We start from the raw sequence: 72089 nt of genomic DNA on the forward strand, positions 1-72089 counted from the left end.
AAGTAGTGGTAATTGTGGAAGAAAGTAGTGATGAATCTGAAAAATGGGATTGTGAGACCTTTGTCTCTACATACTCAAACCTTGACAATCACCCAGGCAGAATTGGAGTTCCAGGACGTATTAGACAGAAAATATTGACAGAGACAATCTCTGGGGTGCTGAAAAGTGGCTCAGATAAGATTATTTCCCTTGGAGGAAAGGCAAGGCTTCCTGTGGATTACTTGCCACATGGAAAGAAGGAATCCAAAGAGACAACGAAAGTAGTTGCTAAAACAGAACAGCCAAAAAGAAAACCACATGGTCAGGAGACCAAGGAAGAGAAAAAAGAAAGAAAGGTATTTCACTGTTTGACATATGTCAATTATGCTGCATATACAATTAGTTACGGGGTTTCCACATAGATGAAATTCCATGTTAGAAATTAAGGTTTCTAGTCGTAACAGTTTTGAAGTGTTACAGCAAGTTTGTACTGTACTTAAGAGGGAAACTAATACTTTTTATGAATAGGCTGCTGTAAAGGAGGAAAGGCGAGAGGCCAGACGTTTGAAGAAAGATTTAAAGGAACTGTACCGCGATGAAGCCAAACTTGCTCAGAAAGTTGCTGCTATTACCGGACCTTCATCCATTCATCTTGGGTAGGTATTACCACTCCTTACTATCATTTACTTTATTTTCATAATCATCATCAAAAAACCCCCCAACAGAAAGAGCTTGATCTTGCCTTTATGTTGCAGAGAGTTAAATCTTGAATATTTCTTTTTGATACTCAGTCCCGAAATAAATCACATAACTTATATACCATCTCTTAAAATAAGTAATGGACTATTCGAGAGAGGATGGAGATGGCTTTAGTGAAATCATGTCAATCTTTTAATTACAAGGGAATCATACGGTGCAATATGATTTATGGACAAAGGTAGTATTAAGTTGAAGGAAGTTCAGTTAGTACTTTGTAGCTTTAATGCACTTGCCCAGTGTCCCAAGAATGATCGGAAAAACAAGAGGGATTTTGTACTTGTTGGGTTTAACCACACCACATTTGGGTTTCCTTGGGATTTGACGATTTATTGGAATCAATTGTAACCTGTTATCTTGACAATTTTGTTTAATTTCCCTGTTTTTATGTTAAACAGTGCTCCATAATCAGTCTTAACATCTACTTTGCGTGTTTCTCTGTATTTTATGCATAACCTGCTTCGTCTTTTTGGTGGCATTGATTGATTGAGTAATCTAATGGTGTGTAATCCAATTGTCAGGTAACCAGACATCCTCGTTCAAAATGTCTCCTTGGGTATGGTTTGCCTCACAGTTTTTGTTATCTAGGTTAATTACTTGCGATTTGCGAGATGTTGTATATGAATATTTTACTTTCATACACCTCAATGACTTTATATAATGTTTCTTTATGGCTTGACACAGAGAGAGATGTATTGAGTTTGTTTATATACTGTACGTTGTTAAAGCCAAACTTAGCGTTCTCAATCGGAGCTTTTAAGCTGAATCGTGCAGATGGTTCAGGAATTTATCTGTTTGTGAAGATAGGCAGAAGCTGATTTCTGAATCAACTGTGCTCATTGTTCTTAACTAGACCTGATAAAATCACATTGCTTGATCCAAACCAGAATTGTCCCTGAAATTGATATCTAACCAGCCTTAAAATGAAATAAATGAATATATTCTACATTGCTTGAGATTTATAATAAATTGACAATAGGTCTTCATAGGAACTGGCTTGACCCTTAAAAATTACTCAATACTTGAATATGACTCGGCCTGTATGATGTAATAGCTGTTCTTTTATACTTACAGTATAAATAGGTGAGAAAAAGAAGTATAGTAGGCGATGATCTGATAGGAAATAAATCAGGACTACTACGGTACTACCATATTCGATAGACATATGTGATGAGACCTATGTATTACTACTTCCGTTTCAAAACTTTCTTTACACTTTCTGTGCGTTTTATAATATTCCTTACATTATACTGGTTTTGTACATAAAAATTTACTATCTTACCCCATAACATTTACAAATTTCCTGTTACTTAAATACCCATAATATTTTTCTCCCACAAATCGAGGTTGGCGTTGATGTTGGACTTGTTCGATGAAACTGATGGTGGAGAAACTAGCCTGAATAGGAGTAACATGTTAATGGTTGAGGTTGGGAATGATTTGGAATTTGGATGGCAGTATCATGGTATCATGCATGAAGATAATCAACACAATTAATTTACACATGAAATCTGCATTGGTGACCTACAGATCGACGAGGAAATTAAGTTGTATTTCATTGTTAAGGTAATTAGGTGATTGCTTTAAATATCAAGGGAAGTTGGACACAAAGAGATCGAGGATATTACAAGAGTTGTTTGAATTAAATTCATCATCATACTTACGGAGTACTACTTAGCGGGTGAATCTAATCTAATCTAATATACATATATAAAGGAGGCATATTTGCTGAAAGATTAGAGCGCCACCTAGGATTACTAATGGTTTCGGCCAATGAAAAATAAGATTTCTAATTTCTTTTTGAATTAAAAAAATCAAGTGCCACGTAGATAATTATTTAGGTTCCACGTAGATATTTTAATTATTAATATATACAACTCCATCGAAAATCAAACACTCTAATAATTAAAAAAAAATCGATTGCCACGTAGATAATTATCTAGGTGCCACGTAGATATTTTAATTAATTAATTACTAATATATACAACTCCATCTAAAATCAAACACTCTAATAATTAAAATATAAATCTAAAATAAAATTCATCCAAAATCAAACAATAATCTAAAATAAAATAAATAAAATTCAATTTAAAATCAAACATTAATCCAATATTAGAGCTCCACGTAGAAAAATCTAATGGTTTCGACCAATGGAGTCATATTTGCTGAAATATTAGAGCGCCACCTAGGATTACTAATGGTTTCGGCCAATGAAAAATAAGATTTCTAATTTCTTTTTGAATTAAAAAAATCAAATTCCACGTAGATAATTAATTAGTTGTCACGTAGATATTTTAATTAATTAATTAATAATATATACAACTCCATCAAAAATCAAACACTCTAATAATTAAAAAATAATCGATTGCCACGTAGATAATTAATTAGGCACCACGTAGATATTTTAATTAATTAATTAATTACTAATATATACAACTCCACCTAAAATCAAACACTCTAATAATAAAAAAAAAATCTAAAATAAATTCCCCAAAAATCAAACAATAATCTAAAATAAAATAAATAAAATTCAATTTAAATCAAGCACACGTAGATATTTTAATTAATTAATTAATTACTAATATATACAACTCCACCTAAAATCAAACACTCTAATAATAAAAAAAAAATCTAAAATAAATTCCCCAAAAATCAAACAATAATCTAAAATAAAATAAATAAAATTCAATTTAAATCAAGCATTAATCCAATATTAGAGAGCCAAGTAGAAAAATCTAATGGTTTCGGCCAATGAAAAAAATAAGATTTCAAAATTAATTTTGAATTAAAAAAGTCTGGTGCCACGTAAAGCAATGATTAAGTATCACGTAGATATTTTTTATTAATTAATTATTAATATTACGCATATACAATTTCATTCAAAAACAAACACTCTCATAATAAATAAAAAATTTAATGAAATTCAATGTAAAATCAAAAACTAATCTAATCTAATATATTAAAGTGGTATATACATAAGATTTTTATTTAAACATAACAATTTAATAGAATCCGTGCATCGCACGGGCTAAAATCTAGTTAAGAGATATACGGAGTATACGTAGTATTTTTAATTAAAAGACTATTTTTTATCAGCATAATTTATCAAAATCTAATGAAATAGCCTTGTACTATTGTACATTCTCAATGGTAATTTAGATTATCATTGGGTAGCCCTCTATTGTTGTTTATTATTGACATAACATTAATGAAGATTTTCATTTTAATTTTTATGTTTTGCCTAGCCATGGTTAACTATGAGGACTTAACTTTTTATTTGCGTATCACAACTTTTGTCGTTCACTGCCAGTTATAATTCGCGCCACTGCCACCATACACTCAGAAAATCTTGAAGACGTTGAATTACACTCTTCAAAACCACAACATTGAAGATGTTAATTCTGCCATCTCTTCGTCTTCTTTGACTCTGCGTTCAAATCTGATTGGTGCTCTAATTCATTTTCTTCATTAGATTTTTTTTATTGCAAATTTAGTTGGATTTTTATCCAGGTAGTTCTTGTTGAATTTAACTTATTTTTCTTAGATTTGATTGATATTTTGTTGATTCATTTTATTTGGTAATTCATGCTTGATTTGTATATAAATATTTTCAATGTTTTTTTTCCGAAATATTATGATTTATGGCAGTTTTTTCGAAGTACTATTAATTTTAATAAACTAACCTTGATTTATTATTTAACACATTTATCAAAAAAGTCGTTAATAATGTCATGATGTAGAAAAGTTAAAGAGTTAAAGGCTATGAATGATAATAAAGTATTTTTCTTGTTTCCATTAAGAATGTGCAATAATACAGCTGAAATTTTTCAAGAAGAAAGAGACCGCTGGAGGGAAAAAATAAAAGAAATAAAAGAAAAAAACACATTATGGAACAAAAAAGAAAACTTCCGTTGCCGGGACTTGAACCCGGGTCTCTCGGGTGAGAGCCGAGTATCCTGACCAACTAGACTACAACGGAACTGTTGATTCAATATTCGATTGTTTAGTATTTGTCTGATAGAATAAGACACCTGTTGACAGTTTCAATTTTCACTAGCTTGTATTAGAGTGGACCCAGAATTAATAGTTTTATCTAGCTTCCTTTTTACACCCATATGGAAAAGGCTACATGTACACCTCCATTAATGTGCTGACACATCATCAAACCCACTAAAAAATGAGAATGAAAGACAATAAATATGCCATTTTAACCAATAGAAAAACATGGTGTACAAGATCCCTTGTACACTAGGTGTACATGTAGTAGGATCCCACTCATAGTAACCTTTATTGTTCATATAGTAACAATAATAAATTAAACACTCAAATTCTTAGAACATAATAACCCTATGTTTTTAAAAGCGAATTGTAATTTAAATCACATTATTCAAGCACAATATGTATCAACGCCACTAATTTGATATTATTTTCATAATAATCTTAATAAAATGCCAATAAATTTATTTTAAGGCATGATCTACAAACAATTTAGTGTGGACCAAGTCCATTTAAGAATTAGTGTAATTTATACTTCCTCCGTTCCACAATAGATGCATCGCTTCTCTTTTGAACATTATTCATTAACTAACTTTGACAATTACTCTTCACATTATGTAAAAACAAACATAATCAAGTGAGATCTTGTTAAATTCGTATCAATGTCAGGATTTCAAATATCAATTTTTTATAATTTTTACTTACACGCAATTAGAGATATTAATATTCAAAAAAGTATGTTGGAATACGTGAAAAAAGAAATGATGCATCTATTGTGAAATGGAGGAAGTATGCATTTTACGCAGGTGCGCCAAAATATATTTGAGATTCAATAGCATAATGTACAAAAAAGTAAACATGTGTGTTATCTTATTAACATGTGGTTTGAACCCCTTACCTTGAGTTTTAAACAATAAAGCGTTTACTACTAAGCTGTTACATGTTTCATGTTATCATTGTAAAAAAAATGTAAAAAAATGTGAATGTTATTAATGTATTAACCCAGAGCATCGCCCGAGCCCAAAAACTACGTGCTCATTAAAAATATGTGTTTTTATAAAACATTAGAAAAAATCGGGTGAATCGAACATAGAATTGACACGTTAATGAAATTCAAACCGAAATATGATGGTTATTTTATGTCCATGACCCCCATAGACATAGAAAATACAATAAACTATACAAAGACAACAAATTTTGTCTACCTTAGGGATATAAGTGAGACGTCTAATTGGGAGACTTGCCTAGCATCGATGGGGACAAATATTGTGTCCACCATGGGTGATGGGGCCGACATGAATTTTAAGGTTAACCGCCCCCTACCAGCCCCGCTCGACTCAAAAGTCTTTTAGTTTTAAATATATTACATATAGTTCATTTTATTCTCGTATTTTATGTAACATTTTTTTTAAAAAAAATACCAAATATATTAAATTTACTCCGTAATAAATATGCAAAAAATACATCAAATATATTTTATTTGTACTCTTTTGCAGTAAGTTTTTCTGTAGGATTAAAATCCTAACTTGATAGTGAGTGGTGAATCTTGGATCAAATAAGATGGGTGTTAGGTGGATGTGGATACCCAAGTGTATGGTGAAGAAAGGATACTTTAGTTTTCTACTTATTGGGGTGGGGGTAAAGATGAATTTTTTACCCGCCACAGATGATGGAGTGTTTAATTGTTGATGGGGTTGAAAATTTAGATGAGGATGCAAGGATCCGCTCCACCCATTAACATCTATACCTTACTCAATTGGTGGGTTTAGTTAGTTTACCTAAGTCACATCATTTTCTAAGGACAGTTAAAAACGACAATAATCCTATAGAAAACAACACAAGTTTAAGGGAGGTCAAGAGTTATACAGCCTATACACATTAATTGAGACACTAGTGAGTAGTGGAGTATCTTTTAAAGACTTGATCATAATTAGTGACAGGTCAAGAAACGGTCCACAAAGGGTCCATCCTTTCGCTGGCATTACCAACCTATTAAATCAACGATTAGGACCATTCTAACTACCATAAGTTGATTGACTATCTAAATCATGTACTTCCGTAATTAGCTGAGAATGAGATTTCTTTTATGGGCCCCAATAGAACTTGTATATTTGTTCCTCTTTCTATGGTTGGTATCCATTAGAACATCAATACTAAAGGACTCTTATCCCACTTTTAAGGAGAGAGAAATTTTTAGAGCTAGTTCTTAACAAAATTGGGGTAGCTGTTAGCCCATTCTTATTTAGAGGTTGATGGTGACATCCTCTAAATAAGAGGTAACTCTTGGAAATTAAGAGGGGGTGAGGTGGAATGTTGATTGATATTGTGTTTGCCTTTTGGCATTTTTATTACAAAAATAAAATTAAAAATATGATAAAGTTATCTAAGAGTTAATGTATAAGAGTTAGTGTATTTCTTATATTTTTTTGGTACCTAACTCTTATTAAGAGTGATGATGAGGTGGATTAGGAGAGAGATTACTCCCTCAGCGCAGCGGACTGGCTCGTTAATCAAGGAGGGGTTCAACCTCTTGAAACCGTCACGTGAAGGGTATTTCCGTAACTCTTAGTAGAATCCTGGACATGGACATTAGGGGTGTGGATATGCCATGTCTCATTCCTTCGTATATTTTTTTTTCTTTTGATCTTGTAACTGTAGTTTTATTTCTGTTCCCTTTTCCTTTTCTTTGGTTGTTTAATGATTTTTGTTTAAAAAAAACTACTATGTATATTCAGCTATTCGGATAAGCATTCCTTCCACTAGTAATTAACAATGTAATTGTGAATATAATGGTACGGCTTACTCTAATACGGGTGCTTGAGAGTCATATATATAATAAAATATCGTACACTAGTATAATTACGAATATACCCTTAGTATCCTCTATTACATCCCCTTAATCTGTGCATGGGACCACGTACAGATTGGACCTTAAAAATTCAAAACGTTGGCCCGACAAACCTTTCATAAAAATGTCAACGATTTGTAAATTAGTATGGACATAACGTACAACTAAATCACCATGAGCAACACACTCCAAAACAAATGATAGTCTAATTTGATATGTTTTCTAAGTTCATCCTAAATGGGATTTACTGCAAGATAAGACGCCAAAATATTATCACAAAATAAATTTACGGGTGCGCGGATGATGATTCTCAAGTCAGCTATCAAGGAACGAATCATGAGTGTCTCATGTACCTTGCATGCAACAACGCGGTACTCTATTTATGTGGAAGATTTGGAGACAATGGGTTTCTTATTCGAGAGCCAGGAAATAAGATTGCCGCCAAGAAAAATGGCATAACTAGTGGTTGAACGACAACTATCAGGACAACCTGCCCGATCTGCATCTGAGTAGGCAATCATGATTGATATGTCTGGGGCGGGGCGAAGCCATAGACTTCGGTCGACCGAAGTCTGAAGTACCCTACAAGTACCTGTATATACGCTTAACAACCAACAAGTGAGATGTGCGGGGTGCATGCATAAATTGGAAAACTAAATGCACAACATATGTAAGGTCTTTCATAATCAAGTATCCGGATCGCCCCAACTATATTGTGATACTCAGTAGGATCGGATAATAAATCATTGTCTCTATCAGAAAGTGTGGTACGGCTAGGAAGAGGAGTACGCAACTACGCACAAGTTTAGTAGTATGCAGATGTAATTACAGAAGAAAATCATGAACATATTTTTTTTCTAACACAAGAATAAACCTATGGAAGTATGTACACACATCTTGAACTCCTATGAAGTAATGAAGATCACCTAAATCCTTCATAGCAAACTCGTCAGACAAAAGAGAGATGATTTTGGTGATCAAAGAAGATGAGTTGTCTGTGACAATGATATCGCCGATATAAAGAAGAAGATAAACAATGAATTTGTCACGACGAAAAGTAAACATAGAATTATCTGATTGATAACAAAAGAAGCCTTGTTGTAATAGAAAAATGATGATGCGAAGATACCAAGCTCGAGGAGCTTGTTTCAAACCATGGATTGCTTTCCTAGGACGACTAATGTGGTTAGGAAAACCAGGATGAATGAAACCAGCAGGCTGTTTCATGTAGACCTCCTCAATTAGATCACTCTGTAAAAAAGCATTTTTAACGTCTACTTGACGAATGACCCAATTATAGGAAAGAGCTAGAGACAAAACCAATAGAACAATAGTTGATTTAACAACATGGCTAAAAGGCTCAGAGTAATCTATACCTTCATGCTGGCAAAAACCAAGAACAACCAAACGAGCCTTATGACTAATCACATGACCATCTTCGTCGGTTTATATTGTATATACCCATTTTGTACCAACCAAGTTCTTTAACGCATCAAATGGTACTATACCCCAACTTTTGTTGAAGAAGTGCTTTAATCTCTTCCGCCGTAACTTCACGCCATTTTGAAATTTTATTCGCTTTTGTAAAACAAGTTGGTGCTCTTTCTTTTTCAAGTGTACTGAGATTTAATATTGGTTTTTTTTTTTAAAAAAATCTGTGTTTGACACGTGTTCTCATTTCGTGAACGTTGCTCGTAGACAGAGTCGCAAAAATATTAGTCCAAGAAGGGGCATTAGTGGGTGGCAAATTGGCAATGAATGAGTATATGTGTTGGGCTAGGTTAAGTTTTGGGCGCTACACTCAATAAATGGTTGGGTTTAACCCCTAACTGTTGTACCCGGGTACAGCCAGCTCTGGCTGTACCCCTAAAAAACGACGCGCCTGTATTGTTTGTTCTTTTTGGTTTGATTGTTTGTTCTTTCATGTTGTTTTTTAAATTCATCATAAAATTGTTCATAATTGTTGTACTTTTTGTTCTTTTTTCTGGAATTTGGTGTTCTTTTTTATATTGTTTGTTCTTTTTTGTTGAATTGTTTGTTCATTATTGTTTAATTGTGTGTTCATAATAATCATCTGATAATGTTCATAATGAAATTAAACTCTTCATTGATCTTTTATGTTTTTACAAGTGTATGTATTGTTTGTTCTTTCTTTTTATATTGTTTGTTCTTTCTTGTTGTACTGTTTGTTCTTTCATATTGTTTTTATAAATTCATCATAAAAATGTTCATAATTGTTGTATTGTTTGTTCTTTCTTCTAGAATTTTATTTTTATATTGTTGGTTCTTGTTTGTTGAATGGTTTGTTCTTTTTTTTCATTTGTTTGTTCATAATAGTCATCTGGTTAACGTCATAATGAAATTGTCCATACTTTTGTTTTATTTGTTCATACATTTTGTATTATTTGTTCTTTCTTGTTCTATTACTGAACACCTTTTAAACCCTTTCTTTTTGACCAATTTGTTTTCTTTGCATGCTCATAATTTTCAAATCAGTAAATGTTAATTTTTAAATTAGTTGTGATCATCATATCAAATTACTTATTATTTTCATTTTCAGCCTACAACAATGAGGAAATTGAAACCGTGAAAGTCAAATATTGTGTTCAAATCACACTTCATACACACGATCAAAAATATAAAACTCGAGGCTACATCAAAAGCAAGATTCAAGGTTGAAGATATAGAAAAATAAGTGGATGATTTCTACCAATATCTTGTAATTCAAGTACAATTTTACATTGGCAATGCCTAAAATGTTCAATTTTTTGGTAAAATATGTTATTTGACATGTTTTAATTGCCCAATATGTGTAAATATATGTTCAAAGTAATAACATAGTAATGCAATAACTATGTTCATTTTCAAATCAGTAAATACACATTTCACAATCAGTAGATAAATGTTCATTTCTAATTGGTTGAATAAATAAGGATAGCCAAATAATTAGATAAATTTTCATATTCGAATGAGTAGATAAATGTTCATTTCTAAATTGGTTGAATAAATGAGGATTGCCAATTAGATAAACGTTCATATTCGAATGAGTAGATAAAAGTTCATTTCCAAATAAATAAATAAATGTTCATTTTGAAAATAGTAAATGTTCATTTTCAAAATAGTAAATGTTCATTTTCATAACAGTATATTAAAACGACGTTGTTTTGGATGGAGTACAGCCAAGTCTGGATGTACCCGAGTACAGCAAAAAATTAGGCGGTTGGGTTGGCCGGAAGGGGGTAATAATTAATGGCTGCATACCTATCCAGCCAGTAATAGCTGCATACGCACACAAACGACGCGTATCATTGGCTTTTTTGCTCTACACGCAAAACCCGCAGCAAATCCTCAAGCACTCTCTCTCTCATCTTTCAAGTTGATTTTTCATTGAAACACCGTCAAATTTATGAGATTTCTCTCTCATGACCGACCAAATTGTGATTAAATCATCATCTACGGCGATAAATCGCCATCAACCAGTCCTCAATCAAACCCTAACTCCGTCGCAATAACCTCCGTCAAAGTCTTCATCAAAATGTTGGAGAAGTCGGCGGCGAAAGATGATGATGAAAAAGAGGAGAAATCATGGAGTTCTTGGAGGAGATAAGGTGGGGAGATCTGGTGGGAGCGAGGTATACTATAAGGCTGGGTTTGTTGATGGATTGACAGATAAACATCGAAAGGAGTTTAAGATGATCAAGATTTCAGTTGAATGTTTATTCATTCTTTTGATAAAGGAGTTTTCTTTTTCTATAATTTTTTTTGGGGTTAAAAGTTTTTTCTATTCATAATTTATAAGGCCCTCCCTTAGTAATTTCTGAATATTGATTCAGAATTTGTTATGTTCAGTTTATAATTCATCATATTCAACTTATAAAAGATGATGTTCAATGTTCAATGTTCAATGTTCAATGTTCAATTTATAACACAAAAAATTCAACTTTATAAAACAATGATATGTTCATAAATAAGAACACTTTTGTGTGATGTTCAGTTTCTCAAGTCTTATGTTCAAATTATACCGAATTATGTTCAACTAGTTAAAAATTTTATGATTTTCCGGTAGGAAGGAAAAGGTTAGTTTGAGGCAATTTATGTGTTATATTTTTATTATTATAGCACATACGATTCACCTTATGTTCAATGTATTAGATCATATGTTCATTTAATCATTACATATGTTCAATAATGAACTTTGAACTAACCATTCTCCAATCTAAACAGAAATACAAAAAGAAACTTAAACGCCAAGTACTTAAGAAAGTGACGTAAGATATTACTCGTAAATAAGATGTTCAAATGTATTACATATTGATATTCGACGAATAAAATATCTATAATCGTTATATCAAACTATTTATCAAAAATGGCCATAATCTCATCATAGAGCGATACACGAACATCAAGAGAAGTAGACAATCCCGCTATTGAGAGTACCTTCAAAAGGAACCACATGAAATTAATAAAGATAATGAATAATATATTAAGACAAAAAAAAATCTTCAAATATACCTTATTAGCATAATTTAGAGCATACATCGAATATATTACTTTCTTTTTCTTAGATTGAGATCCAAATCCACCCTAAAATGTACTAAAACACAAATTGAAGTGAAATGTTCAAAACATGACACACAATGTTCATAATTAAGACAATACATGTTCAAATACTTACACAAAATATTACAAAGGATTAACAACACCCGGTAATGCTCTCTTACCACATATTTCTTTCTAGATATTACAAAAATAGAAATGTTCAGTTTCTCAAGTGTAATTTTCTTGACCACTATTACTTCTTTGCATACTGTTAAAAACAAAGGTAAAAAGGATGTTCAGTTATAATTGTACATTGTACATATATTAACATCACATGTTTATTATCTGAAAATAAAATAGGTTTATACTAATAACTTAATAGCAACAACAAAAATGTTCACATATAATATAATAATGTTCATACCTTAACACTTTATGTTCAAAGACGAATAAAATTAGTTTCGTATAAATTTAAAACAAAGACATTCATGTTCAGAATATAAGTGATTCATGTTCAGAATATAAGTGAGATATGTTCAGAATTATTGTAAACAGATTTTACCTAAAACATGTCTGGCCATCCACAACTTCTACTTTCTCAATATCCATCATCTTCGCATCATCACTATTTCCAAAACTCACCTCTTCATTACTCCTAAACAAGAACAAGAGAACACATCAAACATCAGACACATTTCAATCCCCAATTTCGTCCTCCGCCACAAAACTCAACCTCAACAATGCATAATTATGATAGGAATCTCATATTAACAACAAAAATAAAAAGGAAAATCAAAAAATTATCCCCAAAACAAGATAATGTAGGAAATGATTATAAATCAGGGGCAATTTAACGAAGAACAGTTAAACACCCATCATTATAAACTAAAATCATATTAAAAAAAAGGGTAATAGCAATACTAAGAAAACAAAATGCGGATTTACTCCACTTAATTAGCTAGAAATTAAAGTTTTCAGACTAGCAAACCAACAACAAGTGAGATGTGCGGGGTGCATGCATAAATTGGAAAACTAAATGCACAACATATGTAAGGTCTTTCATAATCAAGTATCCGGATCGCCCCAACTATATTGTGATACTCAGTAGGATCGGATAATAAATCATTGTCTCTATCAGAAAGTGTGGTACGGCTAGGAAGAGGAGTACGCAACTACGCACAAGTTTAGTAGTATGCAGATGTAATTACAGAAGAAAATCATGAACATATTTTTTTTCTAACACAAGAATAAACCTATGGAAGTATGTACACACATCTTGAACTCCTATGAAGTAATGAAGATCACCTAAATCCTTCATAGCAAACTCGTCAGACAAAAGAGAGATGATTTTGGTGATCAAAGAAGATGAGTTGTCTGTGACAATGATATCGCCGATATAAAGAAGAAGATAAACAATGAATTTGTCACGACGAAAAGTAAACATAGAATTATCTGATTGATAACAAAAGAAGCCTTGTTGTAATAGAAAAATGATGATGCGAAGATACCAAGCTCGAGGAGCTTGTTTCAAACCATGGATTGCTTTCCTAGGACGACTAATGTGGTTAGGAAAACCAGGATGAATGAAACCAGCAGGCTGTTTCATGTAGACCTCCTCAATTAGATCACTCTGTAAAAAAGCATTTTTAACGTCTACTTGACGAATGACCCAATTATAGGAAAGAGCTAGAGACAAAACCAATAGAACAATAGTTGATTTAACAACATGGCTAAAAGGCTCAGAGTAATCTATACCTTCATGCTGGCAAAAACCAAGAACAACCAAACGAGCCTTATGACTAATCACATGACCATCTTCGTCGGTTTATATTGTATATACCCATTTTGTACCAACCAAGTTCTTTAACGCATCAAATGGTACTATACCCCAACTTTTGTTGAAGAAGTGCTTTAATCTCTTCCGCCGTAACTTCACGCCATTTTGAAATTTTATTCGCTTTTGTAAAACAAGTTGGTGCTCTTTCTTTTTCAAGTGTACTGAGATTTAATATTGGTTTTTTTTTTAAAAAAAATCTGTGTTTGACACGTGTTCTCATTTCGTGAACGTTGCTCGTAGACAGAGTCGCAAAAATATTAGTCCAAGAAGGGGCATTAGTGGGTGGCAAATTGGCAATGAATGAGTATATGTGTTGGGCTAGGTTAAGTTTTGGGCGCTACACTCAATAAATGGTTGGGTTTAACCCCTAACTGTTGTACCCGGGTACAGCCAGCTCTGGCTGTACCCCTAAAAAACGACGCGCCTGTATTGTTTGTTCTTTCTGGTTTGATTGTTTGTTCTTTCATGTTGTTTTTTAAATTCATCATAAAATTGTTCATAATTGTTGTACTTTTTGTTCTTTTTTCTGGAATTTGGTGTTCTTTTTTATATTGTTTGTTCTTTTTTGTTGAATTGTTTGTTCATTATTGTTTAATTGTGTGTTCATAATAATCATCTGATAATGTTCATAATGAAATTAAACTCTTCATTGATCTTTTATGTTTTTACAAGTGTATGTATTGTTTGTTCTTTCTTTTTATATTGTTTGTTCTTTCTTGTTGTACTGTTTGTTCTTTCATATTGTTTTTATAAATTCATCATAAAAATGTTCATAATTGTTGTATTGTTTGTTCTTTCTTCTAGAATTTTATTTTTATATTGTTGGTTCTTGTTTGTTGAATGGTTTGTTCTTTTTTTTCATTTGTTTGTTCATAATAGTCATCTGGTTAACGTCATAATGAAATTGTCCATACTTTTGTTTTATTTGTTCATACATTTTGTATTATTTGTTCTTTCTTGTTCTATTACTGAACACCTTTTAAACCCTTTCTTTTTGACCAATTTGTTTTCTTTGCATGCTCATAATTTTCAAATCAGTAAATGTTAATTTTTAAATTAGTTGTGATCATCATATCAAATTACTTATTATTTTCATTTTCAGCCTACAACAATGAGGAAATTGAAACCGTGAAAGTCAAATATTGTGTTCAAATCACACTTCATACACACGATCAAAAATATAAAACTCGAGGCTACATCAAAAGCAAGATTCAAGGTTGAAGATATAGAAAAATAAGTGGATGATTTCTACCAATATCTTGTAATTCAAGTACAATTTTACATTGGCAATGCCTAAAATGTTCAATTTTTTGGTAAAATATGTTATTTGACATGTTTTAATTGCCCAATATGTGTAAATATATGTTCAAAGTAATAACATAGTAATGCAATAACTATGTTCATTTTCAAATCAGTAAATACACATTTCACAATCAGTAGATAAATGTTCATTTCTAATTGGTTGAATAAATAAGGATAGCCAAATAATTAGATAAATTTTCATATTCGAATGAGTAGATAAATGTTCATTTCTAAATTGGTTGAATAAATGAGGATTGCCAATTAGATAAACGTTCATATTCGAATGAGTAGATAAAAGTTCATTTCCAAATAAATAAATAAATGTTCATTTTGAAAATAGTAAATGTTCATTTTCAAAATAGTAAATGTTCATTTTCATAACAGTATATTAAAACGACGTTGTTTTGGATGGAGTACAGCCAAGTCTGGATGTACCCGAGTACAGCAAAAAATTAGGCGGTTGGGTTGGCCGGAAGGGGGTAATAATTAATGGCTGCATACCTATCCAGCCAGTAATAGCTGCATACGCACACAAACGACGCGTATCATTGGCTTTTTTGCTCTACACGCAAAACCCGCAGCAAATCCACAAGCACTCTCTCTCTCATCTTTCAAGTTGATTTTTCATTGAAACACCGTCAAATTTATGAGATTTCTCTCTCATGACCGACCAAATTGTGATTAAATCATCATCTACGGCGATAAATCGCCATCAACCAGTCCTCAATCAAACCCTAACTCCGTCGCAATAACCTCCGTCAAAGTCTTCATCAAAATGTTGGAGAAGTCGGCGGCGAAAGATGATGATGAAAAAGAGGAGAAATCATGGAGTTCTTGGAGGAGATAAGGTGGGGAGATCTGGTGGGAGCGAGGTATACTATAAGGCTGGGTTTGTTGATGGATTGACAGATAAACATCGAAAGGAGTTTAAGATGATCAAGATTTCAGTTGAATGTTTATTCATTCTTTTGATAAAGGAGTTTTCTTTTTCTATAATTTTTTTTGGGGTTAAAAGTTTTTTCTATTCATAATTTATAAGGCCCTCCCTTAGTAATTTCTGAATATTGATTCAGAATTTGTTATGTTCAGTTTATAATTCATCATATTCAACTTATAAAAGATGATGTTCAATGTTCAATGTTCAATGTTCAATGTTCAATTTATAACACAAAAAATTCAACTTTATAAAACAATGATATGTTCATAAATAAGAACACTTTTGTGTGATGTTCAGTTTCTCAAGTCTTATGTTCAAATTATACCGAATTATGTTCAACTAGTTAAAAATTTTATGATTTTCCGGTAGGAAGGAAAAGGTTAGTTTGAGGCAATTTATGTGTTATATTTTTATTATTATAGCACATACGATTCACCTTATGTTCAATGTATTAGATCATATGTTCATTTAATCATTACATATGTTCAATAATGAACTTTGAACTAACCATTCTCCAATCTAAACAGAAATACAAAAAGAAACTTAAACGCCAAGTACTTAAGAAAGTGACGTAAGATATTACTCGTAAATAAGATGTTCAAATGTATTACATATTGATATTCGACGAATAAAATATCTATAATCGTTATATCAAACTATTTATCAAAAATGGCCATAATCTCATCATAGAGCGATACACGAACATCAAGAGAAGTAGACAATCCCGCTATTGAGAGTACCTTCAAAAGGAACCACATGAAATTAATAAAGATAATGAATAATATATTAAGACAAAAAAAAATCTTCAAATATACCTTATTAGCATAATTTAGAGCATACATCGAATATATTACTTTCTTTTTCTTAGATTGAGATCCAAATCCACCCTAAAATGTACTAAAACACAAATTGAAGTGAAATGTTCAAAACATGACACACAATGTTCATAATTAAGACAATACATGTTCAAATACTTACACAAAATATTACAAAGGATTAACAACACCCGGTAATGCTCTCTTACCACATATTTCTTTCTAGATATTACAAAAATAGAAATGTTCAGTTTCTCAAGTGTAATTTTCTTGACCACTATTACTTCTTTGCATACTGTTAAAAACAAAGGTAAAAAGGATGTTCAGTTATAATTGTACATTGTACATATATTAACATCACATGTTTATTATCTGAAAATAAAATAGGTTTATACTAATAACTTAATAGCAACAACAAAAATGTTCACATATAATATAATAATGTTCATACCTTAACACTTTATGTTCAAAGACGAATAAAATTAGTTTCGTATAAATTTAAAACAAAGACATTCATGTTCAGAATATAAGTGATTCATGTTCAGAATATAAGTGAGATATGTTCAGAATTATTGTAAACAGATTTTACCTAAAACATGTCTGGCCATCCACAACTTCTACTTTCTCAATATCCATCATCTTCGCATCATCACTATTTCCAAAACTCACCTCTTCATTACTCCTAAACAAGAACAAGAGAACACATCAAACATCAGACACATTTCAATCCCCAATTTCGTCCTCCGCCACAAAACTCAACCTCAACAATGCATAATTATGATAGGAATCTCATATTAACAACAAAAATAAAAAGGAAAATCAAAAAATTATCCCCAAAACAAGATAATGTAGGAAATGATTATAAATCAGGGGCAATTTAACGAAGAACAGTTAAACACCCATCATTATAAACTAAAATCATATTAAAAAAAAGGGTAATAGCAATACTAAGAAAACAAAATGCGGATTTACTCCACTTAATTAGCTAGAAATTAAAGTTTTCAGACTAGCAAACCAACAACAAGTGAGATGTGCGGGGTGCATGCATAAATTGGAAAACTAAATGCACAACATATGTAAGGTCTTTCATAATCAAGTATCCGGATCGCCCCAACTATATTGTGATACTCAGTAGGATCGGATAATAAATCATTGTCTCTATCAGAAAGTGTGGTACGGCTAGGAAGAGGAGTACGCAACTACGCACAAGTTTAGTAGTATGCAGATGTAATTACAGAAGAAAATCATGAACATATTTTTTTTCTAACACAAGAATAAACCTATGGAAGTATGTACACACATCTTGAACTCCTATGAAGTAATGAAGATCACCTAAATCCTTCATAGCAAACTCGTCAGACAAAAGAGAGATGATTTTGGTGATCAAAGAAGATGAGTTGTCTGTGACAATGATATCGCCGATATAAAGAAGAAGATAAACAATGAATTTGTCACGACGAAAAGTAAACATAGAATTATCTGATTGATAACAAAAGAAGCCTTGTTGTAATAGAAAAATGATGATGCGAAGATACCAAGCTCGAGGAGCTTGTTTCAAACCATGGATTGCTTTCCTAGGACGACTAATGTGGTTAGGAAAACCAGGATGAATGAAACCAGCAGGCTGTTTCATGTAGACCTCCTCAATTAGATCACTCTGTAAAAAAGCATTTTTAACGTCTACTTGACGAATGACCCAATTATAGGAAAGAGCTAGAGACAAAACCAATAGAACAATAGTTGATTTAACAACATGGCTAAAAGGCTCAGAGTAATCTATACCTTCATGCTGGCAAAAACCAAGAACAACCAAACGAGCCTTATGACTAATCACATGACCATCTTCGTCGGTTTATATTGTATATACCCATTTTGTACCAACCAAGTTCTTTAACGCATCAAATGGTACTATACCCCAACTTTTGTTGAAGAAGTGCTTTAATCTCTTCCGCCGTAACTTCACGCCATTTTGAAATTTTATTCGCTTTTGTAAAACAAGTTGGTGCTCTTTCTTTTTCAAGTGTACTGAGATTTAATATTGGTTTTTTTTTTAAAAAAAATCTGTGTTTGACACGTGTTCTCATTTCGTGAACGTTGCTCGTAGACAGAGTCGCAAAAATATTAGTCCAAGAAGGGGCATTAGTGGGTGGCAAATTGGCAATGAATGAGTATATGTGTTGGGCTAGGTTAAGTTTTGGGCGCTACACTCAATAAATGGTTGGGTTTAACCCCTAACTGTTGTACCCGGGTACAGCCAGCTCTGGCTGTACCCCTAAAAAACGACGCGCCTGTATTGTTTGTTCTTTCTGGTTTGATTGTTTGTTCTTTCATGTTGTTTTTTAAATTCATCATAAAATTGTTCATAATTGTTGTACTTTTTGTTCTTTTTTCTGGAATTTGGTGTTCTTTTTTATATTGTTTGTTCTTTTTTGTTGAATTGTTTGTTCATTATTGTTTAATTGTGTGTTCATAATAATCATCTGATAATGTTCATAATGAAATTAAACTCTTCATTGATCTTTTATGTTTTTACAAGTGTATGTATTGTTTGTTCTTTCTTTTTATATTGTTTGTTCTTTCTTGTTGTACTGTTTGTTCTTTCATATTGTTTTTATAAATTCATCATAAAAATGTTCATAATTGTTGTATTGTTTGTTCTTTCTTCTAGAATTTTATTTTTATATTGTTGGTTCTTGTTTGTTGAATGGTTTGTTCTTTTTTTTCATTTGTTTGTTCATAATAGTCATCTGGTTAACGTCATAATGAAATTGTCCATACTTTTGTTTTATTTGTTCATACATTTTGTATTATTTGTTCTTTCTTGTTCTATTACTGAACACCTTTTAAACCCTTTCTTTTTGACCAATTTGTTTTCTTTGCATGCTCATAATTTTCAAATCAGTAAATGTTAATTTTTAAATTAGTTGTGATCATCATATCAAATTACTTATTATTTTCATTTTCAGCCTACAACAATGAGGAAATTGAAACCGTGAAAGTCAAATATTGTGTTCAAATCACACTTCATACACACGATCAAAAATATAAAACTCGAGGCTACATCAAAAGCAAGATTCAAGGTTGAAGATATAGAAAAATAAGTGGATGATTTCTACCAATATCTTGTAATTCAAGTACAATTTTACATTGGCAATGCCTAAAATGTTCAATTTTTTGGTAAAATATGTTATTTGACATGTTTTAATTGCCCAATATGTGTAAATATATGTTCAAAGTAATAACATAGTAATGCAATAACTATGTTCATTTTCAAATCAGTAAATACACATTTCACAATCAGTAGATAAATGTTCATTTCTAATTGGTTGAATAAATAAGGATAGCCAAATAATTAGATAAATTTTCATATTCGAATGAGTAGATAAATGTTCATTTCTAAATTGGTTGAATAAATGAGGATTGCCAATTAGATAAACGTTCATATTCGAATGAGTAGATAAAAGTTCATTTCCAAATAAATAAATAAATGTTCATTTTGAAAATAGTAAATGTTCATTTTCAAAATAGTAAATGTTCATTTTCATAACAGTATATTAAAACGACGTTGTTTTGGATGGAGTACAGCCAAGTCTGGATGTACCCGAGTACAGCAAAAAATTAGGCGGTTGGGTTGGCCGGAAGGGGGTAATAATTAATGGCTGCATACCTATCCAGCCAGTAATAGCTGCATACGCACACAAACGACGCGTATCATTGGCTTTTTTGCTCTACACGCAAAACCCGCAGCAAATCCACAAGCACTCTCTCTCTCATCTTTCAAGTTGATTTTTCATTGAAACACCGTCAAATTTATGAGATTTCTCTCTCATGACCGACCAAATTGTGATTAAATCATCATCTACGGCGATAAATCGCCATCAACCAGTCCTCAATCAAACCCTAACTCCGTCGCAATAACCTCCGTCAAAGTCTTCATCAAAATGTTGGAGAAGTCGGCGGCGAAAGATGATGATGAAAAAGAGGAGAAATCATGGAGTTCTTGGAGGAGATAAGGTGGGGAGATCTGGTGGGAGCGAGGTATACTATAAGGCTGGGTTTGTTGATGGATTGACAGATAAACATCGAAAGGAGTTTAAGATGATCAAGATTTCAGTTGAATGTTTATTCATTCTTTTGATAAAGGAGTTTTCTTTTTCTATAATTTTTTTTGGGGTTAAAAGTTTTTTCTATTCATAATTTATAAGGCCCTCCCTTAGTAATTTCTGAATATTGATTCAGAATTTGTTATGTTCAGTTTATAATTCATCATATTCAACTTATAAAAGATGATGTTCAATGTTCAATGTTCAATGTTCAATGTTCAATTTATAACACAAAAAATTCAACTTTATAAAACAATGATATGTTCATAAATAAGAACACTTTTGTGTGATGTTCAGTTTCTCAAGTCTTATGTTCAAATTATACCGAATTATGTTCAACTAGTTAAAAATTTTATGATTTTCCGGTAGGAAGGAAAAGGTTAGTTTGAGGCAATTTATGTGTTATATTTTTATTATTATAGCACATACGATTCACCTTATGTTCAATGTATTAGATCATATGTTCATTTAATCATTACATATGTTCAATAATGAACTTTGAACTAACCATTCTCCAATCTAAACAGAAATACAAAAAGAAACTTAAACGCCAAGTACTTAAGAAAGTGACGTAAGATATTACTCGTAAATAAGATGTTCAAATGTATTACATATTGATATTCGACGAATAAAATATCTATAATCGTTATATCAAACTATTTATCAAAAATGGCCATAATCTCATCATAGAGCGATACACGAACATCAAGAGAAGTAGACAATCCCGCTATTGAGAGTACCTTCAAAAGGAACCACATGAAATTAATAAAGATAATGAATAATATATTAAGACAAAAAAAAATCTTCAAATATACCTTATTAGCATAATTTAGAGCATACATCGAATATATTACTTTCTTTTTCTTAGATTGAGATCCAAATCCACCCTAAAATGTACTAAAACACAAATTGAAGTGAAATGTTCAAAACATGACACACAATGTTCATAATTAAGACAATACATGTTCAAATACTTACACAAAATATTACAAAGGATTAACAACACCCGGTAATGCTCTCTTACCACATATTTCTTTCTAGATATTACAAAAATAGAAATGTTCAGTTTCTCAAGTGTAATTTTCTTGACCACTATTACTTCTTTGCATACTGTTAAAAACAAAGGTAAAAAGGATGTTCAGTTATAATTGTACATTGTACATATATTAACATCACATGTTTATTATCTGAAAATAAAATAGGTTTATACTAATAACTTAATAGCAACAACAAAAATGTTCACATATAATATAATAATGTTCATACCTTAACACTTTATGTTCAAAGACGAATAAAATTAGTTTCGTATAAATTTAAAACAAAGACATTCATGTTCAGAATATAAGTGATTCATGTTCAGAATATAAGTGAGATATGTTCAGAATTATTGTAAACAGATTTTACCTAAAACATGTCTGGCCATCCACAACTTCTACTTTCTCAATATCCATCATCTTCGCATCATCACTATTTCCAAAACTCACCTCTTCATTACTCCTAAACAAGAACAAGAGAACACATCAAACATCAGACACATTTCAATCCCCAATTTCGTCCTCCGCCACAAAACCCAACCTCAACAATGCATAATTATGATAGGAATCTCATATTAACAACAAAAATAAAAAGGAAAATCAAAAAATTATCCCCAAAACAAGATAATGTAGGAAATGATTATAAATCAGGGGCAATTTAACGAAGAACAGTTAAACACCCATCATTATAAACTAAAATCATATTAAAAAAAAGGGTAATAGCAATACTAAGAAAACAAAATGCGGATTTACTCCACTTAATTAGCTAGAAATTAAAGTTTTCAGACTAGCAAATTGAATAAGAAGAGAAGATTAAAAGAAAAATTAGCGAAAAGATAAACGGAACTGAACAAAAATACCTTGGGGTGATTAATTGCTGCAAAATTATCATAAACAAATCTGAAAAGGGAAGAGGAGAGGGAATGATTTGAAAACAAGCTTGATAAAAGAGAAAAGGGAAAAAAAAGAACACAGAGTCAGGCGCTAAAGAAGAAAGGGGAGATTGCCTCTAAAACTGCATAAACGGCGTCGTTGAAGGTAGTATGCACGCTGAGCTGCGTGCATACCTATCCAGCCAAAAATTTGGGGGAAGGGGGAGCAACAGCTACATGAAGCCGGGCCAATGTGGTATGTTGGGCCGCCTGCATGGGAGAGGGAGAAGGGGAATTCAAGTGTGTGAGTTTGTTGGAAGATGGAGTAATTATACGATACCCTTAGTATATTTTTAGGGTGTTACTATTTGTCGCCCATTTTTACATATATCGCCCACCTTTTCTATAAGGAAATTACACTCTTATCCTTCCTACCTACCAACCCACCCTTTACCCCTCTTCTAACTCCATTCCGGTGGGCCCACCCCCTCACCCCTCCATTCCTGTCGGTGCAGCTCCGTCACTGTCACCACAACCATAGGCGTCGTCATTGGCGATTCCCTCAAAAAAAGTAATTAAAAACGTAAATGGACGACGGTCTTCCTGCAGCTTTTTTCATTTGGATAAATTATTTATTGATTATATAATTAATAAATGACTTTTTTAAAAAACAACCTATTTAACAATAAATTATTAAAAACATAATAAAAATATTGGTTAAATAATATTACCTATAATAAATTTGACAAAGTCTTAGTTAAGGTACGCGTAATAACAAAAATGAAAAAAACACGGAATAGGGCTGAGATCCCTATCTTGTCCTAGGGTGAGAATTGGGGTGGGAACCCTATTCCGTGCTATGGATTGGACCAAGAATGATAAACACGGAATGGGGCTGAGATTCCTATCTTGTCCTAGGGCAGGAATTGGGATACAAGCCCTATTCCGTGTTTGTGGATAGCGACAAAAATGATAAACATGGAATAGGGTTGAGATCCTTATTTTGTCCTAGGATGAGACTTGGGAAAGGACACTACAAAAAAAAGCTCATATAGCGACGGACCAAATCCGTCTCTAAATTGGTCAAATCCGTCGCTATGTGTGCTTAGGGACGGATTTAGGGACGGATAACGTCCGTTACTAAAAACCTTGTCGCTAATTCAATTTAGGGACCGATTCCATAAAATCCGTATCTAATATTTAGAGACGGATTTATAAATCCGTCCCTAAATTTAGGAACGGATTCAAAAATCCGTATCTAATATTTAGAGACGGATTTTTGAATCCGTCCCTAAATTTAGAGACGGATTTAAAGACGGAATTTGAATCCGTCTCTAAATTTACAAGTAAAAATAATTGCAACCTATTGTTAGATGTTCGGTTCAACTCGGTCCCATTACCGGTTCGAAATCTCGCTTAGGTCAACCCGGTCCAGCTTTGCAAGGGGAAGGGATAAGGGGAATCGAACTTGTGACCTCAAAGTCACGAGGAGAAACTCTAACCAACCACACCAAATACAACTTGTATTCTTCTATGTGTGAAATTGATAATAAGTAAAAGAAATATTAGAAACGGATCTAGAAAATCCGTCTCTAAACTAGGGACGGATTTAACATTCCGTCTCTAAATTAGGGACGGATTTAAAATCCTATCTCTAATTTAGAGAATTTGCTAAAACACATTAGGGACATATTTTAAAATTCGCTCTCTAATTTAGATCTAACTTTCTACGAAGAGTCTATGAGAAATTGCTAGTGGATTTTAAGTTTTGAAATTGCTAAAAAACATTAGGGACGAATTTTGAATTCCGTTCCTAACTTAGAGACGGATTTTGAAATCCGTCCCTAACTTAGAGACGGATTTTGGAATCCGTCCCTAACGTAGAGACGGATTTCAAAATCCGTCCCTACCTTAGAAACGGATTTGAAATTCGTCCCTAAATTAGAGACGGATTTTGAAATCCGTCCCTAAATTAGAGACGGATTTATAAATCCCTCGATAAAAGTATCGACGGATTTCCAAAATCCGTCTCTAAATAAATTTAGAGACAGATGTTGAATATTCCGTCTCTAAATTAGAAACGGATATAAATCCGTCTCTATATATCCGTTGCTATACGAGATTTTTTTTGTAGTGGGAGCCCTATTCCGTGTTGGGTAATGGTAACGACAAAAAAAGATGGAATAGGATTGAGATCCCTATTCCATTCCTAGGCTGGAATAGGGCCAACATTCCTATTCCTACCTAGGAATGAAATAGGGTTCTTAGCCCTATTCCATGTAAAACACGGAATAAGGTCAAGATCTCTATTCCGTGTTTTACATGGAATAGGGTTGAAATTCCTATTCCATACCTAGGTAAGAATAGGATTTCTAGCCCTATTCCGTTAAAAAAACTACATTTTTTTTTCTAACATGTAACTCAGCCGTCGACGATGGTGGAGGCGACATCCCTTCTACTTGACCCGACGAGGAAGCATTTAACTTCTTCTTGGGACCTTTTTCAAACTCGTTCATGGTGTTGCGCCAACGTTGGTGGGTAGAAGTGGTGGATGACGGTGGATGGCGCCGGTGGGAATGAGGTGGAGATATTATGGAAAGTAAAAGTGATGTATGAGTTGGGGTGGAGTTTGGGGGTGGGGTGTGGTGTATAAGGGTAATATCGGGTTTTCACCATTGAAAAAGCGGGCGACATGTGTAAAAGCAGGCGACGAATAGCGTGGCATTATTTTTATTAGTGACAATTATACTTGGAATAGGGGGACGCTTTCCCTTTGAATCAAAAATAAATAAATTATCTCTTATTAGGCTTTCGGTTTTCTTGGTCGTCCAGGAAAGAAATATTCTAATTTCTTCGAAAATTAGACTATTTTCGACCCGTCTTCTTGTTTTCTCTTCATGTTATGTTTTGTTTTTTTTGTTGGTTTCATTTCCGTTGGTTTGCTCCCAATTTATTCTTTTTAGGGTTTCAATAATTGGGAAGGTGATTTGGATTCATACAGGTTTAGGGTTTATCATCAACTCGTCGATCGGAATAATTTGTATGCAGATTGTGAATGACTCTACTTGGAAAGGTGTGAAAACATCGAAAATCACTGCTCGCGTCAAGTTAGAAGCGGTATGAACTGTGCAGCCTGTGCTTTAAGACGGAGAAAAGTAATTGTTGTGATGGTATCAGTTAAATATTTTCTCTAAATCGGTGATATACAAATCTATTTTATTATTGGAGATATGTCATTCTACCCTTAAAAAAAACAAAAATACTTGGAAAATGGGTGATGTTTGTTAGTGACTTAAAAGGTGCACTCAATTGCTTCATCAGCTAAAGAAATAAGTTGATAACGTGAATAGTAAACCATATGTGCTGAATTATTAAGCCACCAAACTGATATGATGAATTAATAAGCCGTTAATGACGCTTTTAATAATCATTGTCATCACATAATCACAGCAACTACTAATAATATAATGAAATGGGCGTGCAAAACACGTTCTATTATTTAAGTGTTAATTACCAACAGATGTTCTAATCACATCAACTTACTACTGAAAAAAGCTTAGGAAAACTTTTAAGTCTTTTCAAAGGAGTATAGTGATGCCCTTTTTTGAGAAAGAGAAGTAAAAGATACTAAATCACCAAAGTTTATGTTTGTGTGTTGAATTATTATTGCTATTTCATTATATTATAATTTTTGAAATATTATTGCTATTTACAAACTCCGTATTATTGTAAATTAGATTAAGTCCCGTGCGTGCACGGATATTCGAAATTATTATTTGATTATATTTTTTGTAAAATATTTAAATGAAATATTTATCCCTTAGATATAAATCGTAATTAATAAAAAATATTGAACGTACTCATTTAATCATCTAATATAAAATTTTCGCCCTACTACGTATTATATAATTTATATGTTGAATGATAATTTGACCAAAATATTCGTTATGTTTAATATGTTAATTTGACCAAAATACCGAGTAAATATATTTTCTATAATTGATGCGGAGTATGTCGATTTGACTAAAATATTACCAAAATCGTCTCATACTATCATATTTTATAATCTTATTTTTTCCATAAATAAACATTTATAAAAAGGAGAGAAAATAATATAATAAATAAAAATAGATATTTTTTTTAGGAAAGAGATTTTTAGCGCAGGAAAATTTTAGCCCTGAAAGTGGCATGTGTCATTCTTGATGTCTGTTTTAGTATAATGTAATAGATAGACAAGGGATACGCAAAACTTAAAAGATGAATCTGAAATGAATAATGCGTCTCTTCTCATCCTTGAAAGTTTAAAACTTGGGGACCAAAAGGATTTCACTAAGATCACGGAATGCATTTTGTGCAATCATGAAAGCTTCGACACCAAGGTTATAACTTGTGAGTACTTGACGAGGAATGATGAATCCATCTCAATTCTCATAGCTATGTAAAAAGAATATATATATATTTTTTTAATAGGTAAGAAGAATGAACCCTAACTGAACCAGCACCTAGCACAGGTTAACCAGTCTAGCTCCGCAGGTCATCGCTTGAGCCACTTCAAAGCATTTGGCAGTTGATGGGGCTCGAACTTGTGACCTCCAAGTCACAAGATGAGTTCCCCACCAACTCCACCAACTTATGTTGGTTATGTAAAAAGAATATAATTTCGTCATTTTCAAAACATGATTTCCGAATACACACAAGGGCTTTTTCCTCTGATCAGATGATTTACTAACTCAACTCTTAACATAAGTTTACCATGAGTCAGTCAGGTAGATACACATTATTGCTACTACTGCAAGCCTGCAACAGGAATACAGGATGACTGATCTGAATAAACCACCACCACCACCACCAGCAGCGACAGGCCGGTTTTGCACCCTCCGGATATCAAATTATGTTACACAGCCTTCCATCTCAAGTCTCAACCAAGTTCGCACAAATGCACACAATGAAAATATAACTATCAGGGGAACAAGAACCAAAGGAGTAAGCAAATTGAATAAGAATGCACCTCAAAACTTGAACAGAAAGAATTAACATTTGACACTACGGGGGAAAAAATAATCACTGTACAAGGACAACATTAGTTTCTGCACACATCCACTAACCTACATAATTCACACCAAACAACTACCCTTACACAAAAAGAGTAATGCTAATACACAATTAACAAAATGCAACTAACTATGAAGAATTATTTCAGGACTGATTCTTTTTCGAACCAAAACATTTGAACTTATCTTTGGCGGCTTCTGCCTCCCTTTGGTACTCCTTGAATGCAAACTCTTCCTGCTTAACTGCGCAAGGCACTTTACCTTCACTATAGCACTGATTACACAAACTGAAGTGAGCTTTCAACTCCTTAAACCGAGAACCAATTATTGGGTACCGGCAAACTGCACACACATAATGGCTATGCCGAACTCTATCACCAGTCTCCAGTTTTACCAGAGTGGACAAAATACCAAAACCGAATTCAGGGTCATCAAACATCACAAGAAACTCTGTTAAAGACACCATAGAAGTATCTGTCTCCCCATGAATTTCTAAAATCTCACTCGACCCTTGTACAGGAAAGTAGATGGCTCTTAACAGCTTCATATATCTTGAGGCATCAGATTTTCTGAGCTGCCCATTCCCTTCATTGACAGGCCGATACAGAAGAGCTTCAAATGCAACACGTTTTCTTTTATCCAGAGAACCACCGCAAATGGGAGCTATGATTGCATAAAACATACCAATGTCCACCCTAGACAGTCCAGAATCATCTAAAACAGAAAGGATTCTTTCATTTATAGCTTTGATTGCTTCTTGAAATGTCTCAGGTTTCAAGAAACCAAGCAGCCTACGGAGTATACCTTCTAGAGCATTCTTGCGTATGGATTTCTCTGGAATACCAGTACCAGAGAATGACAAGGGCACATCACTATCACTGATTTCCCTCATCAAAAGATCCACATCACACCTACCCAATCTCGACAGTCTCTGAAAAGCCCTGATCTCAAGGGCAGTTGCCAACTCCTGCCTAGAGGTTGTCCTTCCACCCAGAGTCTTAAATTTCAAGGGTTCAACAATGGTGAAAGAATTCTCCCCATTTGTACCTCCATTAGCCTTAACTTTCTTCTTATGCAATTGCTTCATATGAGCAATAGCATCATGCACCTCAACCCTATTTGTCATCTTCAAGGCTTCCTTCATTGCTTTCTTAGCCTCATCAGATTCACCAGCACCCAACAAGGAAACCGCCTTATTGAGCTGAGCTCGCCAATGGTTTGGCCACAATGTTAAAACCCTAGTATACATCTCTGAAGCTCTCTGATACCTCCCCATATCCATATAAAGCCCTCCCAAGTTATACAAAGCATCAACATGACCTGGTGTCAAGTCAATTGCCTTCTGAAACTCTACAATAGCTCTCTCATCATCCCCTAACGCGTGCAAAGCCGAAGCCAAATCACAATGTGCATCGGCATAATCAGGTTTCATAAATATAGCCTCTTCCAAGGCTTTCACAGCTGCCCTATACTCCCCTACCCCAAATAGAGCACTACCCAAAAGCTTTAAAGCCCTATAATGAGTAGGATACAAAATAGCAGCTTCTCTATAATGTTCACAAGCACTTAAAACCATACCTTCTGCCTCGAGGGTAATGCCCAAATTGACATGAATTTGAGGGAGCAAATAAGCCCATTGATTCCCACCAGTTTCAGCTGCTTCCAAAGCCAATTGAAACTCTTCTTTTGCTTCCCCGAATTTCCCCAATGCATAAGCACAATTCCCAGCCCTAAAATGTGGTCTCACATCAACTGGTTGCAACTCACAAGCTCTCTTAAAACTCACTAAACCATCCTTAAAAAGCTGATGTTCATACAATACCCTACCAATTGCCATATGCCCATCAAATGCTTCCTCCCTTGACCTTGCCCCGTCCGCCTTCGCCCTCAAACCACCCAATTCTTTCACAAATGCAACATAATCATGCCCTGACTCCACCCACTTCACCCTCTCCGAAATCTCTGAAGACGACGGCCCAAATTCCCTCGACCACCCGGCATCAGAATACATATCCGAATTATCATTCTTTATTTTCCCATCTTTCATTTGCTTCGTCTTCAACCTCTTCACCAATATCTCCAAATCATCCACCAATTTCCACGTCTCATCAAATACAATCCCATGGTTCGGCGACGCCGCCCACGCCGCTGTCCTCTGCTTCTTCTGAGGCTCCATTGCTCGATCATCAGCCACCGAAGAAGTCGAAGCTTCCACAATTGAACCCTCACCTTCGCCGGCAACCAAATCAAGATTCAAAGCTTCAAAATCACGATCAACATCTCCAGCACCATCATCATAAGTTCTCAATAATCCATCAAAAGTTAAACCCTTATCCCCATCAATAAATTCGCCGTAAGTCCGAAAAACCTCGTCAAGAATTGCATTGATTTGTTCGTCGGAGAACTTAACCCTAGGGTTTACAGCAACGACGAGACCCGCCATTTCAGCTCGATTAAGCCCCCCATCTTTATTCAAATCGAATTGCTGGAAAATCCGCTTCACTTTCTCTAATCTCGACCCTCTCGTCGCCATTGTCGGAAACTAGGGTTCGGTTTTGATTTTTCTAGGGTTTCAAAAAAACCCCAAAAAAAAAATTGATTCACAACTAAGGAACCATAAATAGGAGAGAGAAAATGGGATAAAGGGGGTGCTTAAATTTCTGGGTTTTGCTCTTAAAATTATAAAATGATGGGAAGATGATTTCAGCACTAGTAGATCTGAAATGAAAGGTATGAATTTTTGGGAGGAGAGAGAAATTAAAGGCAACTTTTTTCCCTTTTTCTTTTTCTTTTTTGTTTTATTTGGGTTTAATCGTTTATTTTTCTCTCTCTTTTTGAGTGAGTCTTTTTCTTACACTGTGTTTTTTCTGGTGGAGAAATGATGATGGTGATTGGTGATGGTGGTGGGGAAGAAACAATGGAGGAGAAGGGACATGATGAATTGGCAATTTCTTTCAGCACTGAATTTCCATACAAAAGAACTACTCGTATTCAGTTTACTAATTCGCACTAAAAAAAAATTGTATTTCATATTTCCTTCAATATTGCTTAGATGCAATAATTTCCAAAATACGTCACTTTATAACTTATTTCCCACAATACTGTTCATTGTCCACATCAGCTAGGTAAAAAGAAAACTAATTTTTTAATCCGGTTTAATTTGAAAACGCCAATTGGGTTTAGGGGGAAACCGACATTTGATTTGGCGGTTTCACTGGGTAAACCGCTAACTCAAATGGCGGTTTGTCATACATTAACAAACAAAAAAAAGTTTGTAATTCATGGTAATCTTGATAATAAATCAAACAAACCTAAACATAATCTTGATAATAACAACATCAAACAAACCTAAACATCAATTTCTACACAATAATTAACAATTAATTTCATACATACATAAATTTTTGTTTTAAAAAGGGCAATTACCGGTTGGCAGCCACCGCTACTGGTGGTTCCGCGGTTGTAGAGGGTGAGACGTGCGACGCCCTTCACAACAGCAACATCGACGCCCTTCACAGTGGCAAACCAACGGAGATGCGGCGGTAGAGGGGAAGAAGTGTCGGAAAAATAAAGGGAACGTCGGAGGCAGAGGGGAAGAGGAATGTTCGTTTGCTTTTTTAATTTGAAATCCAATACCCAATAACACAATACCCAATTTCAATAGCGGTTTACTTGTTGAACCGCTATTTCAGTTGGCGGTTTGTTGCTGAACGATTAAAAAAAAACTGAACGAGGTTACTGGCTGACGTGGACGGTAGAGTGAGAATTAAATAAAAATATGGCGTATTTGGGAGTTTACGAATCTTCGAGCATTATTGAAGGAAATCGCTCAAAAAATAGGGTGCTGGAATTGCAAAATAAATGAAAAGAATTGCATTTTGGAATTTACTAGATTTAAGCCTGTGCGATGCACGACTTTTATTAAATTACTAATTAAAAAAAAATCAATTTGCTTCTCATAGTTAAATAGGAGAAATTGACGTATAATATGTTCTATGAAATGTTTTGCGATCTTTTGCAAGAATTTGGGTTTGTAAAGTGACGTATTTATGGAATTATGGTTATTATAAGTGATGTCTTTATGATTCTTATGAGACATGTCCAGCATAACTATCGTGCATATTTTTAATTTTATTTTTCTCTCTCGTTTCTATAGGGGTAAACTTAAAGTTTTTGTAGTTATATCTTGACTTAAGTTATGTTGACATGAGAGATGGAGTTATTGTATCTAAAATTCTATCCGTAGATAATTGTTATGATAATGATAAATAACAACGAATGTGTAGAGTGTAGGTAAAGATATTGATATAAAACTCAAGTTCATATTTTTATCATATATGCACATGGGAACTCGATCCACCAATTGTCTGTTGATTCAATAGTGATTGGGTCTGAACTTAGTAGGGAGTACCGCATGTTCGATCCCCCAAAACAACAGTTGTTAGGGGACATAAACCTATCCACCCAGTACTCGCCTCGAATTTGGATTAGCCCTAAGGGCGAATCAGGTGATAACACACAAAAAAACATGGCACCCGACCCGAACATGCTCTTGTTTGTGCAAAAATCATTGATATGCATACAAAATAATAAATTTGAGTCAAACGAACTAACCATAACTTGTCAAACATTAGAGTGCAACAAATATGTCGAAATATGATCAAATGATTATAAGTCCAATAAATACCACCATGATTTGTCCTCTCGTATATACTTGTAGGGTAAATTATATATCAAATGTACTTAACATTATGTGGTTGAGCTTGACATATTAATTTAGTAGTGGTTTGTAACAGCAATAAAAATATCAATAATGGAGGGTTTGGGATGACCTTCCATGAAATAGCTTTCAAGCAATAAATGCAACTTTAGTCTCCAATCTTACTCATGCTAAGGTAAAGATCGCCGTGCCTGAAGTAACTAACAAAGTTGAGCACTATGAAGTCACCAGAAACACAATCGTAAGAAAATGCATAACTTTGATAAAATGAATTGAATTAATCTCGTCGAAAATATCCTTATAAAGTCTGCTACTTTATTTATAGGCCCGAGTAACAGAATTGTACAGGATAACAAACAAACAATAACGCCTGTACAAGCAAACCAAGCCACGACACGAGCCTATTAGTTGAATATTTGGATCCCTAATGAATTCGGGACAATAAAGCTCGGTAGCAACACGATGGGGTGAATTAAAATCAAAAGAGTGGAGAGAAGAGGGGACAATAACAAGCAACGTATCATTCACAACTCCTTCCTCGGGTTGCTGTTTATGATGAAGTTTGACAAAAGCTTGATTATTGATCAAATTGTACCAAGTTTTCAAAACACACTTGAGGCTTTGATAAATCTGCAAAATAAATAAAAAAAAAAGTGGATTTTGTATTCGATCACTATAACATATTTCCTCCGTCTTTTAATGCTCGCAACGTTTGGACTTTTGCCACTAATCATATAATCTACTTTGACCATTCTTAGTGTTTTTTATATAAGATAAAACATAGTCATGTTAGATCTTGTTAGATTCGTCTCAATGTGATTTTTCAAAATATCAACTTTTTATAATTTTTGCATAAAGAGAATTTAAGATATAAATGATCAAAGTTGTGCATTGACATGCGTGAAACTAAGGAACGTTGAGAGTATTAAAAGACGGAGGAAGTATAATACTACGTAAAACAATACATATTAGTTAGCATCATATAGAGTATGGTATTTGACTCTCAGTGGAACTTATTTCTTATCATCTTTTATAGAGTTTTCTTATTTGATTGGTCTCAATATTTACTTTCGTAAGATCAACTTTTTATAATTTTTACAAACAAAAATTAGAGATATTAACATAACATTGATAAGCGTGAAAAGGTAAACCGTCGCATTATTTCGAAACATTTACCGCCGAAAGAAACACCGATTCTTAAATGGACTTGGTCCACACTAAGTTGGTGTGGACCATGTCTAAAAGAAGGTTAATACCCTTGTTCCTAATTTATTTTGGCATGTTTGTTATGATTATTATGAAGAAAAAAAAATCAAATTGGTGTATATAGTTAATACATGTTGCGCTTGAATAATATGATTTAAAGTCACATTAACTTTTAAAAATATAGGTTACTATGATACAAAAAAATAGTTACTATATCTAAAAAATTTGGTGGTTAATTAATTAAAGGAGTTATATGAACAGTAAAGGTCATTATGTATATAAAAAAGGTGCTAGAGAAAATTATTGGTTTTGGGTCCACACTAATATTATTGTGGACCAGGTCCACGCAAGAATAATCCCGAAAGAAAAGTAAAAAATGATTGATTTAGTAACTTCCATATTTCCCTCCAAAAATCATGAATGAGTAACCCTTCTTCTCTCCTCTCTTCCTCCTCCGCCACCTACATTGAAGACAAACAGGAAGAACATGATTTTTGAAAAATCAAGAAATGAGAAATGCAGCTCAACCCACCATACACTTCGCCCGCAACAATTCCCCCCACATAGTAGATGTCCGGGCCTTAGCCAACCGCTATGCCGCCGCGCTCCAACAATGCTTCCCGCCGAGCCCCGCCTCTTCCCCCCTTGCTCGGACCATCCATGCCCACATGGTAACCTCTGGGTTCAACCCACGAGGCCATATTATTGATCGCCTGATTGATATCTACTGTAAATGTAACTATCTTGTGTATGCACACCATGTGTTCGACAGAATTCCTCAACCAGATATTGTAGCTAGGACAACTATAGTCTCTGCATACTGCAATTTGGGGAACATGAAGGAGGCAAGAAGGATTTTTGATGAGATCCCGCTTCGTATTCGTGACGTTGTCTGTTATAATGCTGTGATCACTGGGTATAACCATAACAATGACGGTGTTTCTGCAATTCGATTGTTTGGGGATATGTTGAGGGATGGTGTTAGGCCTGATCATTTTACTTTTAGTAGTGTTCTTAGTTCTTTAAGTTTGATAGCAGATGATGCAAGGCAGTGTTATCAGCTGCATTGTGCCGTTGTGAAGTCTGGATCAGGGTGCTCTACATCGGTGTTGAATGCACTTATATCACTCTATGTGAAGTGTGCATCTTCTCCCTTTGTGGATTCTAGTTCTTTGTTGAGTGTAGCTCGTGAGCTCTTTGATGCGATGAAAGAGAAGGACGAGCTGACATGGACTACAATGATTACAGGGTATGCGAGGAATGATGACCTTGATTCAGCGCGAGAAGCTTTTGATTCAACGGGTGAGAAGGTTGTGGCTGTGTGGAATGCAATGATCTCAGGTTATGTGCACCATGGTTTGTATCCAGAGGCATTGAACCTTTTTAGACGGATGAATGTTGAAGGAATTCAGCATGATGAATATACATATACAAACGTTCTTGGAGCCTGTGCTGATTCTCGTATGTTTAGGCATGGAAAAGAGATACATGCTCGGATTTTGCGTAAGGTAGCAAACATAAAACAAAGGGCTGAAGTCCAATCTTCTATAAACAATGCACTGGTGACATTGTACTCTAAATGTGGAAGAATTCGTGAAGCTAGGCATATTTTTGAGGAGATGCAAGTAAGAGATATAGTTTCCTGGAATGCAGTATTGTCTGGTTATGTGACTGCTGGCCAGATTTTGGAAGCTAAAGATTTCTTCAACAAAATGCCGGAGAAGAACCTTCTGACTTGGGCTGTGATGATAGCAGCATATGCACAAAGTGGTTTAGGAGAAGAAGGCATTAAGTTACTTAATGAGATGAGAATGGAAGGATGTCAGCCGTGTGATTATACATTTGCCGGGGCAGTGACTGCCTGTTCGAATCTTGGAGCACTAGAACAGGGAAGGCAGCTTCATGGTCAAGTAATTCGCTTTGGATATGAGTCGAGCCTTTCAGTGGCAAATGCACTGATAACAATGTATGGAAGATGTGGTGTGGTTGAGGATGCCGACTTAATGTTTGCCACCATGTCTTCTGTAGATTCTGTTTCTTGGAATGCCATGATTGCTGCTTTTGGGCAGCATGGGAATGGCGGTCAAGCCTTGGTACTCTTTGAGCAGATGCTTAAAGCTGGAATACTACCTGATCGGATTACATATCTCATTATTCTCACTGCATGTACCCACTCTGGGTTGGTCCATGAAGGGCAGCATTATTTTCATTCCATGCATCAATACCACATTTCTGCTGGAGAAGACCATTATGCAAGGATGATTGACCTGTTTTGTCGAGCAGGAAAGTTCCACGAAGCTGAGGAATTTATCAGTAAAATGCCTTTCGAGCCAAGAGCACCTATCTGGGAAGCTCTGCTTTCTGGATGCCGGATTCATGGGAACTTAGACCTTGGTATAAAAGCTGCTGAAAAGCTCTTGGACTTAATTCCACAACATGATGGTACCTATATACTGTTGTCAAATATGTATGCTGCAGCTGGACAGTGGGTTGATGTGGCAAGGGTTAGAAAGTTGATGAGAGAGAGAGGGGTGAAAAAAGAGCCTGCTTGTAGTTGGATAGATGTCGAAAATAAGGTTAATGTATTCTTGGTAGATGATACTTCACACCCAGATGTACAAGAAGTGTACGACTATCTTGAGCAATTGGGACCAAAATTAAGGGAACTGGGATATGTTCCTGATACTAAGTATGTGTTACATGATATGGAGTCAGAACAGAAGGAGCACAGTTTGTCTACTCACAGTGAGAAACTCGCAGTTGCTTATGGGCTCTTGAAGCTTCCTGCTGGAGCCACAGTTAGGGTGTTTAAGAACCTCAGGATATGTGGGGACTGCCACAATGCGATCAAGTACATTTCCAAAATAGTACAGAGAGTAATTGTTGTGAGAGATGTCAAGAGATTTCATCATTTTAGGAACGGTGAATGCTCTTGTGGTGATTACTGGTAAACTGGTTTTTGTGAGATTCAGTAATAACAGCAAGAATGAGTGGAAGTTGAATATGGAGTCCAACCAAAGTGGGTTTTTTCTTTCGAACGTTGAATTGTTGATGTCATGTGCCTGAAAATACTCAGCAAAATCAAGAATAAATTCCCCATGGTGGTAATGTTTAACACTCATGTGGTGGTTTTCTACTAGAACTTTCTCAGTGTTAACTGGATAATTGGGCGCATATAAAAGATTCTAAACAGGGAATTCTTTTAAGGGTGCTGGAGAAAGTGCTTAGGGCCCTATAAGTGGTGATTTTTGGTAAACTAATTTTTGTGAGCTCCAATGATAACTGTAAAAACGAATGAAATTGAATATGGACTTCTACTAAAGCAAGGTTTCTTGGGAGAGTAGAATTGTTGATGTAGTCTACCTGGAAATGCTCGGCAAAATCAGGAAGAAATTCCACATGGTGGTAACATGCAAGAATTCTATGTGGTGGATTTCTGTTAGAACTCTCAGTGTTACTTGAATAATATGCGTATATCAAAGCTTCCAAACATTGGGATATATTTTAAGATTAGTGGAGAAAAAGTACTTAAGGGGCTACCAGTGGGTTGCTATTCCGTTGCTCTTACTGACAACTTGGTTACAGTTCAATGTAGCTCGGTCCTGGCCACACAAAGGTTCTATGAAGGTAAATCTGCTTCTGTCCACCTCCACAACACAGTCTTGCACCACTTGCTTGTGACGCAAGTTCATAACTAGGTATGGATGTTTCAATTGACACCTGATCAGTTTGTTGCTGATGTTATTGGATTTTTTTCAAATACAACTTCATGGCCATTGTGCTACACCAAAATACAGGTTACTTTATTCCATTGTCATATAAGAGGATCTGAATCCGATTAAGGAACTTTCAGGTTATTGGTTATTTTATAAAAATAAAACAATTGCACCATGAGAAATTTTTTCTCCATTGTAGTTCTTTTCAAAGGCATATCTCAAAATTTTCAGTGTATTGTATTGTATTGTCCACTTCAAAAAAGTTTCTTAACAACTCTGAAGCTGTATGTCTAATGTCTTTCAGAGATCTTGCTGGTCTTAAAATTTTGTTGTGCAGTTGTCTTGGTAGTTAGGGATCATAGTGAATAGTTTTTCTGTCATTTCACATATCAAGAGACTTTAGCAGCTGTATCAGTTAATTATGGATCTTCAGTATAACATAATATAACACATTGGAATGCCAATGCCTGGCATTATGAAATGATGATTTTTTTCGTCTTGGTGAATCTCATGATAGCACGAGCTTCAAGTTTAAATTGAAGATTTTGCTGAGTGCTAGCAGTGTCTCTGGCTCAACTAATCCATTTTCTCTGTTGTTATACTTCGTATATGAGTTAAAATATTTGTTGTTTTGAAGTATTACATCATCATTAATGTTTATAGTCCCTGTAGAGGTTCCTGCTCAAGACTCTGTAAGTAGTATACGGGCTGACACTATGATAACGTAGGTTTTTTTTTTCTCATTAGATCATTGAACTGAGGTGCGACAACCTTCTAAAAATTTGACAATTTGGATAAGAACCATGGATAGTTATATGAGCTGATATTGATTTGGTCGGAGAAGTTTTGAAAAGCTGTACAAGAATGTTTAAATCTTAGAGGATTCTATCAGGAATTTCAATGGTGGTGAAATGGGCACCGAGATCTGCAATTACTTCATGTGGTTTGTAGTTATAGAAATATTCATTCACCTTGAGGATTAATGTTGTACAACTTGTCAACAATTGCAAGTTCATAATTATAAAAGGTTACTTTTCTGCTATTCCAGTTTCCTGCAGGTCTTATGAGTTGATTCTCTAATCTCTATGTTTTACATTATACTTCATTCATACATTGTTGTCATGATGATGAGTGAGGAACTGAAAGTTCTAAGAGAGTTTTCATTGGAAAAAGAGTAAAGACTCTAGTGAGGTTCTCGGATATAAAATAAATAGCAATTTCTTTGGGCCAAGAGGTTAGATATTTTCGCTATTTTACTTCTCACAAGGTGTTCAGCAGTATTTGCTAGTTGACACTTTATAACTTGTATGCAGAATTTTGCTTGGCGGACGGGGAATCCATGCCACAAGAGATCTGGAGATAGCATTTCTGAAGATATCATCTCAACATGTCGATATCAATCTCAAGGTGTATTCCTATCTCGCAGTTTGTTTTTTTAACCAGAAAATTGAATTGTTTGACGGAACAAGAAACTTGTAGTAACCTCATTAGACGACAGATAAACTATCAGCTCCAGGGTGTAAACTGAACAGGTAAAGTTTATTAGTTAACGATTTAACTGTTTAACTGAGCAGAAAGTTGAAGCAGTCTCAATAGATCTCTTAAAGAATTTCATAGAATGCCTGACATTGAAGTAGGAATATTCAATTGAGGACTTTCTTAACAAATACTCCGTGAGTTGTCTTCATGTTATGTGATACATATCCTATTAGAAATATGGACAGCTATGTGCTGTTAGGAAATTCTGAACTATTAGAAGTATATGTTGTTTAAGGTATCCCTTAAATATACTCGTTCTGAACCATATTGATTGCACACTCGCTTTCATTAGTTGTTTTATGGTTTTATCTATCAATTTACACTCTTTTCTCTCTCCAACTCACACTTATATGATTATATGAACTTATCTCTCTCCAGCTCCACACCTTCTCTTTGGTTTTCTTTCTATGCCTGTTTTTTTAAGTCTCCGTGCCAAAGTCGAGTTCGGGAATTTTTTTTTTGACAAGATGTATTAAATCTAATTCAACAGACTACATATAGTTTGATGATACTTGTCTAGAATATTTTACTAACTTAAAATATATGATGTGTTGCACAGGGGAAACTTTAGAATCACTTCTGCTTAAAGGGCTTACCATTTTCTATTCTAAATCATATACTTCGTAAGAAACATGTGGGTAAACAACATTGATTCCAGAACTAAAAAACTGTTTTTCTTAAGAATAGGAAATACACCATTATTGTAGTCTGATTTTCCACTAAGAAACATAATTAAAAATGCCCTACTTTATGAAAATCTTTGGATTATTGACCATATCTATTATTTGCATTATCTTGCACAATCATGATATATATTCTTTGCTCACTACTGGAATTCCTCTATACATAGGAGGTTTTTGTGTGACCCTTTGGCATCTATCTTTTCCTCATATTAGCTCTTGCATGTAAACAAAAATATGGCATGGGGAAAGGTCAAACAAAGTCTTAGATGGGTGGTGAAATCAAAGAAGAATCGTGTAAGTGAAGAGCAGTTGAGGATGATTTTCATGGCTCATGACAAGAACGGCGACGGCCACCTTGATAAGAAAGAGTTGAAGGAGGCATTTCGTGTGCTAGGAGCTCGTATACCTTGTTACAGGGCTGGTCGTGCTATTTACTACTCAGATATAGATATGGATGGAGCTATTAATGAGGATGAGATTGACCACCTTGTTTCTTATGCTATCCATTATGGTTACGCTTTCAGTTAGCTTCACTGTTACACTACAATATATAGATTGTTTAGTAAGCTGCATTTTTTGCAGTGTAAGAGATTATAGGAAGGTTGTTATTTAGGCTGGGAAAATCTTGTATTAGACAATCTCACAGTAACATATAGTGAAACTTGGGTGGCTCTTTCTATTTGATGGGGGTAATTACCATCTTTATGGTAAACTTTTGATGTGTCACACTAAGTTAGTGCGAGACTGTCTCACCTAGATTTTCTCTTTAGGTTCTTATCTCCAGTTTGCATTAGCTGTTATGTATCTTGAACCAAAACATCGATGCTTATCGTAATTATCTGACAAGCAAAATAGATGTTTTTTCTATTATTACTTCTTGCAAGGTGAAATCTTAAGTATTTCAGCATATTATTTAACAGTTGACCATTCTATAACTTGTATGCAGAACTTCTGATGGGAAAGTCATGTGCTCATGTCAAAAAAGACTGGAGATTACATTGCCGAGGATATCATCTCGACATGTCAATCTTTCTGAAGGTGTATTCCTAAACTTCCTATATATCTCACAATCAAAGATCTTTTTTTGCCAGAAAACTGAAATGTTTGGTAGCAGAAGAAACTTATAGTAGTCTTATTAGATGGCAGGTCAAACTAAATTCGTACTATCTGAACTGGTAATCAATTATAATCAGTACGATCTGAACTGGTATAGAATGTTTTTTTTTGACAGAGCAGGAATTTTTAGTAGTCACAGTAAATTTCTTATAAAATGTCATGGAGTGCCTAACCAAAAAGATGACAGAATCCTATTCTGCCACTGGTACTAAAACAGTAGTACTGAGGCAATTGAGGAATTTTAAAGAGCAAGTAGTCTTCATGTTATGTGATGCACAGCCTAATATAGAATCTTGTACAGCTGTTGGAAAATCCTGGAAAGAATATTTGGTAGAGCTCATAGGGTGCCCTTCTTTCTCTCTCTCTCTCTGTTTCTTGAACAACATAATATTCCGGTGGTACTGAGTATGGTATTTCTTTGCACACTTGCTATTTTTGGTTTGCCCAAATTGATTGCACACTACAAATGAATTTTAATTCTCCTTTTTTTCTCTTCATCCCTACACTTTTCTCTTTGGGTTTTCTCCGTTTCCTCTATTCTTTGTCTCCGTGCCAAAGCCCAAAGGCAAGTATAGAAAACTATATGAGATAAGAGGGAATATTAATACTGATTGACACTTGACAGTATAGTTTGATAATGCATGTGTAGAATATTAACTAACTAAAATATATATGTATATTGCTGAGAAGGAATTTTTGAATCACATCTGCATCTGCAGGTATACCACTAGCTATTTTAAAACCACATCTTAGAAACACGTGGGTAAAGTATAACGATATTGATTTCATAGTTGCTTTAACTCTTGTAACGATTTGATCTCCTCTGTCATCTGAAAGGATGAGTTAGGTCGTTCCTATGCTGGAGTATTTGTTTTCTTATATAAAAAAACAAGATTCCAGAACTAAATCTGACATTATGTTAGCTTGGTCCTCTGACTGCTTGCTATACACCATTGATATTGTTTACATTTTGACTGGCCAGTGGCCACTAAGAAACTTGATGAAAACTGTGCAACTTTATGCACATCTATAATTATGGACCATACATTTTTATCTACATTATCTGTTGCCTAACCATGATGATACAGTAGATTCCTTGCTCACTACCGGAATTCCTTTCTATATATAAGAGCTTTTAGTGTGGTCCTTTAGCATCACATTCTCTTGATTGATAATACTGCATTTGGTAGTTTTAAAGTGAAAAGATGGGAAATCCATGGGGGAGGCTCCAGAAAGCACTGAAATGGGTGGTGAAGCCAAAGAAAAAGCGTCTTAGTGAAGAAGAGCTGAGGATGTTCTTCAAGGCTCATGACAAGAATGGTGACGGTCACCTTGGTAAGGAAGAGTTAAAGCATGCATTTCGTGCTCTTGGAGCTCGTCTTCCTGGTTACAGGGCTGGTCGCGCTATTCATTACTCAGATATAGATATGGATGGAGCTATCAATCAGGATGAGATTGACCACCTTGTTTCTTATGCTATCCAATATGGTTATACTTTGAATTAGCCTTTTCTTTTGAGGTTAATTACTGGTAAGCTGCATTCTACAGTATAAGAGGTTATACTGTTATAGGAAGGTTTTTAATTTTTTAGTTTCGGAAAATAAAATATATTACTGTATGAGATTGGAATGACACTTTTTTATTTAAGTTAGTTTCTTCACTCCTTAATGTATTGGCAGTCATGAATTTTGAATCAAATTATTCATGTTTACCGTCTCAAGGAAGGATACTAGTTCTTCCTTATATTAATTGTTAGTTGGATATTGAAAGTGGTCATTGTTTGTTTCCTCAGTTTCAATCTGTCTGTATTCAGAGACATGCCAAACTCAATCCTTCTCTTCAGATGCTTTACGGTTTACCTTTAAACCTTTACACTTTTGTTTTGCGATGATGCAAAATCTTTGACTTTGATATGCAATAGCTCTACCAATGAAGTCTTCGTCCAGTGGTCCTGTGTGGCTCTTTGCATCAAAAATAAAATAAAATATACAATAGCTCTTGATGCTTGCGTTACGTGCCAACATTTTTCAGAACTTTTGTTCATACACATTAAATACTTTTTTTTGACAGGAACAATAATCCAACACACTTTATATGTTTCTTTTAACAATTTAAAAATTAAGGATATTATTTACTCTGTATATTTTACATGGACATTAAAATGCTCAAAAGTTGACTTATATACTAGAGATTAAAATGCTCAAACATACAAGAAGATTACACAAAAGATATACTCCATCTGTCCCTTAATACTCGCACCGTTTTGATTTTTTACACTATTCACATAATTCACTTTGACCCTATTTTATTTCTAGTATATGAAAACAAATGTTAGTATATAATATGTTGTTGACTTCGTCTTAATATATATTTTCAAAATATTATATTTTTATAAGTTTTTATAATATGTAGTTAAAGATATTGATGGTCAAAGTTGTGCATTGACAAGCGTGTCCAGTCAAAACGGTGCGAGTATTAAGGGACGGAGGGAGTACAAAGGATTCGATTTGAACCAGAACATCTATTATATACTTCCTCCGATTATTTTTATTTGCAACACTATGTTTTTTTACGCTTGCCAATGCATATCTTGAACAATTAATATATTTAATTACCGATAAGTAAAAATTATAAAAAATTGATTTTCGCAAAATATGTATTAAGACGAATTCTAATAAGATTCCACATGAATATGTTTTTCCTAAAATATAGATCATAGAAAATAAACAAAGTAGATTATGTGAATTGTGCAAAAAACAAAGTGTTGCAACTATCTTGAAGCGAAAGAAGTACTTATTACCTACAACAACGTTAGTGGAGTCTGAGCTTAAGACTTCAACATCATTTTTGTATTTACTGTTATTTACTTTTAATATCTCATATTCTTGTCAATACCCAAACTTATCCAATGTTTTCACTTCAAGAAATTGAGATAGAAGTTATTGTTTAATTGTATGAAATAGAGTTTTGATACTCCAAAACTTTTGCTCAGCCATTTATCATATACACCAACAATATGAGAAGCTTTATCTTAATATTAAATGATACTTTTGCCCAAATTAAGGCCAATCTTGTTCTTGTTCTAATAGTTATAAAGTTATTTTTGGTCATTTGTTATACTCCGTGGGTGGTGGCTTGGTGAACAATACCTATCTTCACAGTTATCTTTGACAAACAAGAGTGGTAGCGGTCACCTTAGCGGTGTCAATTAATGTGTCATTATTTTGGGTCAAAAGTCAAAACAGGGAAAATGACAGTTAATTTTTTATGTATGTTAAAAGAAATGACAGTTATTCAGTTAACAAGTCGTCGTCTTTCAAAACAAAAGAAAAAAATAAAATAAAAAAGACAACTGTGGAAACTCCTCTCCTTCTCCCGACCTTTTCGCCTTTCCTGCCCATTTTCCCCCTTCACGTTCCCCAAACTTACAAATTTGTTTGGGGTAAAAATAAAAATAAAAATCAAAATAAAATTAAATATCAACGCGAATTTAGCTGTTTGGGAGATTTTTCAACTTTTACTTTGAAAAAGTTTACATCTTTTGTTCCATTTTCCATTTCCAACCCAGAAGTTCTTTTTACATTGAGCAATTTTCTCGAAGAGGTTAAAAAAAAAGCAGAAAGTTTCTTTTGTTTTCATACAAGTTTTATAAGATGATTTAATCAAATATGTATTATTTTGTTTAAAATGTCATATTCTAAAATCCCATATGAAAATGATTTATTTTGTTCTAGGAATGTGCTTGAATTTCCTGTACATTTGATCTTACAGCTGTATATATATATATATTGTATTAAAAAATTAGATTAAAGTTTTTGTGTGTTTCGACATGGTCAATCATTGTGTTTGTAATGTTTCATATTGGCAAAGAAAACAAAGTCAATCTTTTTACCTGACATTTTCATTGTTTTGGCTTGACAGAATTTGCTACAATAACAATCAATCAAATAAAGGTGTAATTAGTTATCTCTATTGGAAGAAGATAGGAAGGAAATCGGGATGATGATGATTGGATGTTAAAGAGGTGAAAGAAAGGAAGGTAAAAGGTTACCATTAAAGATGGTGCAAGGTGGGGATCAGGACCTGCAGCAATGTAATGCACAAGGGTCTGATGCTCGCCATGAAAAGATATTTGTATCAGTTAGATTAAGGCCTCTGAATGATAAGGAAATCCAAAGCAATGACTTTGCTGATTGGGAAAGTATTAACACCACCACCATTTTATTCAAGAATGGCCTTGGTGAACGGTCTGTGTATCCCAATGCCTATAATTATGGTAAGCAAATGGTCAAGGGGATTTAATTTATTTTTTTTGGTGTTAGCACCTGGTTCACCCTTAGGACTAATCCGGATTCGGGGCGAGTTCTGGGTGGATAGGATCCAGTCCCCTCCCAATTGTTGTTGTGCGGGATCGAACACGGGTTCTCCCTACCAAGTTCAGTCCCAATCACCACTGAACAAAGAAGCAATTGGTGGTCGAGGGGATTTAATGATTTATGTATATCTTTGGTGAAACTTAATTAAGTTTTTGTGTTATATGGTTGATAGACAGAGTATTTGGTCATGATGATTCTACAAGGAAAGTTTATGAGGAATCTGCAAAAGAAATTGCTCTTTCTGTTCTCAATGGCATTAACTGTGAGTAATCTTCTCAAATTCTCCTACAATTTTCTGTCATTTTAGTGTTTCAAACTAGGTAACTTTTTTCTATTTATCTAATCTAGCCAGCGTCTTTGCTTACGGGCAAACAAGCAGTGGGAAGACCTTCACAATGAACGGAATTATACACTATGCTGTAGCTGATATATATGATTACATAGAGCAGGTATCAGATAAATTCTGACAGGAAAATACAATGATATAAGCATATTACAGTTATAAACCTAAGGCAGAAAATAAATGAAATGTGTATTTGGACAATGTAACAGCAAAAGGAGCGGGAATTTGTGTTGAAGTTCTCAGCCATTGAAATCTATAATGAACTTGTTAGGGACCTTCTAAGCATAGACACTAACCCTCTCCGACTTCTGGATGATCCCGAGGTTTGTTTTTCAAAGGCATATATATGTCACATTTATGTCATAAGAAAATGAATGAAAAAGAATTTGAACTTTCACAGAGAGGCACAGTTGTTGAAAAGCTAACCGAGGAGACTCTGCAAGATAAGAGCCATCTTCTAGAGCTCATTGCCGTATGTGAAGGTAAGGGACTACTTGTCTTCTGAGGCAACAGCAACTGTATTCTTAATATTTGAAAATTTATAATAATGGTTCGGTTTTTCATTAATCATAGCTCAAAGACAGACGGGAGAGACTAGTCTGAACGAAGCGAGTTCTAGATCTCATCAAATCCTCAGGCTGGTAAGTGGTTTAATTACTTAAAAGAAGTGAATTTTGTTTTAAGGAATGTTTCTTCATAACTAAGGAGTAGGTTTTTACTGATAAAAACTTATTAACAACTCATTTTAGTTGGTACTATTTTTGTAAGTTGAAGGTAACAGGGGTTGGTTTGGGGTATGATTTGCTAATAAAGTAATTGGAACTTATGCAGACGATTGAAAGCTCTGCTAGAAGTTTTGGTGGTGGTAATTCAAGCATACTTGCAGCAAATGTGGTATGTTGGTTGATTATTTATTTCTCCTAGGTCTGAGAGTATGGGTTATCAAAAAAGTAGTTAACTTGAGAATGTTTGGCCATATAGAACTTTGTGGACCTTGCAGGAAGCGAGCGTACATCTCAGACGTTAGCAACTGGTGCAAGATTGAAAGAAGGTTCTCACATAAATCGCAGTCTGCTAACTCTCGGAAAAGTTATTCGCACATTGAGGTTAGTCTTGTTTGATTAAAAACAGTTTATGTTCCTATAAATGGATGAGATGTCTTGAACTAAAGGCACTACTGGTACTTGAATGCAGCAAGGGAAAGAATGCGCACATTCCTTATCGAGACTCGAAATTAACACGTATACTGCAAAACTCTTTAGGAGGAAATGCAAGGACCGCCATAATATGTACCATGAGCCCTGCTCACAGTCATCTAGAACAATCAAGAAACACCCTCTTATTTGCAAGTTGTGCCAAAGAAGTTACTACCAATGCACAGGTTAATGTGGTTATGTCTGACAAAGCTTTGGTGAAGCAACTAAGGAAAGAGTTGGCCAAATTAGAGAGCGATTTGAAGAATATTCCCTTGGTTACTTCCAAGAGCGATGTTGCATCTGTTCTCAGAGAAAAAGAAGTTCAGATTGAAAAGGTCTGTTCTGAGCTTACATCTTTTCAATTGTATTTTTAAGTTATATGTCTGCTACTTTCATATGTAAACAATTATGTGTATTGTGTATTGTGTATTGTGTATTGTGTAATGCAGATGCACAACGAAATCAAAGAACTAAGTAGACAACGCGACCTTGCTCAAACAAAGGTGGAAGAGCTGCTACAGTCGACCAAGAAAAAACAGGTTTCAGAAACATGGGATGATGGATCCGAACATCAAAGAAGTGAATCGCGGGATAAATTATCATGGTTTGATGATTCATCAGAAATATCTGACGGATCAGATTACCGCCGCCTTGATGCTGACTTGGCAACATCTGACTCCTTTCACTATATTGATCAACATGGCAATTTTGAAGTTAGCACTACTCAACAGTCTCATCTTCTTGACTTCATTCCAAATGAGTCCTTACAGCAACCACTTGGAGATACAACAACAGATTTCACTCCTGATGGCCTGTCACTAAGATGGGAAAAAATGGGCAACAACATCTCACTAGGATTCGATGAAGATAACTGCAAGGAGGTTCCTTGTATTGAAGTTCAAGACAGAATCATTAGCAGCAACAAGACAGAATCATCAGATCCTGTAAAGATTTCTCCTGACAATAATGGAATTCAGGAAGTGGAAACTGACAAAGAGTATCCTATTTCAGCTGATAAAGTGGAGAGTGAAGAGAAACAAGAGGAAAATAAACGATCCACTGTCGAAGAAAACAAGTATACTCAAAGTAAGGAAGAAAAAGAGACAGACCAGTGTGATGGTGAGTATAATGCAGCAGTGACTGGAAATGAGAAAGATATGGTGGAGACACAACATTGTGATTCTGAACACGATCCATTGGTACAAAGGATCAAAGAACTGCAAAGGACTATTGACATGCTTGTTAACCGTAACCCCTTGGAAAATTTCTCTCCTTGTTCCATCGACTCAGAGCATTCAAGCAACATAGGGTCAAGCTTCAGCAGGAGTAGAAGCTGCAAGGCAATTCTAACATCAAACTCCACCTCGTTTATCCCTTTTGAAAAGGTAGTGCTCCATTCTCGGGATTTATCATTTGGTGGATTTGAGGAAGATATGAGCTCAGATAGACCAAAGGGATTCTTTCGGGGGTCAGATCATGTTGCGACCACCAGTGGAAAGCCATCAAGATTTGGCCTTCCTATGCCTTCTATTAGGAATGCAATTATGAATGAAATGGAACAGGATGTTAAAAATTCAGATTTCAGTGATACTTCCACCATTTACAGTTCCATTGTAGAAACAAATGGAGATGCCGAACATGAGTATGGCAAGCATGTGGGATATGAGATGGTCAGTAATTCGTTATACCCTTGTTTGCTTTGATTTTGTTCATGACTCAACAGTAACAAGTGTCGGATATAATTTATAATTCCGAAAAACAAACAGGGCGACTGATATTCTTGGTTAATGGCAGGATGGTGACAAAGTCGAGGAGGAGGGTGAAGCAAAGGACAAGGAATCTAGTGAAAGTGCAAGAGATGTTAGTTCATATTTGATAGGGGCTAGAGATTGCATGTCAGAGGGAACGATGAGCAGTGTGCAAACTCCATGTAATTGGTTCGAAGAATTTGAGAGTCAGCGGGTGAAGATAATCGAACTTTGGCATGCTTGTCATATACCATTAGTCCACAGAACCTATTTTTACTTATTGTTCAAGGGAGATACATCTGACAAGATCTACATGGAGGTAGAGCTCCGAAGGTTGTCTTTCATCAAAAACAGGTTTGATCAAGGCCAGAAGATTGTTATGGATGGTGAAGTTTTCACACCATCTTCAAGGTATATCCTATAACTTGTACACTGCAACTAATTGCTAATGCATTTTCTTCAACTTCCTTAGAGACTAAACTGTTACTGTTAATATGATGAAAACACAGCATAAGGGCATTGAACCTAGAAAGGGAGATGTTAATGAGGCAAATGTACAAGAAGATCCCAATACAAGAAAGAGAGTCAATCTTCGACAAGTGGGGGATCACGATGAACAGCAAACAGAGGAGACAGCAACTGGCTCGCCGCCTTTGGAAAGACACAAAGGATATGCAACATATCAGAGAAAGTGCAACCCTTGTTGCTAAGCTTGTTGGTTTTGTAGACGAAGCTCAAGTGCCAAAGGAGATGTTTGTTGGTCCAAGTATTGCTACTAAAATCATCAATCGAAGGTCCTATAGCTGGAAATCTGGCAAGTCAGTTGTATCCTAAACTAAACCTTTTGGCATGGGGATGTATCATGTATAATATTATTATGTAAAGCAAACTTAAATATGTTAATGAAAATTAACTTCTAACTACTTATACCAAATTTCTCATTGTTAAACCTTCTGCTGTTTGTTAACTTATGACTTACTCTTTATTCTTATTCTACTTGATTTGTATTCTACATCTTCTGATATTTACTCCATAATTTCCAGCATTTTACTCAATCATCAACAATACTCAAGGCATAACAAATAATATACTGTAACCTATGCACTTCAGGGTAGTAAGAATATACTTACACCGCTTGCCCAAAATTGGGGTAAATTCCCCAGCCAACATAGAATTACTTCTGTAACTTTTTTTTCCTACTAGGGAAATTAAGATAAATTAAACAAACTACATAGTCTTTAGGGAATTAAACAAACTATTTGCATCACAGCCAAAAGATATTTTTACTACGACAATGACAATGAAAATAGCCCTAGCTTATTCAGCAAAAAATAAACATAGCATTATCAAGTACTGCCAACAAAGTATACTTACAAAGAAGATCAAGAGACATATTTACAGATTGCCTGAACCTTAAGATTGGAGGACAGCGCCCTCAGTGATCTTCCATGCAGACTCGGAATAAGACATCTCATATCTTGTTGTGTAAGTTCTGCTGTAAGAATCATTGTGCTCAGGTTGGTTAACATCAGTTAAGTTCGCCGTCTCTTCAAGAGTTGCTTCTACAGTAGCACGTTTACCATCAAGGGATACTGTCACACTATCGATAATCACATTCAATAGAGTGTATTCCCAATACCAACTACGCTCTGCAATTTCCCTTGCACGATCTGTCCATACTTTGAGCATGTTGCCATCCAATACCTGGTAGTTTTTTCTTGGTGTTAGTAGACATAGTAGTATTACTAATTGATCCTCCCAATGCTATTAAGTATTAAGTATTCCCTCTGTATTTATTTAAGGGATACACTTGCCTTTTCCGACCGTATTTATTTAAGAGATACACTTGCCATTTTTAGTAACTTATCAACCCCACCATCTAATTAAATAATCTATCTACACCCCATCCCCACCCCTCATCCCCTAAAATGACATGGTTCCCACTTGTTTTACTTATTAAAATATCTACCCAACCCCAGTTGTTTTATTACTTTATTTCATTCAATTCTTTTTCTTAATACCCGTGCCCGACCAAGTGTATCTCTTAAATAAATACGGAGGGAGTATTAGTTTACATGGTGGTTAGAATACTAAATAATTACAAGGCTTTGACTTTTACCTTTGGCAACGTCTCAAAGCTATGATTTGGTCCCAATGCCTGCGATTTAACATTCTGCCATCTTCTAACCAGAACTTCTGCAAATCTTGCATCCATTTTCGGTATTTCCTTTTCACTATTTTCATTTACTGAAAGCCCTGCAAATACTTCAATTCATTGTAATTACAGAATAAGAATTTTCTATGCAACCTGATGCTGGGGCAATAATAGATAAACATTTTATAGGATTGAGAAATGTAATTTGGTTATTGACAGACATAGCAATTTGTGATGACGTCATTCATAATGGAATGGCTGAATGGGTATATAAGAAATACTCAAAATCAAGCGGAAGGACAGAGATTATTTAAAAGGTCATACCCACATTGGAGACATCAGAAGCCATAGCTGAAGTTGCTGAACCAACATGCTTGTGCAGAAAAACAGACCCAGTTTTAGCAGGAAAGAGTTTCATACCCGCCAAAGTCGTCAACCCAATCACCACTCCAGCACACAAAACCTTCACACCTACATCTTTGATTTTCTCAGTAATCTGTTCTTGTTCATAAATTTCTTCAGCAATATTTTTACTTGCTAACTCAGCGTAATTTGATGTATTATCAAATTCAAGCCCCGCCACAATATCCTCATTTCCAAAGCCATTAACCGCAACATCTTCTTGGCGTGTTATATGTTCTTCTCCATAGCTAGGAGGAAATACCTTCTGTAATGCCTGTATGACACTAGTTGTGACGTTATCAATTACTGCAGAAGCTCCAGCTCCAATCCTTACTATGGCTGCTGCAGCAGCTAATGAGGAACCACTTCCTCCCTCCAGCCGCTCTAAATACCTCAGAACAATAGGATCATCATAATAATCCCCTAGTCTGAACTGAACACTTTGTGTCTCTCTAAATCTGGTGAAAACCACCTCCATGAGCCAGGTTTCCAACAGTTTACAGAGTCCTGGGAGCATATCGTTATCCTCATCATCCCTTGAGTTTTCCAGAACAAACTCCACAACTGATGGATCTCTCAAGGGTGAGTTTTCATTGTCCAGACCCAGCCAATTCCGACACTGATCAAGATCCCCAACCAATACAGAACAAAGGCCCCTCTCCAATGCGAAATCTTTCTCACGATTTTCTTGAGCAGGATATAAAGAGATTGAATCTCCTATAGGCACCAATTTGGTTTGCTGAAGCTGTCGAAACAAGCCGTCAGCATCTTGAATAAGATGAGGCTTCTTGCTAATGAAAGCTTGAGCAACAATTGCAAGAGCTACTCCATAAGCTTCAGAGCTTTCAGCTGGAATATTTTTTGGCGTGGCAGTGAAAAGATCAACCTAACACAAAAGACAAGAAATAATATTATTTCTGCCTTTCTGGATTGGAGTGAGGAAGAAAAAGGACATCCTCCTATACTTCATATTGGAAAGAAATTCCATGTGAGGGTGTCCAGGGGTCATAATGTGTGTGCTGTTCTTTAATCTAGAAACCCAGTTTCCTTCTATTCAGTTAATGTCCAATAATAGATTTTTTTGTTTGGGGGAAGGAATTTGTACATCTTGACTAAAACATCCCCTTCTCTCCAGAAACAGAAAACATGAAAGTAAGGTCTCCTAGACCCCGTTCTCTTCACCTGTATTTTCTGAAACTCTCTAAACTTATCTGAGTTTTACTAAACTTGTCATAGTATTTTTACTCAAATTATCTGAATTAATTTGAACTTATCGGGTTTGATAAGTAAGAATAACGTGAGAGGAGAAAAAGGCCTTTGTCAACTTTGCAAGAACTGTATTAAATCAACCAATTAACCAGTCTAGAGGGAAGGATGAAAGATTAACCTATGGAGGTCAAAAGGCAAAAGCTTTAGTCCTGGACTTGACCAATCAAGAGCTGTTGCAACCAGTTCAATAGCCTGGTTGAACTTCTTTCAAATAATTGAAAACAAAAGTCTGGCCTTAGTCTCTTAAATTCTAGAGCATCAGCCACTACTGCCACTTGATTCCAACAAAGAACCTGCATTTTCCCTTTCTCTCTTTTCTTCAATTCTACTCAACCCAATTCAAAAGGTCTACACACTGGTTGGTTTTCTATATTCTTGCTGTAAAGGTATAGTGAATCATTGTTCGCATAATTTCTCCTATCCTTCTTCCCCCCAAAAAGAGCGTCGAGGGGAGAAAAAAGAAAGGAAAATTATATTATGAAGGCCATAAATTACACAAGAAGAACATGCAAATGCTGAACTGACCTGCTCAGCTGCTGTCATATGCAGAAAGGCTTCATTCATGAAATCCTCACGAGTGAAACCTCCAGCTATAGCTGCAGCACCACCTCCTCCAACAGACCATAATATATTGCGCACACCGTGAAGGCCTTCATCTCTTTTCTTCCGAAATTCATCACTGAGAGGCAAAGCCAAAAGCTCCAAAACATAACGGGGTTTAAGCTCCTCCAATGTCTCATCAATCTCTGCTTGTAAATCTCGTGCTAGACTACTTGAACCTTCCTCCTACACAACACGTATATCAGAGTTCCAAGGTAGAGGTTCCATGTTTTGGCGTAACTTTATAATGCAATCCAAAAATTTGGTAGCACAATGTTTCACCATGTACGTCAGCCTTCAGCTAATTGTAGAGAAATGAGTAACAAGCAGGTAAATTATAAAAGGAGTGAAAAAGCACATATCCTGGAATTAGTTTTTCTTTCTAAGTGAGTCCCTCAAGCAGTCACGCCACTTCATCATTCATTTACTACAAATATAATAAGATGAAATATGTGATTCTGGACTAACTATACAGCCAGAGCTCCATAACAACTCCATAAGCATTTTCTCAACTAAGTTTAAAATAAAATACTCCATTCTCTTACATTATGAAAAGTAATTCCTGAGACTTTACCTGCAATAGTCTTAGAGCACGTTCCAGAGCCTCACAGCCAAAAACATAATCAGGAGGGGACAATGACATTGCATCCCTCGAGAAGTCAATAAAGGCAAGGGCCATTGCCAACACAATATCATGTTTGAAGGGTTTGGGTAGTCTTTCTTTCAACAATGCATCTCCAATCCTAAGGACCAGTTCAGGCTCTCCAGCCTCTTGCAACACACACAATGCACCTGGCACCTAAAGCACCAAAACCAACAAATGATATAATCACAAATGTGGTACATATATTGTCAACTCTCGACATCTAAAATTTTCATCCTCGACTCTCAACACAAGAAATACCAATGAGTTCACATACACCAATTGATTTTCAACAAATTTCCATGCGAAAATCCCCAAACCACCCGAAGGCAAATATAATGGGATATCCTCTCCCCAAATATAGTGTTGCCTGAATATCGATATTTCTAACTACATTTCCACATAGTTGAAATCCAATTAAGCTCAGTGATATTGGTAATATGGTATTACTAATTAACTGTTCATTTCAACAAGAAAAAGGACTTTCAATCACATAAACTTTACATGGTTCAAAATGATAGCACAGAGACATAGATACAAACTTGCCTTGTCAAAAGGGACATCAAAGAGGGTGGTCTCTTCAAATGCATCAGAAAGACCCAAATTATAGTCCCTTCTAGCATTGGGATTAGAAAGGGTGTCACAAGCAGCTTGAAGGATTTGTCTTCGAGCGATAAGAGCATCTTGGGTGAAACCATATTGTGGGGGCTTCGAAACCCTACCCTCATAAGCTCTCCTTATCCCATCTCCCAAAAAATGTGCCTCAGCTCCCAACACCTGAAAGAAGGGATAAAAATTTCAAAGTTGGACATTCTGAAATTCAGCTCAATTCTGAAATTCAGCTCAAAATTTGGAATTCCAATTTAAAGTGGGTCTGAAATAAGGAATGTGCAAATTCTAGAGCAAGGTAATGTCATATTTAACCCCAATTTAGATACAACACAAGAGTTAAATAATCACACTTAAATTCAATTAAGAATCAAAAGTGGGTAATCTCATTCTAAATTCAAATTTAGGAATTTAAACTCAAAAAACTAGTAATTTCTTTAAAAAAATAGGAATTACAAAGGTGGGTAATCTAAATTTCAACTCAAAATTAAGAATTGCAAAGGTGGGTATCTCATTTTAAACTTAAAACCAGGAATTTCAGCTCAAATTTAAGAATTTCAATTGCAAAGGTGGGTAATCTCATTCTAAACTCAAAATGCTAGTAAATTGAAAGGTGGGAATTGGAATTCTCAATTTCAATTTAAAATTAGGAATTGCAAAGTTGGGTAATCTCAGCTTAAACACAAATTTAAAAATTCTAACTCAAAAAATCAGGATATCATAAACGTGAGTAATCCCAATTTCAACTCAAAATTAAGAATCACAAAGTTGGAAAATTCACAATTTTCAACTCCGAAGTAGAAAAGTCACAAAGTTGGGCAAATCACACATTAAACCCAAAATTAAAAAACACAAAATTGTGGGTAATCTCAATTTGAAATCAAAATAATGGTTCGCAATGCCAACACAAAGATGAGAAAAAATGAACAAAACCTGGTAGAAATTGAGGGGGATGGAGATATGGCGGTCAGGAGGAGAGAGAGAGGGAGGAATAGACGTAAAGGTGGAAGAGGAAGTGGAGGAGTCAGAAGTGGAAATGGGCAAGAATTGAAAGTCGGAGAGAAGGCGGTCAGCCCATTTACTGCCGGGAAATGATGTCGACGCACTGGAATTAGTAGCGGCGCTGGTGGTGGTGGATCGGTGGAGGAAGTCTTTCTTGGAGGAGGAGATATGAGGAGGTCGGAGAGTGGGGTAGCAGAGGTTGTAGCCCAAATGTGTGAGGGCTTCCATTCTTGGTTTTTTCCTGTCTGCTGGTTTGCGCTTGAAGAAAGATTGCTAGTGTTTGCCTTAGGGGGGGTTTTTATGTAACAAAAGGTCTTGCGCGCACAAGGTGTACAATAAATTTATTGTACATCAAGATAACTTTTATGCAGTTTTTCATAACTTTAACCTAATTTTCTGTAACTTTTATATTATAAAATAAAAAAGTTAATAGATAAATATTTTAAAGGATTAAATGATTAATTTATACATTATTAGTGATTTTGAAGAAGTAATATTTATTCAAATGAAAAAATTTATCATTAAAAAATAGATAACTTTTACGTATATAAATGTAACTTTTAAGCATTTTGAGTCAACTTTTACTCCGGTGTACAATATTTATTGTACACCCATTATAAACAAGAATTTGTGTTTATGTAAAAAATAAATAGATTATAGAAGTCAATGTCCGCGTATTTTTGGTGAAAAGACGATGTTGTCCTTATCAAATTCAATCCCATAATAATAATATTAATTAATACTACTACTAATAATAGTAACAATAGTACCCTTTACCCCCACCGTCGGTGCAACTTTGAGCCATTGTTGCTGACCATACCAAGAATTATATAAGTAGCAATTTCTATGTCCTAAATGCATATTCAAACTAACATAGTGTTATGACTAGGGTTATCAAAAAATGATTCTTGTCATATATTCGAATACAATTTCAAAAGCTCGCAAAATAAGCACTTCGTTCCCTTGCGCGGATCTCACCCATCCGTTTTTAAGATTCAATGCCTTATCCATGAGAGTCAACTTTGTTCTTTCCAAACCGGACCCTTAAATATTGTTTGGTGGCGACTCCTTCGAAATTCAAAATCTTCCAAAACCCGTAGGGGATATTCAAAATCCAATAATACATCCATCGCCGGAAAGAGGGAAAAAAAAACCCTACAAATACGAACCATATTTCCGTTTTCGTCAATATCTTCGACTTCAATAAAATTTATATTTTCATTGAGAACCATATTTCCGTTTCCGCTAATATCTTCATTTCCGGCAAATTTTCTTTCTTTGCCTTTTGATGTTTTGTTTAGCTCCTACTGAAACCAACATCCATCGTTTTCGAATATCCATTAGAGTATTTACTGAATATATGATTTTCAACTAAATACTTGATCTGTTTCCGTAACATTTGTGTGACCCTACGAGTTCAGTCAAGAGTAAGTTGTGGCATTAATAGTATTAATCCACTTGAACTGAAGCGGCCTCTAGTTATGCATTCAAATCACTTGATCTCACTGAATAATTAACTTGCTTAATTAATAATAAACCACATTTATTAGACGTAGCATTAAATGCATTAAATGCAAACTTGGATCAATAGCATTATTTCCTTCAGTCTCCCACTTGTCCTTAGGGACAAGTGTGCATTTCCTAATTTTGCTTGATGCCTGCTCATGAACATAAGGTAAGACTGGTCATCCTTATTACGTTCAGAGGTATTCCTCGGTGTCAGAGTTAAACTGGTCAAATAAACAGATAATCATATCTATGATTCATCTGAGCACGACCATGCATTTTACAGTTTCTAGCTCTCCGAGTGGCCTTGTACAACTTTTGGCATCTCATCCCGATTTATTAGAGGATAATCCCAATCTTGCGATCTTGAGGTTAGACTTGTTTGATAGTGATTACCCTAGCTTTTCCTAAGTAACCAGTTCTCAAACAAGTAATCTCAAATCACTTAGGTATTGAGAATTAGCGTCTAATAAGATATGGAATTTATTTATGATAGATTTCATCTCTTATAGTAAAGTTTCATAGGTTTGTCCGATAATAATCTTAACAAGTAAGTATCTATGCAAATGATTGTGACATTGCCATGTCTACATGGTTCAAGAAAAAAAACTACTTGTCATCTTGCATTCTAGTCGTCCAACGTTCTATGCGTCCACCTTTATAGAAAATTTCGACTAGGGACCATTTTCAACTTTTGACATTCAAGTTCATTTGATAGACGTTTTTTAGTCATAGGACTGGTGTAGACACCTACTTTTGTTCCCATTCCCGAAAGGGAAGGTTCGATGATGAGAACATAAATCTCCACTTGGCAACGCATCTCCTATAAAATAACGAATCTCAATCACCCTTTTCATTTCACCCGAAACCTGCTATTTATGGAAACCTGCTAAAAATAGTAACTACCGTAATGGGTAGTTGTTAAAAGTGGCAAGTCATAAAAGATAGAAACCTGTCAGAATTAGGTGTTGCACTCCAACATAAATCCTAAATGAGATAGAAATTGTGAGAGGAATCCTATTCCTAATATGATTCGAAAATAAGAGTTACGTATTAATTAAAATCCTAACGAGCCTGGAGTTCATAACGGGCCCAGACGCATCTCGTCATAAAGTTAATACGCACTAAAAGACTCGAACAAGTCTCGAACACTCCGGATTCTAAGAGAGTCCGAATCTGACAAAGAAAACGGCCCAGACCCTATTGGCGTTGAGCGCCGAAATCTTCGGCGCCCAGCCCTGGGCGCTGAAATTACCTTGGACGTGTTCTTTCCTAATTCCTCGTGGATTAGAGCTCTAAAATTCTATCTTTCCACGAACTCTTTTCTATAAATATAGCCCCAAGTTCGACGTGAAAAGACACAATTCATTATTCTGAGTATTGACTCCAACCCCTAAGCCTAAGCCTCACGCTGCGAAATTGATCATGCGTTCTGTCGCAATCGATCCAAAAATCGAACAAAACGTATCCAGTCCCGTAGTTTGAGATTCGTTAAATAAAAGGAAAAATAGCAAAGTCAAAGTGGTTAGTTTTCTGAGAACCGTGACGCACCTCTCAAGGGTGCGTCGTAATGTGCCCCTTCGCATGATTTAATTGCTTTCCTCGCCCTTTTATGAACTGTTAAACTAATCAAATCTGATTGTTCTATCACGCCTAATAAAGATAATATGTTGGGAAATTGGATTATCATGCTAGGTCCCTTAAAACAATCTAAATCAGATAATCGTGATCGATCTAGTATTATATGTTGCATATTGTTAAAATCAACTCAGATTAGTTTAATAGTTAACGCATGTCCCTTCAATTATTTATGCTGAGCTAGTAAGGATATCCTGCCTCTGGAGTTATCGAAGAGAGAGTACTCCTCTCGGTAGTTACAGTCCCCCGAACCCTCAATCTCTACCTTGCGGGTGTATGTTGAGAGATCCCCACACCAGGGATCATAAGGGAACCTATGGCCGTCGTGGTCAAACATAATTGCACTCCCTTTATGTCACGATAACCGGGTTTTGTCAGTTTTTCTCATTGTCGTTAAAAACTGAATGGCGACTCCTATATTACTAGTCAATTGGGTGTAAACTCACAGGAAATCCAATTACACTTGATTTGACAAAAAAGAAACGTCACACCCACGAGGGACGAGGTCACGCATTAGCCTCGCGCTTTTTCGACCCCCTCACAGTGGCGACTCCGCTGGGGATAGTGAAGGAAATACTCGTGCTCGTAGGTAATCAAAATAGCCGAAGGGTGAAACGATCCTACCCCGCGTTTATTTCCCCATCAAGTTGGGACGACCTGAAAATCAGCATATCAATGTGAACGGACAGAACCGCATAACGAATCTTGTCTCCCTTGGATGTTTCATCTCGGGAGTTGGGACTAAGGATACCCATCGCCAACCGGGGGTGCATACGCTTCGAATGTTGTCCACTCGGCACTTTCGCTAGTAGTACACCCGCCCCAAACCCAATCGCTCGCCCATTAGGTCCCTCTCATTGGTGCATGCCCCCTTGGCTTACATCGCGATTGGCCTCTTGGGTGAAATTCGTCTATTGAAGGCACTACCTCGACCGGGGCATGTGTTGGATCTGCGATAGAAGCGGTACCAAGCCAGGCGCAAATACTACCCATAGAAGCCTATCATAAAACTACATGACATGTTATTATTGCCTCATGATGTAATGTTAATTATGTGTAGCGAAATATATGATTGTGTGTGACAAACCATCCTAGAAAACCAACGACCTTAAAAAATTGCCCAAACATTCATAAATCAATTGGCCAAAGAGTTATACCAAAATACGTGTTCCGCAAACCCGAACGATCGCCACAAAAATAAGTGATGCTCGGGATGGCCCGTAACAAATCCCACAAACGCTGCACAACGCGTAAAGGACGTTATTAGGAAAGCACGCAAAATCAAAGTCGCATAAACAAAAAGTAGACGTAAACAGAAAACGAGAACCAGCCAGGGACGCCTTACGCTGGGCGCTGAAGTTGCTGCCTGGCCTTCTGGTCAGGCGCAGCAGCCTCGGTGCCCGCGCAAAAAAATCACGTAGCAAAAAAAACTCATTCGTAAAAATTGCTGCAAGGGCTTATGAAAAACACTCGATTCTAAAAGCGACTAAAACAACAATAAATAACTCTTTGTGTCGTTGTTAGGCCTCCTACGACGACAATGCTCGGCACCAAAACCGAACATGCTAATAACTATGAATGTCACAACGGGAAAGTGTTTCGAAAATTCAAAGAATGACCAAAAGAAAAACCAAAAAGTGACCAACAAAAGAAAGAGCGAAAAAACCAATAGAGAGAGTCAAAGTCTAGACTAAGTAATGCTTGAAACTTTGGGGCCTAAACTTTAGCTTATCTTATGCATAGGACTGGTCCTGCCACTTGGTGCCGATCGGGAAATCAAAGGTTAGTGCGTCTCGAAAATACATCGCCAACACCAGGTCTAGTGACTCCAAGCTCCGTCCGTCATCCCTCATTTCAAGGATCTCCGCTTCCCCAACCTCGATTCGCACCCTCAAACATGTCCATCGAAGAATTGCGAGACCAGATGGTCCAAATGACCCAACTTATGGGCCAACTGAAAATGGAAAACGAAGCCTTAGCGGCTGCACAAGCCAAAAATGACCTCTATAACGAGAAGAGGATTGAAAAAATGGTCCTACAGCAAACCATGGGGAGCAAGTACTTCTCCCTCGATCCTTAACCTTTTCCTGGCAAACTACCAGAAAAGTTTAGTTCATCTGACTTACCAAAGTTTAAAGCCACGGACAATCCCCGTGATCATCTATTGAGCTTTGTGAATGCCATGAACTTGAAAGGCGTGGACAAGTCCATGTATTTACCTGCCTTTCCCTTGTCCTTGGAACCTGTGCCGCTCAAATGGTACTACCACCAGGACCCTAAGCTCTTCCCCACTTGGGAAGACTTTGTCAATGTCTTCATCAAGCAATACTCGTCGAACATGGATTTTCAAGTCACCATGCGCGAGCTGGAAGTTCTCTTCCAAAAGAAAAATGAGGGTTTCACAACCTACTTTGCTAGATGGAGGGACCAGGCGGCCCAACTAATCAATAGGCCTCCCGAAACAGAATTGGTCCAAAAATTCATTGACAACCTGGACCCGGCTTACAGACAACACCTTAGGTACTTGGGACTTGACACTTTCAAAAGAGTTTATGATGTGGGAATAAAGATCGAGGATGACCTCGCAAAAACAATACAAAGTAAGCCCGCATACAAAAGCAACACCTACAACAGGGGCAACACATCCCAAGCCCAAGAAGTCCATGCCGTAGAGGAGACTCCCGCCCGAAGAAGCCCTGGAAGATGGGTCCGAGACCGAAAGTTTGCCCCACTCGGGTCGACTTTGGTACAAGCCTTTGAAAGACTAACCAATCAAGGAAAGTTGAGGCCTATAGGCCCCACCCGTGACCCTCCTGTCAAGAGCAAATATTGGGTCGAAGGTACTTACTGCAAATTCCATCAAGGAAATGGGCATGACACTGAAAACTGCTGGAATCTAAAAAATACGATCCAGGACATGATAGAGGATGAAGTGATACCTCTCCCTAACGTTGGCAAACCCAACAACAACAAGAGCCCACTCGGCTCTTGTCACATCTCTCTCGACCAACCAGAAAATGAGAACTTCGACCCTACGGTGTACATTACACCTCAAGGTGCACCACTCGCTGTGGTCCCTATGGATCGAATCGAGAGAGAAGTGTGCGGTGTGTGGGATGATGATGCTGAAGATATCTACCTATCTCAAGTATCGGGCCAGGACCTCTTTACTGAAACTTGGCCCGGGTATGCTCTCATTGACACCACCCCTCAAGAACCCGAAGTCGACAATCTCACCCGATCCGCAAGGATATACCAACCGGATATTCGCCCACCTCCTATGGACGATATCCCAGTCAGACAAACTCCTGAGAATGGACGGCACACCACCGTCGCAGAAGTCATTGAAAATCCTCTCTTGAAGCAACTAAAAAGAACCAAGGCCGAGATTACCATCTGGGATCTCATGTGTACTTCAAAGGAACATCGCGAAAAGCTTATTCCCTCACTTGACCTCATCTCAGTGCCTACGGATATCACACCTGACTCATTGGTTAACCACGTCACGAGAGATGCTGGAGAAAAGGCCATAGTTTTCACTGACAAAGACTTGCCCAAAGAGGGGGGTGCTCACAATAAAGCCCTCTATCTAGTGGTTGGATGCAAAGGACAAAACATCCCCCTAGCGCTCGTAGATAACGGTTCGGCAGTTAACGTTTTCCCATTGCGAACCGCCCATTGCTTGGGGCTAGGAAACGATGACTTCCAAACCTCCACGCAAGGGGTACGAGCTTATGATAACTCTCGAAGGCCTGTGTTGGGAAAAATCAACCTTACCATACAAACCGGGCCTGTAGCACGCACCACGGAGTTTCAAATAATCGACATCAAGCCCACTTTCAACCTCCTCTTGGGGCGACCTTGGCTCCATGACTTAGGAGGTGTGGCTTCTACCTTGCACCAAATGGTTAAACTTAACCATAACGGGGTAATACTGGAAATCCGCGCCCCTCCTCTCGACATCAGTTGTACTATGGTTGGAACGGCCGAAACTGCAGACGACCTTTATGGGTCTCAAATGGATGAAGCAATCCAGTTCATCGAAGACTATGATCCAGCATTCCTAGACCCGCGCGCATCCCGAGTCATCCCTAGAATGCTGTTAGCTCAAGGTTATTTCCCAGGACCCCCATTGGGCATAAGGAAGAAGGAATGCACATTCCATCCTTTACCCAACAAATCTACTCCCTTTGGCTTAGGCTATGAACCAACGGAGGAAGATATTGCTGACTGCTTGTCTGGCCTACGCCTTAACAAGGCCAAACAAACTACCCTCCTTCCCCCGTATCAAAGAACCCTTAACGGGATGTTCGTTCGCGAAGGAGAAGAACACCCATGCTGTGATGTCCCTGAAGCCTTCGTTCAGGATGGCTTGCTAAAACCCGGATTTGAAATTTTCCATGACTGCCACACCTTGGATGAGGCACCCCACCTCACCAGGACCAAAACAGCTGAAGTATTGGACAACTAGGCTCTATGGACATTGTTTAACGAATCGAGGCCTATGGAGGACGAGACTGTGATGACTACCCTAGCTTTACAAGATGAAGGTTTCGATCCAACCCGGTTAATCGCTCCTGCATCAACACTAGAAGAGATCGAGAACGGATGGGTGAAGACATATCAATGGGTAAACGCAAAAGGAATAGAATTCAAGATGAGTACCGGTGAAGGACCAAAGTTTTACGAGACTAAACCCAAGGCTTGAGCCATATAGAGCACCTTAGTAAAAAGCGCCCAGTAGTTCTTTAGATTGGTAGAAAAAATAAAGGCTTTAGATGGTCATAAGACCCCTTAGAATATAGGTTAATTTTGTTTCAGTGTGTTTTCCTTACCTTCCAAATTAATAAAGGCGTAAGATTTCTCCTAAAAACTTTTATTCTAACATTAAATAAGCACCAAACGTACTTGCAAAGAGGCGGCCCACTCTAGGCCCAATAGCAAGCCCCACTTGGTCTTGAAATCGTGTCATGGAAACCAATTCCCGAAATCCACAAAATAAACCATACCGCCCCATTCATATTTCCAAGACATAAGGGTCAAGCCCGTGCGACCCAAAGAAACCACAAAGAGATCAAATCCAAAACAATGCAAATGTTGCTCAAAAAAAACATAACCCCCATTTATCCACGTCATTAGCAACACGCACCTCAGCCCACTCAAAAGCCCACACAAAGATCTTCATATCTTCCACACACTAACCCCATTCTCAAAACCGTTTCGAGTCACGAATAGAAAAAATTAATCCGGACAAAAATACGTCTCACGCTAACAGTTATAAGCCTCCGAAATAGCCTCAAAATTGATTTTAATACGGGTAAAAAGCAAAGCACGAAACGAAGAGAAAAGAAATAAATGCAAGAACATGTGAAGCAAAGCGTCAAAAATGACCGCCCGAAAATCATTTTCAGCGCCCAGGGCTGGGCGCCGAAATCTTTGACGCCCCAGCCTGGGCGCTGAAACTCTCTGCCTGCCTAACTTTTTTCCATAAGTGCTCGTCATTTTATCCGCACATAACGGAAAAATAACGAACACTTGGGGGGTACAGCACGTATCCAGATATGCGTACCAAAAAAATAGCCGTACAAAAAACACATGGAACTTCATTTTTATACGCATGTACCTGATTCTGACAAGATACGTAGGCAATCCTTACCAAGGATTCGGTCCAATCAAGTAAAAAAAAAACATATATACATTGTGCAAAAAGTGTTAGACATATATAAAATATAAAAAGAAAAGAGGAGAAGCAAAAAATGAAAATAAAAATAAAATACGCCTTTATTAAAAAATGATAAGAAGGAAAACAAAAGTGCTAAGGAATGAAAAACAAACACAACTGAAATAAATAAAGGGCACCTACACCCTAGCAGGAACTACACTACTTTAGTTCTTCCGGATCATCAAATAAAGTCTTGTAGAGGGCAATGTTTGCAGGATCCACCCCCACAGTCTTCTGCGCTGCCCCTATATCAATCTCCATAAGAACCGGCTCCTGGACACTAACTTCCAAAGATGCCAAGGCTTCATAAACATTCTCGGTTATAGCCCGCTCAGCCTCAAGGGCACAGACAATGGTGGGGGAAGGATTATCAACATCAACTGGATTAGTCACTGTTTCTACTGGCGGTTGAGCCTTCCTAACCCATACATTGTTCCGGCGACGATCTCCGCGAGAGCTTGCATTTCTTTTAACAACGGCAGGCCCCTTCATGTTAGGCATCTTCTTAGGCCTAGAACTGGAACGGGGAGGAACTTCCTTTCGCTTTCGATCAGGACGAGCTTTCACAGTCTTAATGCCATGGGTGCGAGGATTGGCAGAATCACGACCCTCATATCTAACCCGAATACGAGGTATCAAAAGCTCAGCCGGCTCCCCATTTCGAGCCTCGGTCCTCACAGCTTTATCATCGGAGCTCATCCACAACTTGTAGTTTTCAGAAAGACCCACAAAGCCATTTATAACTACGACCCAACGCGGGAGACCATCATAATACTTAGCCCACGCTTGAACCCGTGCTTGTGAAAAGGCCGCTACTTTAGGTGGTACCGTATCAGAAAAGGGGATAGTCTGCCTTAAGCCGTATTGACGCATGACTCGGTAAGGAAAGATATAAATGGGCCGGGATAGCCCCAACAAAGAAACATAAACTGATACATCAGAACCCCCCGTCATAGTAGTCAAACCCCACCACGGTACCACCCACTTAATAGAACAGATACCATGAGTAAAAAAGGAGGCCCACTCGGCCTCGTCCTGGCCTCGGTGCAAATACTTCCGGTTACCCAAGGCTATAGGGCGATAATGTTTAGGATCGGCAGGAGTTTCTAAGAGCCTAAGTCGTTCCATGAGCCAAATCTGCAAAAAACGGGTACGATCAGATCAAAAAATAATAAATAAACAAACGAAACCTGAGGCGTAGTTTCAACGCCCAGGACCAGGCGCCGAAAATTCTAACGCCCAGCCCTGGGCGCTGAAACTCAGCTCCAGGCAGGACGAGTAAAAAAGTATGCAAAAAAAAAAACATGCGCAAGGAAAAGATCGATTACCTGCAGCAATAGGGGGCTCCCCTTAAAATATTCAGATTTGGCATCCTTCTTCAGCTCATCCGCACTCAGCAAAGTCTCGGCAACAACCAACGGTATAATAGAATAGCAACTTTCCATCTGGCTAATCAAGGGGATCAACCTTATGTCACCGAACTCATCATTGTTATTCGACAGCAAATAATGATTCAACAAGCAAAATACAAGGGCTTGAATGTTCAATTTCTGTTCGGTCATATTTTTACTAGGCCTAAAGTGATGTTTTACAAGCTTTGCCAAATTAACCTCATCACCTACAACAATCTCAGCAAGCATGTTAGCATATAGTCCTAGGAAAGCCCCTATGGTTGTTTTACTCTCTTCAATGGTGCCAGGGGTGGCAGGAGTAGCATTAGTAGGATAACCAAGGATCGCAGCAAATTCATCTGGCAAAGGACATATTTCGTTGCCCCGAAAGACAAAAACATATGATGATCGGAATCCCAAAAGCTTAGGGCTGCATGCAGAAAGTTATAATCAATATTAATTTATTGTAAGCCTAAAAATGCCTCTAAGTGGTATTCTTTCAACAAAACCTTTTCTTTAGGAGTAAGGGCTCGTAGCCAACGCCTAACAGCTCGTTGGAGTGAAAAGGGAGGAATCGACATGACAAAAGCAAGGAGGAATTAAGGCTAAGCAACTACAAGGGAAGAAAATTGAGAGTAATGGAAAATAGGGACGTATCTAGCCCCTATATATAGCTGAAGACATCAAGTGACATCCTGATCCCATTCGGAAACGCGTTAAGAAATCCAAAAACCAAAAATCGCCAGGAAAAGACCTTCAGCGCCCACGGCTGGGCGCCGAAATAATTAACGCCTAGCCTTGGGCGCTGAAAATGCAGCCCAAGGCCCAGATTTCACAAAACGCGGAACAGGAAAGGACTTAAAACCGTGTTGCTAGACACGAGGCCCTATTGCAATCAAGATCAAGCCCAAAAGCACCTTTAGCACCCAAATAACAAAAATGAATGTTAAAACTTGGTCGAAACTTAGACTCGTCTCAAGGAATATATGTGTACACTTTTCAAAACAAATATGAGCAAAATAAATATCAAGGTCATTCTTCGAAACACCGAAAAATATTGTTAAGTCGTTGGTATCTCAAAATGAAAAATGTTTGTCTGTCAAAAGATTAATCCGGGCCAAGCTAAACCAGATGTTATTGGAAAATAAACTTTGTCGCCCGAAAACTGAAGTCGCACTCCACGACTTCGCCAAAATAGCACACCACTATAAAGGTCGCTCGCACATACGAGCACGACCCCAAACATAATTAAAAGACGTTATAAAATACGTACCTCTCTTGGCAAAAAATGACCGACAAGCCCAAGTGCTTGGGGGCTCGCGGGAAAAAAATATATACTCCAACAAAGAGTGTGCGGAGTCAAAATCATATTCCCGGACTACGCTATACGCAGTCCCATGTTTGGATAATCTCAAAAGAATGGGTTTCGACCTCAGAGAAAGGTCGCCGTTGACACTTGTACATGGTCCTCTGATCAAAGACCAAGTGGTGGCAAAAATCGAGCCGTAAAGACTAGCTCAAAACCACAAAAGAAGACGGTCACAAGACAAAGGTCCGTCTAAACCCGTTGTTAACCCACATTCAGGTTACAACTAAGTCCGAGCATCCCTCGGAAGAATTCTCCCTTGCAAGAATGAATAAAAGAAATTCTCAAAAGAAATCACGATGAAAAAAATAGGAACTTGCCAACCCCAGTTGGCAAGATCGCGTCACGAACCACGCGAGTTCCAAATCGAAGAAAACGAATTCAGGGACGTCCACCCTTAGCGGACAGGGCTTGCCCACCCTCAGCGGGCGGGGTCTGCGCCACTAGCCGCGCAGGTCCTCAGTTTTCGAAAAATAGAATCTTCAAAAACAAAAATGAAACAGGCTCGCCATCTTCAGCCGGCGGGGTCTACGTCGCAAACCACGTAGGTCCTTATTTTCAAAAAGCACAAACAAATTTCAAAATAGATTCGTCCACTTCTATCGGACGGGGTGTCCACCCTTAGCGGACAGGTTCGCCATCTTTAGCCGGCGGGGTCTACGTCACAAACCGCGTAGGTCCCTATTTTCAAATTTCAAAAACAGATTCGTCCACTTCTATCGGGCGGGGTGTCCACCCTTAGCGGACAGGCCCGCCATCTTTAGTCGGCGGGGTCTGCGTCACTAACCGCACAGGTCCTTAGTCGCTGCAGCGATAACTTTTTTTGGTTTTCCGTTTTTCCAAAAAAAGAACGATGTGAGTAGTTTTCCTTTTTTCCTAAAAATTAAAGAATTGGTTTTCCGTTTTTCCAAAAAAGAACGATGTGCAGGATTTTCCTTCGTTTTACGTCCCATAAAAACAAGGGGGTTTTCTCGTTTAGCTAACCCTGAAAATGAGAATCTTTAAAAACATTTTTACCTCGTGATTGGGCTTGGCCAGGCCCAATTAAACTTTATAGCTTTGATTTCGAAAACATCTGTAGCTACTCCCAATGACAAAGTGAGGGAGTTTCTACGCATCTTTAGATCCTTCCAATGACCAAGTGAGGAAGTTTCTATACTATCCGTTGATAAATCCCAATGACACGTGAGGGATATGTCGACACTTAAAGTGATGACCCTTAAGTCAAATGTTATCACTCGGGGGCTCGTGATACCCTCGCAAAACAGGTCACCATGGCTTGTGTGACGCACTCCGTCTAATACTTTGACCATCGTCTTACTCCAAGACTCAGTCAAAGTGGGGGCTAACTGTAGACACCTATTTTTGTCCCCATTCCCGAAAGGGAAGGTTCGATGATGAGAACATAAATCTCCACTTGGCAACGCATCTCCTATAAAATAACGAATCTCAATCACCCTTTTCATTTCACCCGAAACCTGCTATTTATGGAAACCTGCTAAAAATAGTAACTGCCGTAATGGGTAGTTGTTAAAAGTGGCAAGTCATAAAAGATAGAAACCTGTCAGAATTAGGTGTTGCACTCCAACATAAATCCTAAATGAGATAGAAATTTTGAGAGGAATCCTATTCCTAATATGATTCGAAAATAAGAGTTACGTATTAATTAAAATCCTAACGAGCCTAGAGTTCGTAACGGGGCCAGACGCATCCCGTCATAAAGTTAATACGCACTAAAAGACTCGAACAAGTCTCGAACACTCCGGATTCTAAGAGTCCGAATCTGACAAAGAAAACGGCCCAGACCCTATTTTCAACGCCTGGCTCTAGGCGCATAAATCTTCGGCGCCCAGCCCTGGGCGCTGAAATTACCTGGGACGTGTTCTTTCCTAATTCCTCGTGGATTAGAGCTCTAAAATTCTATCTTTCCACGAACTCTTTTCTATAAATATAGCCCCAAGTTCGACGTGAAAAGACACAATTCATTATTCTGAGTATTGACTCCAACCCCTAAGCCTAAGCCTCACGCTGCGAAATTGATCACGCGTTCTGTCGCAATCGATCCAAAAATCGAACAAAACGTATCCTGTCCCGTAGTTTGAGATTCGTTAAATAAAAGGAGAAATAGCAAAGTCAAAGTGGTTAATTTTCTGAGAACCGTGACGCACCTCTCAAGGGTGCGTCGTAATGTGCCCCTTCGCATGATTTAATTGCTTTCCTCGCCCTTTTATGAACTGTTAAACTAATCAAATCTGATTGTTTTATCACGCCTAATAAAGAAAATATGTTGGGAAATTGGATTATCATGCTAGGTCCCTTAAAACAATCTAAATCAGATAATCGCGATCGATCTAGTATTATATGTTGCATATTGTTAAAATCAACTCAGATTAGTTTAATAGTTAACGCATGTCCCTTCAATTATTTATGCTGAGCTAGTAAGGATATTCTGCCTCTGGAGTTATCGAAGAGCGAGTACTTCTCTCGATAGTTACAGTCCCCCGAACCCTCAATCTCTACCTTGCGGGTGTATGTTGAGATATCCCCACACCAGGGATCATAAGGGAACCTATGGCCGTCGTGGTCAAACATAATTGCACTCCCTTTATGTCACGATAACCGGGTTTTGTCAGTTTTTCTCATTGTCGTTAAAAACTGAATGGCGACTCCTATATTACTAGTCAATTGGGTGTAAATTCACAGGAAATCCAATTACACTTGATTTGACAAAAAAGAAACGTCACACCCACGAGGGACGAGGTCACGCATTAGCCTTGCGCTTTTTCGACCCCCTCACAAGTGGTCCTTGACAGTGTATCTTGAATTTTGTCAAATTAAGAGGACTCATCATTTAATAAACCACAAAACTAAATGGAAAAATGAAATTTACTCATTTCTATGAATGTTTACCAAAATGTTTTACAAAGTATTTAAACTCTAAAAACTTTAAAACATTAAATGATATTAAAGCCATTCTCCAATATGATTGATCCTCATAGCTGCAGTGTGCGGGTTGTGCTTCGCTTGCGGCAGAGGTTTTGTCAATGGATCTGAGAATTTGTCATGAGTTCCAATCTTTCTTATCCCGACTTCCTTTCTTTAAACGAATTCTCGTAGAAGGTGAAATCTACGAAGTACATGTTTGACTCATTGGTGGTGTCTGGGCTCTTTGGCATGGGTAATAGCTCTGAATTATCACAATAGAGAGCTACTGGTCCTTTAATGGAGGGGACTACACCAAGCTCACCAACGAACTTCCTTAGCAAAATTGCTTCCTTTGCTGCTCCATGTGCAACAATGTACTCAACTTCAGTTGTAGAATCCGCAACAATGTTTTGCTTAGCACTTTCCAGCTTACAACACCTCAGTTGAGGTAGAAGACAAACCTATACTGTGATCTATTGAACGGAAATGCAAAAAATCCGCCACGTCCTATTTAGAAACACTACAGGAACAAATAAAATTTAAAACGTATTTCATAAACTAATTACTTCTCTCTGTTCACATAAATGTTTTCAATGAAATAAAAAATAACAGGGAATCACATAAAATCGTCTTATTTAAGGTAAAGTTGTATTTCTAATATGAAGCTAGATGTAGAAAAATTGAAGGGATTGAAAAATGAGGTAGGGAAAGATAGAGAAAATCAAGCAGTAAAAGGTGAATGAAAAACGAATAGGCATGATTATTGAATGGGTTGTACAATGGGAACCAAAGTTGGGCCATGTCAAAAGGACCATGACCCCTTTTAATTAACTTACTAGATATGCCTTTTATTTCCTTGTTTATTTGATTCAAAAGAAAATAAACTGGTTTCAAAGAGAAAGAAATTAAATAATTATTTTCCTTTTTGTTTTAAAAGCGAAGAAATCCCTTTAAAAAGGGAAGAAATAAAATATTTTAATTTGTGACTACAACAATTCATTTTAATTTAATTTAATATTATAATTTGGTTTATAAAGGAAAGAATTTGGTTTAAAAGGAAACAATATATTTAATTTTTTGTTACTAAAAAAGTAATACATTTCACTTTATTTTACTTTGGAAAAATTGATATTATCGGTCCCAACTATGGCCGATTTACTTTAAAAGGTCTCAACTTTTGATTATGTCAGGGTGGTCCCAACTATAGAGAGTGTTTTCCAAAAATGGTCCCTTAGTTAAAATTAAGTGCTAAATAACTTAATTAACACTCATATCTCTCGTGCAATAATCATATTTTTTAATTAAATGAAGTAAATGGAACAGTATGATATGCTTAAATCAACTTAATTAATAGTTTAATAAACCAAAGGACCATTCTTGGAAAACACACCTTAAAGTTGAGACCACTCTAGAATAATCAAAAGTTGGGACCTTTAAAAGTTAAACGGCCATAGTTGGAACTGTCAATATCAATTTTTCCTTTTACTTTTAATTTTGGTTTGAAAAAAGAAGGAAATCAGGGTTAAATGGAAAAACATTAACATTTTATTTTGTGTGAGAAAATGTTCATTTAATTGATATAAAATTAGAAATTTATAAAATTATATATTTAAAATATTAAAGTTTTGGTCCTCCTTTTTCCAAGTTTTAAAATTTTCTATTTCCCCGTTTTTTCCATTTTTGCGAAAATTGAAATCATATTTGCTTATTAATCCTCTGTCTATTTCTTTCCTCTCCCACCTATATATCCTACTCTCATATAAAAGAACAACTCTTAGCTTAAAAATAATTAACTGTTCACATAAACCTTTTATTACTTGGTTTCTTCGCACCTAAACTCTCTCACAATATCTCTCAAATATTTTTCAAAAATATATTCTCACCTGAAACAATAATGATGTCCACAAAGAGCAATGACCAAGAAGAAGAAAGAAGAGAATTTGATGAAACAAAATTAGGAGTTAAGGGACTTGTTGATGCTGGTGTTACAACCATTCCTTCCATCTTCATTAACCCAATTTCTAAACAACCTTCACCTCAAACAACTAATATCGTTGGTGTTGATGGTGGTTTTAATTTACCAATTATTAATCTTCACACTAACAAAAATAATATAGGTCATTGCAATTGGAAGAAGGTTGTTGAGGAT

At 36.2% G+C, this 72089-nt stretch overlaps 6 protein-coding genes and 1 non-coding gene across 11 annotated transcripts in view; 4 read left to right on the forward strand and 3 right to left on the reverse strand.

Annotated features, from left to right (window-relative positions):
- The window catches only part of LOC110788647 (uncharacterized), a 3768-nt gene extending 2320 nt beyond the window's left edge, over window positions 1-1448 (forward strand). Inside the window, exons 4-6 of one of the 2 annotated variants that reach the window (XM_021993282.2) lie at window positions 1-335; window positions 508-635; window positions 1257-1448. The exon at window positions 1-335 is cut by the window's left edge and continues 214 nt beyond it. In XM_021993282.2, coding sequence (XP_021848974.1) covers window positions 1-335; window positions 508-635; window positions 1257-1260 — 467 coding nt within the window. In that variant the 3' untranslated portion in view covers window positions 1261-1448. Of the gene's footprint in view, window positions 336-507; window positions 640-1256 lie in introns of both variants that reach the window. The other variant, XM_021993283.2, reaches the window with a different exon arrangement.
- A 3193-nt stretch (window positions 1449-4641) lies between these two features.
- Window positions 4642-4714, reverse strand: TRNAE-CUC (transfer RNA glutamic acid (anticodon CUC)). The gene has a single exon. It is a non-coding gene; the product is annotated as a tRNA-Glu (tRNA).
- Window positions 4715-28034: 23320 nt separating this feature from the next.
- LOC110788645 (uncharacterized TPR repeat-containing protein At1g05150) lies at window positions 28035-31070 on the reverse strand. The gene has a single exon (XM_021993281.2). The coding sequence runs from the start codon at window positions 30600-30602 to the stop codon at window positions 28215-28217; it is 2388 nt and encodes a 795-aa protein (XP_021848973.1). The 5' UTR covers window positions 30603-31070; the 3' UTR covers window positions 28035-28214.
- Window positions 31071-34379: 3309 nt separating this feature from the next.
- On the forward strand, window positions 34380-42840 carry LOC110788643 (pentatricopeptide repeat-containing protein At1g25360). Of its 2 annotated transcripts, XR_008928308.1 has the most exons (2): window positions 34400-39118; window positions 40880-42840. XR_008928308.1 is itself a non-coding variant. In XM_021993279.2 (1 exon), the coding sequence occupies exon 1, from the start codon at window positions 34505-34507 to the stop codon at window positions 36944-36946; it is 2442 nt and encodes an 813-aa protein (XP_021848971.1). In that variant the 5' UTR covers window positions 34380-34504; the 3' UTR covers window positions 36947-37095. The 2 variants fall into 2 exon arrangements, 1 of the variants encoding a protein (XP_021848971.1); XM_021993279.2 differs by lacking the exon at window positions 40880-42840 and having other exon boundaries at window positions 34380-37095.
- Window positions 42841-44360: 1520 nt separating this feature from the next.
- Window positions 44361-49703, forward strand: LOC110788642 (kinesin-like protein KIN-7F). Of its 2 annotated transcripts, XM_021993277.2 has the most exons (13): window positions 44361-44652; window positions 44971-45325; window positions 45598-45687; window positions 45774-45874; window positions 45978-46091; window positions 46169-46250; window positions 46342-46409; window positions 46600-46662; window positions 46750-46874; window positions 46963-47299; window positions 47414-48634; window positions 48759-49123; window positions 49222-49703. In XM_021993277.2, the coding sequence occupies exons 2-13, from the start codon at window positions 45109-45111 to the stop codon at window positions 49544-49546; spliced, it is 3108 nt and encodes a 1035-aa protein (XP_021848969.2). In that variant the 5' UTR covers window positions 44361-44652; window positions 44971-45108; the 3' UTR covers window positions 49547-49703. The 2 variants fall into 2 exon arrangements, with proteins under 2 accessions (XP_021848969.2, XP_021848970.2); XM_021993278.2 differs by lacking the exon at window positions 44361-44652 and having other exon boundaries at window positions 44703-45325.
- Window positions 49704-49886: 183 nt separating this feature from the next.
- LOC110788641 (protein ACCUMULATION AND REPLICATION OF CHLOROPLASTS 6, chloroplastic) lies at window positions 49887-55663 on the reverse strand. Of its 2 annotated transcripts, none has more exons than XM_021993276.2 (7): window positions 55324-55663; window positions 54328-54558; window positions 53713-53937; window positions 53064-53324; window positions 51192-52155; window positions 50832-50968; window positions 49887-50416 (listed from the first exon to the last, which is right to left on the reverse strand). In XM_021993276.2, the coding sequence occupies exons 1-7, from the start codon at window positions 55618-55620 to the stop codon at window positions 50126-50128; spliced, it is 2406 nt and encodes an 801-aa protein (XP_021848968.1). In that variant the 5' UTR covers window positions 55621-55663; the 3' UTR covers window positions 49887-50125. The 2 variants fall into 2 exon arrangements, with proteins under 2 accessions (XP_021848968.1, XP_021848967.1); XM_021993275.2 differs by having other exon boundaries at window positions 50832-50977.
- Window positions 55664-71551: 15888 nt separating this feature from the next.
- The window catches only part of LOC110779595 (1-aminocyclopropane-1-carboxylate oxidase homolog 1), a 4749-nt gene continuing 4211 nt past the window's right edge, over window positions 71552-72089 (forward strand). Inside the window, exon 1 of the mRNA XM_021984084.2 lies at window positions 71552-72089. This exon is cut by the window's right edge and continues 278 nt beyond it. Coding sequence (XP_021839776.2) covers window positions 71835-72089 — 255 coding nt within the window. The 5' untranslated portion in view covers window positions 71552-71834.

Source organism: Spinacia oleracea, chromosome 2, assembly GCF_020520425.1.
Source record: "Spinacia oleracea cultivar Varoflay chromosome 2, BTI_SOV_V1, whole genome shotgun sequence".
In the NCBI taxonomy this organism is placed as follows: Eukaryota; Viridiplantae; Streptophyta; class Magnoliopsida; order Caryophyllales; family Amaranthaceae; genus Spinacia; species Spinacia oleracea.

Bases quoted from the DNA above. Each gene is read 5' to 3' on its own strand.
- LOC110788642 (XM_021993277.2), top strand. From the start codon at position 45,109: ATGGTGCAAGGTGGGGATCAGGACCTGCAGCAATGTAATGCACAAGGG. The intron at 45,875-45,977 runs GTATCAGATAAA...ACAATGTAACAG, and splicing joins TATATGATTACATAGAGCAG to CAAAAGGAGCGGGAATTTGT. The intron at 46,092-46,168 runs GTTTGTTTTTCA...GAACTTTCACAG, and splicing joins GACTTCTGGATGATCCCGAG to AGAGGCACAGTTGTTGAAAA.
- LOC110788645 (XM_021993281.2), bottom strand. From the start codon at position 30,602: ATGGCGACGAGAGGGTCGAGATTAGAGAAAGTGAAGCGGATTTTCCAG.
- LOC110788641 (XM_021993275.2), bottom strand. From the start codon at position 55,620: ATGGAAGCCCTCACACATTTGGGCTACAACCTCTGCTACCCCACTCTC. The intron at 53,938-54,327 runs GCAAGTTTGTAT...TTGGTGCTTTAG, and splicing joins TTGATGTCCCTTTTGACAAG to GTGCCAGGTGCATTGTGTGT. The intron at 52,156-53,063 runs GTCAGTTCAGCA...CTTTTGTGTTAG, and splicing joins ATATGACAGCAGCTGAGCAG to GTTGATCTTTTCACTGCCAC.
- LOC110788643 (XM_021993279.2), top strand. From the start codon at position 34,505: ATGAGAAATGCAGCTCAACCCACCATACACTTCGCCCGCAACAATTCC.